Genomic DNA, 72089 nt, shown 5'->3' on the forward strand with positions numbered 1-72089 from the left:
TTTTAATTTTTTTTTCAGTTTTTTGAGATTATCTCAAAAACGGGAGCCAATTTGAGTATTCTGGCTTCGGATTCGGATTCAGTGCGAAAAAATACGTCGGAATACACTAGTCTAATGTCTTGGACATGACACTTTTTTTTTTGTGTGCCTGTGTTATCCCGCTCCTAATGCTGCTTTCGTCTCATTCTCTCTCAGTTTGTTTTACGGAAGGTTTCACTTCTATCGCGTCTAACCGTTAGACTGGTATTTTTTTTTTATAAACTACCACGACCGGGTAGTTTAACTTATATGAGTAGTTAACTTACTTGTTGATAAAAATAAAAAATTTAAATTAAAAAAACTAGTGTTTCAATTTTCTTAAGGATAATAATATTTATTTGGTAAGAAGAACTTAAATGAACATATACCAATAATATAATTCGACAGGATTTCCTTACAAAATCAATATATTCGTTCAGCTAAATCAAATGAATATCTGCATATGAAAAATCGTTCATATGGACGTGCAAAAGCAAACACGCATTTACATAAATATGTGCATACAGAAAAAATATTTCGATTTGCTATTGCTGTCGAGAATTTAGAACACATATTTACATACATATATTGATGCATACATATGTATGTACGGAGCCGTGGCCACTCGATTTGACAAAAATTCAAGATTTACCAAATATTGGCAAATAATTCAACGCGAAATATTCCAATATTGACTTTTTTCGAGTGGTTGAGAAAATTGGCATGATAAATTGGCGGCTCGTTTTATGAATGAAAGTACTTTGCTCGTGGAAATATAAGCTCGAACTTATCAATGATTTTGTTTTTGTTGAGCTTTTTAATATTTGAAACTGTTCAGCGTCATCGCGGGTAAATAATCATGGCCGCTACAGCTGCGCCTATGCATTTTGTTCTTGTAGTCGCTAGGCTTAGAATTTTAGTTTTGGAAGCATACGCAAGTTAATAGTGTACACTCACAATATCCAAGTTAACACGCTGCGGCACCCAACATATTGCATTGCCACACCCTACCGGTACGCGTGCCGCTGCATCAGCATAATCGCTGTTATTCCATAGTACAACCCAACACCCTAAGTCAAGGCCAATTGCATATAAAGTACCACGTACTAATGCTTACGCAATAAGAACAGAGCCAGACAGTAGCGTCAGCAAATTATGTTTCACACGATTGTGAAATACTTGCACATGCCACCAGAGCATGCCAACCGTGGGAAGCTAGGGCTAAGCCAGCGTACCAAGACACGGCGCACCTGAAGACAGCAGAACGATCAAAACCTATAAAGGCCTGCAGCGCACATGAAGGGGCAGTTGCGTAGTGAACACTAACCATACCTGTAACCTTTAATTATCTGTGTATTTAGGAAGATAATAAACTGTGTAGTTAATTGTAACTGTAATCCCTCGGTGTTTGATTTGCAGGGCAAGTTGGCCCTTTAATTTTTTTAAGTGTAACGGACCGAAAGTCCGTTTCTTCCATGATAATGTATCACATTCCATAGAAATTAGTCAACAGAAATAACAATGAGTGATAAGCTAATCCTCACATTTCATAGAAATTAAAAATAAAATAAATAATTGGCGCGTACACTTCTGTTAGGTGTTTGGCCGAGCTCCTCCTCCTATTTGTGGTGTGCGTTTTGATGTTGTTCCACAAATGGAGGGACCTACAGTTTCAAGCCGACTCCGAACGGCAAATATTTTTATGAGGAGCTTTTTCATGGCAGGAATACACTCGGAGGTTTGCCATTGCCTGCCGAGGGGCGACCGCTATTAGAAAAATGTTTTTATAAATTTTTGCTTTCACCGAGATTCGAACCAACGACCTCTCTGTGAATTCCGAATGGTAATCACGCACCAACCCATTCGGCTACGGCGGCCATAGAAATTAGTCATCATAAATAAACTATACCTAAGCGATTAAAATAATATATAAGTAGAGTTATTCTCTAAGGAATCGACAGTTTTGGTATAATCGCTGTGTAGTGCATAAGCCACTGTAACTGTATTGTCTTGATACGAATAAAGAATATTTTTTTATTTTTTATCGAGAGTACAATTTTAATTGGGGGCTCAACCGGGATGACTAAGTAAAAGCATCCTGAGTCAAAGTGGTCAAATCCTTATACAAAGGATAGTGAAAAAAATCCTAGATAAAAAAGGATATAATTTAAAGGAATAAAAAACTCTATAAAAATTAATTCCACGGGTTTTGAAAAAGTAAACCATAGTGGAACAAATTCTAATCTGGACAAGAAAAGGAATAAGAGAAATTCTGTTCTCCATCTCCAGAGGTTATTGAAACCAACTATGCAGCAACAAATTGATGCACTTACTCAGCAACTAGGGCAACTAGCCGCTGAAATCCGGCAGTCAAGAAATCCTAAGGGAGTATACATTGAACAATATCAACCAGTGCAACCTGGAATAACACAAGCTTCGCAAATAAACATCCAGATATTTAAAGAAATATCGCCATTTGATGGAAATAACAAATTCATTAGCAAAGCAACACAAATCAAAACAAGAGGGCATAATATTTGAAGCTGTAAAACAATACAGTAGTACCTCGATTCTTGCACATACTCGGTACTTGCACACCTCGATTCTTGCAACATAAAAAATTTTTCCATTACGTACTCAGTACTTGCAACACCCAAAAAGATTGAACTCGTTACTTGCGACATTGCCTTGTTGCTTTTGGTAACGGTTCCTTAGATTCAATAAAATTCGGGGAAGTCCCGACTTATTTCGGAAATTAATTGCTGTGATTGGCTAATTCTCTTACGCACGTGTATTTTGGGACATTTGAATCAGTTTTAACGGACGTTTCATTGAGTGCGGTCTCACAATGGCAGGGAAAAAATTTACTTTGCTTACAATAAAGCAAAAAGCTGAAATTTTAAGGAAGCTAAGTGACGGATTTTCTATCGATGCCTTAGTCAAAAGTTTTCACGTGCACAGGTCAACAATAAACCGCATTCAGAATAAGAAGAACACCATAAGGAAGTTCCTGGCCCATGCTGAATCTGGTCCTGGGAAGAGAAAAACGCGTAAACCTGCAGAGCTTCCTAAAATGGAAAGAGCATTGATGAAATGATTTGCAAATCAACGAGCCAAGAATTTACCAATCACTTCTGATATGCTTAAACAAAAGGCCAAGTTTCTCCATGCCAAAATTCAGGAAAAATCGGGGGGCTTCCATGCTAGCAATGGTTGGATTACAAAGTTTAAAAAAAGATATGGAATACGAAGACTCAAATATGTGGAGAAAAGCTTTCGAATAAGACTTATCAGTTAATCCATTTTTACAAACACTGAACAAAAAAATTGCTGATTTAGGTTTGACCAAGGACCAGATATACAATGCCGAATCTGGTCTCTTTTGGAAGCTTTTGCCTGATAGAACTCTTGTGCGGTCAAAAGAAACTTCCGCTCCAGGACATAAAATCAGTAAGGAAAGAATAACTTTTCTGGCTTGCACGAATGCATCTGGAAATCACAGAGTAAAATTAATGGGCATTCCATACTGTGAAACATAATTTTTCTTTTCGATCAAATGACTGCACATCGAAACTAATAAAAAGGTGCTTCGATGAAAATTATTCATCAGGTCGCACAAAGTGTGAAGCTATTATCTGTAATGTATTAGCACCAAATGCAATGCAACTAGTCGTAGTAGATTTGAATGCTGTTAATGTTGTTACTGTTTTTTCTGATTGCTCGAATCATGTCTATCAAAGTATGCCCAGTACTAGGGTATGTTCAGAAACGCATTATAAATGCGCAGTAATTGCAGCGCTGGCAACACTGCCAATGTGACAAGTGATACAATTGATAGATTTGTTGACGATTTGCAAAAAGATTTGTTGCATTTATGAACGCGTTTTACACTAAAATTGAAGTATTATTGAGTTTAGTTGTTGACGAAATATTTGAAGTAAAAAGTGATAGTTTTTTGCTAAATTTAAGAAAAAAAAGACATGTAAAGCTAAAAAGATCACATATAGTAAGATGTTCATTAAAACGAAAAATTTCCAAAAATAAATCTTTTTTTAAACAATAAAATTGTTTCCCGAGGACGTATTTTATTCTCATTTTCGAATGAATTGGTCCACTTTTGAGGTAATATAGTTTTTTTTGATTTTCATTGAATCAGCATTTTTTAATAGTTTTTTTTCAATTAAGTGTTTGAAAGCCGATTTAACCCCATTTTGGTCAACCGCAAGGACTGGTCGTTGCGGAAAATCTTTGGATAAATGTTTGTACGTAACATTATGGAAATTATGTAATAGCAGGGTCACTTTCCGACAGCTTTCGGATCGGTTTGGTATTGCGAAAGAAGCTGCACATTACCTGTTCAAAAAAACAATTAAAGTCCTCTGTGAATTGAAGAGCGAAATAAAATGGCATCTGTTGAACAGCAGCAAACAATCATGACGAAGTTCGAAAACAGCAGAGAGAATCCGTTTCCCTTCGTGATTGGTTGTTTAGATGGAACGCACTCCAATATACCCACGCCTAGTGAAGATGCTATTAGCTACTATGACCGCAAAGGGAAACATTCTGTCCAAACGCAGGTAAGTTCTTCGAATATACTACTTTTAAGACTCACTTATTATTTAATACTTTATAGGCCATATGTGATAGTCAATTTCGTTTTTTGGATGTCTTTATTGGTTATCCAGGCAGCTGCCACGATGCTAATGTCTGGAGAAGTAGCCCAGTATTTAATGGCATAACGTCCGGGCAGTTACAGCAAGCACCAGGTGCAATAATATTGGGTGATTCCGCGTATCCTATATCGAAATCCGTAATGGTTCCTTACAGAGACAACGGACACCTCACCAGGGAAGAAAAAAAATTCAACACACGTCTAAGTTCAACACGCGTTTTCATTGAGCAAGCATTTGGAATATTAAAGAAAAAATTTAAGATTTTAAATCATATAGATATTTCAAGCCTTAAGGGCATATCTGATGTGATGCTTCCTTGATGTGATATTTTGTAAAAGTCGTTATAATAACTCTGTACATGCATTTTTGTGAAACTACTGTGAGTAGTAAAGTATGCATCTTATGTTATATGACAAACTACTGTATACACAAAATACTGGGTTAAATAAATTTTTCTACGAACGAAGTAATCTATCATCACATTCTTTTACATCCTTTATAGTGTAAGAACGGGATAAAAGCATTTTCTTTTACTCAGTGTGCTACTGTGCGTTATGATGTCAGCAATAAGTTTTGAAAAGGTAAGAAAGAGACAAGGATGAAAACGAAGCTTTGTCTTGCGAATATTCTAGAAAAAGATTGACGAGAAGCTTTGGTGGCTTCATAGGTTTTGTATCATTGATTGGAAAAACTTGAGATTGACTGGTCGCACAGTTGTTCACTAAGCTGTTACTCTCATATTGAAATACAATTTAAAAAGAATGGAGAAGGGTATCGAAACTGATGCATCTACAAATGAAGCTAGGAATTTAGCGTCGACATATGCATGTTTATATACATTTATTAGCATAGGGCATATGTATGTAATTAGGTCAAGGTTGGGCGTTTACAACATTTTTTGGATTGTTTACCCTTACATTGTAAACAATTGTAAATAATGTAAACAATTGTAAACGTTTACCAGCATTTGTCATTTCAACTTATATTGTAAACTATCAAGTCAAACAGATCGATTGTTGAACATAGCTGGTACTGTGACCTTTATCGATAACAAAATTTTCGCACATGACTGACAGGTCAGAATTCTGCACATTTATTTATTTATTCTAACTCGTCGTCTTATGTTGAAAAATGAGTGGTGCACCCCAAAGCCAATTTGGAAAAATCTTGACTACAAACAAATAAAAAATGGCAGAAAATACTCAGCCCAGTGTTTGTTTTATGGCCAAACATTGACAAACATTGCAACAGATCGACTGGTATCGCATAGGTAAGGGTAATTATACCAAAATCTTATACGCGCGTACAGTGAACAACCTATGATTTTTAGAAAACGATGTTCACAGAAAAAAAATACTGATGAAACTATAATTCTAGAAGTGGACGAAATCGACACCAGTGCAATGGGATTAAATGATTCCGTATATTCAGTAATGGACGTGTCAGCAAGTAGCATCCTTATTGATGCAGATAATATTTTATTTGATATCATATCATCAGAATCGCAGCCTTCAACAACTCCAGAAGCAACACCTTCATCAAGCTCCTCAAGTATGTTAATGCGATATGTTTTAAAGAACCTTGTGAAAAGCAGGAAATACCAGAGCAGCGATTGGCGTTCCCGTGGGAAACGCCTACTCAGCAAAGAATTGGTCACGTTGCAAGCACACGGGCTTAGCTTTATTATTAGAATTAAAATACTTTTAAGTCAGTTGTAAAATAAGATTCAACCAATAAAGACCGGTCTCCGGAATAAATTTTTTTTTTATAAACTACCACGACCGAGCAGGGACCGACAGTGCGCTAATCCCGATAAAACAAACGCGAACGTTAACAAAGTACTAGCGAATCATAAAAGAAGCTCTAAAAAGAGTCGTGTCGTACGAAATATATATAAGTGTTACATAAGTGTTAGCGGCGGAACTGTCAGTCCCGAAAAAAAACGCGAGTGTAGAGAACGAGGCCCCCGAGTAGCTGCAGGACGAACTGCAAGGAAAAGCACGGCAACGGATGCCAAGCCGCTCTGCCCGCACCCAGGACCCCAAACAAGAGGAGATGTCGCTGGCTCTAATTATATTAATGTAAGATTATATACTAAGTATCTATAAAAATAAAACCTATTAAATAAATCTTTAAATAATCAAGAGAAATTTTATATAGAAAAAAAAATCTCAAAAGAGAAATTTTGTAAGTTTAAGAAAATTAATGCAACTAAATAAAAAGTGAAGAAAAAAAAATCTAGAAAGAAAAATTTTGTAAATTTAAAAGAAAATGCAAAATGCAAAATGCCTGACGACAACATATCTTCAGACAGACAACATATCGCACCCCCGCAAGAAAAGCGACACAACTCAAAAATTTTCAAATTTCATATTATGTGCCCATTATATTCTAAAGAAGTCAATAGTCAATCAGGAAAAATGTCACAAGTTAAATTTCTGTAATTCTCCCGAGAGGCCACTAGTGTCGTTTTGTACTTTCCCGCCAAACAACTTTGTTGATTCAAGAAAGGTGACACATTACAGTTGTGTCTAGATCTCCAACGAGTGAGGTTGTTACGCTGCTCCGGAAAACCGACATATTTTAAGTTGTGACAGTTTTCGTGTTGCATCCTGTTTGCTTTGAAAGTGGAAAATAGACATTATTTTGATTTATGACGTTTTTCCTGTTTTAAGTGAAAGTAACAAGAAGACATTATAATAATATTTTGGATTAGGACACTTTTCTTGTTCCATGTAAGTATATTGTTGACGATTTATTTTGTGATATGTCACTTTTTCTGTTATGTCATTTTTATTTTATTTGCATTTATGACAGGAATGCCATTAAAAAAACTCTTCGTTTATGTTACAACCACATAATCGTATATAATACAACGTGTTATGTGCAGTTATTTTATTTTTCTAAATAAACGAACTAATTAAGGGACAGTTCAATAAGCATTGATTTTAAAACTATCAAATATTTCATTTTGTTTTAGATAAAATGGATTCGTCTTCTCGAGCTTCGAGAATTTTACGATTGTGCTTGGAAGATGAGAATAACACCGATACCTTGGAAACATCTGTTGATATTGGGAGTATTGAAGTACAAAACCCCAATTATGTTGAACTTGAAAATATTGAATCTGGGGAACCCATGCAAGCTGCTGAATCCTCGGCTGTTCCAGATAATTTACAGCAGTATACTATGGAAATGGACGAGAAAATAGATACAAAATTCGTCTTAAGAAAAATAGAAAATGGTGTAGTATCTAAAGTATCTGATCATGAAAATTTAGAAACTGTATCAGATGAAAGCAATGCTGATTTAAACCTAAGCAATGATTCAATAGCCGACCCCAGCTTTTCTTCATCTGAGTCAACATCAAGTGATGAATCAACATCAAGTAATGAATTAACATTAAGTGACGAATCATCACCACCAAGTTCGTCTTCTAAACGTGGTAAGAAGAGAGTAATTAGAATTTCAGCAAGAAAAAAAGAGACAGCGAAACGACTCAGAAATATGGGAAAAGAATATCAATCCGTTTCCAAGACGTCCAAAATAATCAAAGCTAGAGAAATTTTAGCACCATGCACAGACAAATGCAAACTTTCATGCTCAACCAAGTTTTCAGAAAATCAAAGAAAGACCATTTTCAACAACTATTGGGCACTTGGCAACTTAGAACAACAACGATCTTTTATTGCTGGGAACATTGAAAGTATACAGCCCAAATATAGGTACACGCGCACGGAAAACCACAGAAAATTGAACAACGCATTCTACTTTCAGATAGAGGCAAAAAAATTGAGAGTTTGCAAACTATTCTTTAAGAATACGTTGGGAATCAACGACAGACCTTTAAGAACAGTTTTGGAAAAAAAAGAAAATGGATTTCTTAAACCAGAGAAGAGGGGAAAACACTCAAATCATTTCACAGTTGCACCTGGTATAAAAGAATCCGTAAGAAACCATATCAACTCGATACCACGCATGGAAAGCCATTACCTCCGTGCCACTACTTCCAGAGAGTACATAGATGGTGGTAAAAGTTTAGCTGACTTACATAGAGACTACATGAAAGAACAAGCCGAAAAAAAACAACCAGCAGCAAATCTTATGATGTACTCACGTATTTTTAATGGGGAGTTTAATATTTCATTTTTTTCCCCGAAAAAAGATTTATGCAATTTGTGCGAATCTTACAAAAACGCACCAGAAGTACCAGGCACAAAGGAAAAAAACGAGAAGCATCAGGAAGAAAAAAGGTTAAGTCGTGAATCTAAAGAACAGGATAAAAGATGTGTTGGTGATAATTTTGTTCTTGCAACTTTTGATCTTCAAGCGGTGATGCCGTCTCCTAGAGGAAATTTATCAATATTTTATTACAAATCGAAAATAAATTCTTATAATTTTACGATTTGCGAAGTTGGTAACGATTCTGTGGAATGTTTTTTTTGGCACGAGGGCGAAGGACATCGTGGTGCGAATGAAATCGGATCTTGCATATTAAAGTATCTGGAGAAGAAAGCTTCTGAAATTAATAATGACAATTTGGAATTCACGTTCTACTCGGACAACTGTTGCGGACAAAACAAGAATCGGTATATAATTGCAATGTTTATGCATGCAGTTAAAACACTGAAAATAAAAGCTATTACACACATATTCTTGATTTGCGGCCATACTCAGAATGAGGGTGATGCAGCCCATTCTGTAATTGAGAAACAGATAAAAAAGTCACTCAAAAGTGGTCCAATTATTATTCCCCAACAGTATGTCACAATAATACGAACAGCCAAGAAGCGTGGAAATCCATATCAGGTGAACGAAATGAGTCATTTAGATTTCTTTGATTTAAAACATTTAAGTAGTATGACAGGCACCAATTATGCTAAAGATGTGACTGGCAACACTATAAAAATGACTGATTTTAAAGTTCTGAGGTTTGAGAAGTCTAGACCAGATTCATTTCTTTTCAAACTGTCATACAAGGACGAATTTGCAGAAATTGAAGTTCGAAAGAGAAAACCCCAAACTTCTTCTGTTACTCTGAAGAAAGCTTACTCTAAAAAAATAGTGATCGAAGGAAAAAAAAGAAGACTGTTTGGAGTTGATCCGTTCAAATCACATCCCGCAAAGTTATTTCAGTGTTTTTAATTCACTATTTTCTTAAATGTATGTACCTATTTAACAACAGTAGTTTTGTTTAAATTACATACTGCTTTGTAAGCAGAGTTATTTTTTGTTGTACCTACTGAGACATAAATAATAAAGCTAAATAAAGTGAAATATTATTATGTTTTTTATTACTATATTCAATACTGTCACAAATAAAAATACATCAATTAGCAACACAAGAAAAATGACACAAGTTAAAATAGGGGTAGTTTTGAAGACTCTGTATGCTTCAAAGTTGCTTAAAAATCTAAATTATACTTTTGAGTCTAAAAAACAACACAAAAAAATAAGTTCATGTGGACCAAGGATTAGTTTTGACTAAATATAGCATTTTTATTTTTACAGTTTTTAATTTTTACTCTCCTGCACAATTTAATGTTTTTGACTTGTGTCACTTTTCTTGCGGGGGTGCGATATCTTCTGACAGGATTAGAAGACACAATCCATAGAGTAGTCAAAAATATTTTTGAAAGTGAACAATATAGTGAACCCTAACCATGAATTCCTTAATTTGAGGGACGAACCCGTAGTTGCACAAGGAACCACAGATTCGGACCGTGTCCCAGAAATAGCTAGAACAATAAGATAATTTGCAGGAAATCCAAGTGAGTTTAGTTCCTGGAAAAAAAAGTATAGAGAGACTTTTAGAGTACTATGGTCAATATCAGGGGACTCCGAAATATTTCGGGATACTTATGACAATAAGAAACAAAATTGTAGGTCATGCAGACGAAGTTTTGAAATCTTACAATATTCCATTAAATTGGACGGCTATTCGCACATTTTGAAATTGTTAATAAGTAATTAATAAAAGAAAAAAAATGCCTAAAGCTTCAAAATGTCGTGTTCGGGAGTGTAATAGTGAACAAAACATTCGTTCTTTTGAATTTCCAAAAAATCGGGAATTATCAAATTTGTGGAAGGAGAATTTGCGGATCTCACCCTCAATGCAAATACCAATGCATAATTCATTTGAATACATTCAACATTTTGAGGAGGATGCCGTGGGACCAAAGTATCTTAAGAATGGAGCGATTCCCACTCTCATGGCTCATGAACAACTTTTATAACTTTCAATATTTACACGCATTGTAATACAATACACTTATAAATTGGTACAATATAATACATATATGTATTTTGTTCTAAATTTCACTTCAATTCATAAAATATATGATCACAAACGTATTTTTACTGGTTTTTATACTTGTATTCAAAACAACAATATCCTTTCGCTAAATTACTTAAATTTTAACAATAAATTACTTGAAAACTTTAAATCTCCGGAGAGTGCGGGTTCTAGTTTTATATATATGTTGTTTTTTTATGGTTAAGGGGTTGTGCTCTAAGTGGAAGTATGTACTTTCCTACTATATTTCCAAAAATGGTTTTAATGGTGCAGAGTTACATCAAATTGTGATGAGTAACATTTCCGCAATTACGAAAATTGGACTGAATATAAAAGTTATGATTTGCGATCAAGGGCCCGCGAATATAACTTTATTTAATCAATTGAAGATATCTGAAATTAACACTTTTTTCATGTACGAAAACAATACAATTTTTTGCATGTTTGACTATTGCCATCTCATAAAGTCCATCCGTAATGTATTTATGAAATATGATATTCCAACCGCCCATGGCACTGCAAGCTTTAAGGTCATTAGGAAGTTATTTGATATTGATCAAAAGAATTCCAATTTTAAAATTTGCCCAAAATTGACGGAGGCTCATATTTACCCAAGCATTTTCGAAAAAATGAGCGTTTCACGCGCAACACAAGTATTGAGCAATTCGGTAGCGTCAGGTATTGACATGATGGGTAGTCAAAATTTATTTGGTAATGAGGAAAACTTGATAAATTTTGCCAAGCCCACACAGATATTTGTTAAAGAAATGAATGATCTTTTTGATGAACTCGATGCAAACCATTTCCAGTCAACAAATCCATTGAGGGCTCCTCTAAAGCGGGATGATAGGGGCAAAGTTGAAAGACTATTAAGTTACTTCGAGCTCTTTAGTCCAATGTCTACAATGCGTGCATATTCTACTATTAAATGTATCCAAGGCTTTCGTACTACAATAAAATCCATGCTGGAATTGTGCGAGGAACTTTTTCAACAGCATCAAAATTTAAAATTTATTTTCCTTGGAAAGTTAAACCAAGATTGTCTAGAAAATTTCTTTTATCAGGTCCGAGGTAGTCAGGGTATTAATACTCATCCCACAGCACACGAAGTGCAGTACATAGTAGCGCGATTGATATCTATGAAAATTTTACGACAGCGGTTCGAAAACAAAGGCAATAATTGCGAAGATGATGATGATATTAATTTAGACTGGAATTTAGGGGCTGAGGATCATCATCTGGAGGAAGAACTAGGAGCACCGCTAAATGAGCAACTCGTTTTAGAAAATATAGAGGTAGCAGACGAGAATTTTGCCGCAGAACCAAATACAGAAGAGGTACAGGTGCAGCGTTATTACATTGGTTATGGTATTTACCAAAAATTACTGTGTAAGCTAAAATGCGACAAATGCGCCCACATTATGATGAAAACACAAAGAGACTTAAAATAGCATTCGGAAGCCCTGAAAATTTCACGGATGACACCGATTTGAGACTGGTGAATCCTGAAGACAGGGTATTCGAAGTGTGTCGCCTTCAGATGATGTGGTGCCGTCAGCTTTTTGCAAAATATGCTCACGCAGGTAATATTCGCAATGTAATGTTGCCAGTTATAAAACAAAAAACCTAAGAAGTATTTCCCCATTGGTTCGCAATATCTGGTGAATGTCAAGATCAGCGCATCAAGCTACTCGACTTTTTGATATATGTACTTCTATTCAAAAATGCAAAATGGCTTTTACGGCAAGAAAATACCCTAGTTAGGTGTCAGAAGCGCAACGATAAACTAAAAAAGTTGTCGTACGTTGTAGGTCAGGGTCCAACAAGGAGAGTTGCACAGGTCCTTAGGGTAAGTAAAACCAGCGTTTATTTATTCTTTATTCTAATATGTATTTATTTATATTTATTTTTCCTATTTCCCAAATTTTTTAATTTTCAGGTTTTTCTCCATCTTTCAGATTTTTCTCTATATTTCAGATTTTCCTTTTATCTTCTTTTTCAGGTAGCACCTGAGCCTAGATTTTTAAACCACTACAATTTTCACTTAATTACGATGGATTGAGATTAGTGTTTTAAAAATCAGGTAAATCGCAATGACTTAATCGATGTCAATATCGAAGTCGTGTGAGAAATTGTTATAATATGAGAACAATTTCGTAATTCGTGCTTTTACAATTTTATATATATTTTTTTCATTTCAGGAAATGTACATAGTATTGTAATATATATACATGTAAGACGGAGTATACCTGACAGCAGTGAGAGAGAGAAACGGGTTTGGCAAGAAGTCGCAGGGAGCGCGCGAGCGGGATAGTCATTGTCATTTTTCATTCTAATTAAATACTATTTTTGCATATATGTAACGCGTGTAAAAAGTGTCGCGTACGTGTCTGAACTTTGCAAAAGTGTGTAATTTTGAACGATGCATGCAACGAAGCGTTGTATCAGTACAGTCGATATACGTAGTTGGACATAGTAAGAGCAGTTGTTTGTAGTGACGCGAGTTGACGCTGGCAAGTCCTATTCAATTGAACAGTCATTGCGTGCTCAAAAGAACGAAGTTGAAACGCCGATAAGTTGTAATGGGCAAAGTAAAGCATACACCAGCAAAAAGAAATAATCAAAAGGAAGTTGAGAAAAAAGTTGAAACAAAAGCAACAATGGCAACGGGAGGTGAATTAACGAATACGAGAGAAGATAACAGTGGCGGCGAAATGGAAGAGAAAATTCAGCAATCGTTACAACTTCTTACTCTCAAAATACAAGTTGACGAACAAAGAGACAGTAAAGTAAAAATATCAACAGAGAATTTTGACAAAGTGATCAGCGAGTGTGATGGCCGTTCTATTCCAATTATTAAGTGGTTTGAAGTCTTCGAAGCAAATGCCGACGCATACGGGTTGACAGATAAGCAAAAGTATGTACAGGCGAGAGGGAAAATGAAGAGCTCTTGTCATCTGGGTCAGATAACGAAGGTCAAGAAGGCCGAATGTAAGACGGAGTATACCTGACAGCAGTGAGAGAGAGAAACGGGTTTGGCGTTAGAGCAGTCGTCGGCGGACAGCTGAAGCAAGAAGTCGCAGGGAGCGCGAGTTACATATTCAATTTCAAATATAAATTCACATTGTAAAACAGACGAAATTGATGAGTTTGTAAATAAAATAATGAACAATAAGTAAAAGTAATTGGAAACGCATTTCCTGTTTTGCAACAGTTTGACTTACCTGAAAAAGCGTGGGACAGGAAATGCGGAATAAGGTATTGACAACAATTTGTAAAATTAAATATTAAATGCAGAATAAGCAAATACATATGTACGTTAGTTTAAGTCTAAATGTAATAATTGAAATTATAATAAATCAGTTGTTGAGAAGCCCTTCAAGCAAAAAGTTGTCTTTGTTCTTTCATTTATTTTTTTTTTTTTTCTCAGCCGCTTGAGCAAAATACAAAATTGGCGCAGTCGGTAGGATCCTTTAAAAAGTAAAAGGATCCAGTGAACGAATTACGTGCGGTGAATAAACAAAATTTTTATAACACCCAAACCCTAATCCTGCGAATCCGTAGCCAACTCAGGAGTTGACCAGACCCTCCAGGGTATAACTTAATATACGTATAATTTAAAAAACATAAAAAGTGCAGTGCAGTGAACACTTATTAAAGTAGACACCACTAACATAAAAAGGTGCAGTGCAGTGAACACTTATTAAAGTAGACACCACTAACATAAAAAGTGCAGTGCAGTGAACACTTATTAAAGTAGACACCACCAACATAAAAACAAAGGGAACCATCAGCTTAGCAAACAAGCTAGCTGATAAACCAACAATCAAAAATTAGGCAAGCCAGGCAGAAGGAATTCGATAAGAGAAGGATGGAGCAGGCCCAACAGGAAATGGCACCAGCAGATCTAGTAGAGCAGCTCGCACGAAGGGAGCAACAACTCGAGCAGCTTAGATTGGCCTATCTAGATCTTCAACAAAGGCAGCAACAACACCAAATACAGGATAACGGCAAAAGAGAAAACATCTTTAAAATGATAAACCACATGCCAACTTTCACCGGGACAGGAGAAGTCACGGTCAACAGCTTCTTCAGCAGCATAGAATACCTGTTATCAACCATACAAGAGGAAAGTCTAAAAAAGGAAGCGGTCCGAACAATATTCTACAAAGTCATACAAGGACAGGCCAAGGACGTCATCATAAATATACCGACACCAGACAACTGGCAGCTGATTAAAAAACTGCTAAAACTTAGATACAGGCCAGATACGGAGCCACATCAAATATACAAAAAAATTAACAACTTATGTGTAAGAACAACATGGATCATGATGATAGCAATAATACTAACGATACGACAATGTAAAGGTATAATGACTTGGACGGAACTAACGGAACAAACCGGATTTATAGATTTACAAATTAGAAACCAAGAAATACCCAAAGATAGTGACATAGTACTACACATGATTGACGTTTACAAACTAGAAACTATTATCAACGAAATGACGGACAATATAATATTAATGAAATTAGAAAATAAAGAGACACTACAACGAGAGTTGTTAGATATAAGGAATAAGTTACTAACGCTCATGCCAGTAAAAACTAGAAATAAACGCGGACTAATTAATGCAATAGGTAGTATGTCAAAATGGTTTTTTGGTACAATGGACGAAGACGATAGACAAAATATACAAACGCACTTTTTACAGACGAATGACACAATGAACCAACAAATCAAAATAAACAATTATTTCAGTTCAGCTATAGAGCATCTCAAAGAAATCGTTAAAAGTGATAGAGTAAAAATTGAAAAAGAACTTAATTCTATTAATAAATTTATGTATGACGAATATAAACAAAATTTATACTTAGACCAGTATACAAAGATTCAGTTATTAAAAAGTAAAATTGAGCAAATACAAGAAAATGTTGTATCAGCCAAATATGGAATATTACACCCAAATATTTTAACTAGTGAAGAAATAGTTAAATATAATATTGATTATAATAAGCTTAAGTATCTACAATTAGGCACAGCCATTTTAAATAACACCTATCTAATATTCGGCATTAAAATACCTAAAAACTTTGAATATGTAAAAATAAGAAAGGTTATTCTAATACCTAATAAAGAAAATAATGAAATAGAAGCAAAAATAGAAGAAATATTCATTTATGCAAATAAAACTTTATTATTTGAAGAAAATAAATCTTTAAAAAGATTGAAACCAAGTAAACACTGCATATTAAAACAAAACTGTCACCTCACCAGAAATAAGGATCTTGAAATTCTAGCCATAGACGTAAAAACGATTATTGTTAAAAATGCTGTAAATTTACAAATGAATCAAACATGTAATAAAGAGAAACCAATTATGAACGGAAACTATATCATAAGATATAATAATTGTTCAATTAAAATTAGTGACTACTATTTTTCAAATTATATCGAAAACATAGAAGAAAATATTGAAAGTGTAAAATATGAAGACATTCGGAACTTTACAAAAAAAATTACATTCGATGAAATATTGGAGGAAAATAGATCAAATGTAGAAAACATTTTTAAATTGAAAATTCATAGTAAAATCTCACATATCTGCAATGTACTAAGCATTATTATAATTCTAATAACTGTCATTGTTGTCATCAATAAACACAAACGTATAACTATTAAATTAAATAAAAGAATTCAGGAGAATTCTAATCTAAAGGGGGGAGAAGTTACATATTCAATTTCAAATATAAATTCACATTGTAAAACAGACGAAATTGATGAGTTTGTAAATAAAATAATGAACAATAAGTAAAAGTAATTGGAAACGCATTTCCTGTTTTGCAACAGTTTGACTTACCTGAAAAAGCGTGGGACAGGAAATTTGGAATAAGGTATTGACAACAATTTGTAAAATTAAATATTAAATGCAGAATAAGCAAATACATATGTACGTTAGTTTAAGTCTAAATGTAATAATTGAAATTATAATAAATCAGTTGTTGAGAAGCCCTTCAAGCAAAAAGTTGTCTTTGTTCTTTCATTTATTTTTTTTTTTTTCTCAGCCGCTTGAGCAAAATACAAAATTCGCGCGAGCGGAATAGTCATTGTAATTTTTCATTCTAATTAAATACTATTTTTCCATATATGTAACGAATTTACATTAGGATTAATAAATGTTTACATACACTTAGCCCACAAAGTCTGCGTTCACCTCACTAAATATTATATGTTATATTAATATACAGCACTTATGTATTTTACAAAACAATGCTTTTCGTTTATTTATTCTCTACATATTCAGTTGCAAAACTGTGAAAAAATTGTTCAGATTCGTGCATGCATATGCGAGATAACGGCATTTGAATGTCGCGACAACTAAATACAACCGCCAAAAAGTCTGCGTTCAGTTTATTTCTTTAAATGATACCGTTAGTTTTAAGAATGCTTCTTGCTTTTTATTGCGCAGTTTTTATTATTTGCATATTAGTCAGTTGTTTAACGCACCCAATGCTGCATCTTGTTTACGGAAAGGATTAATTTTTAAGCATGGAGTCAAAAGGAAAAGAAATTAGTGTTGGAGAAAGAAAAATAATTATCAAATTATGGAAAGAAGGAAAATCCTTTCGAAAAATAGGCCAAACTGTTGGAAGAACGTATTCCTCTGTACAACGCGTTATAAATAATTTTAAAGCAACTGGGATTTTAACATCTAAGCCGAGAAATGGTCGTCCAAAAAAATTATCTTTTCGAGAAGAACGCAAAATAATATGCATGGCGAAGACAAATCCGCGAACTACGTCCACAAAAATTGTTGAAAACGTGCAACAGACGTTCAATAAAAAAATTTGTGCGGAAACTGCAAGAAAAATTTTACATAAAGCTGGGTATCATGGTAGGGTAGCCCGTAAAAAACCATACATTTCACATGTCAATCGGCGTAAACGTATTGAGTTCGCTAACGCCTATATAAATAAGTCTCCAGAGTTCTGGAAACAAGTTATATTTTCAGATGAAAGTAAGTATTGCATTTTCGGCATTAAAGGACGTCAAATTGTTTGGCGGAAACCAGGAACAGCGCTGGAAAAACAAAACCTTGTAGGCACTGTCAAGCATGGTGGTGGTGGCATTATGGTGTGGGGTTGTATGGCAGCTGCTGGTGTGGGTAAACTGAGCTTTATTGAATCCACAATGGATAGGTGGGGGTATCTTAATATTTTAAAACAAAATTTAAAGCAAAGTGCAGAAAATCTTGGATTGTCATCAACGTTTTGGTTTCAACAAGACAATGACCCAAAGCACACAGCGGAGGTTGTACGACTTTGGCTATTGTATAATGCTCCAAGACAGCTTAAAACGCCCCCCCAATCACCCGACCTCAACCCCATAGAGCACCTTTGGGATTTACTAGAGAAAAAAATACGACAGCATGTAATAACTAGTAAAGAGTCCTTACGAAATGTTCTGCAGACAGAATGGGAGAAAATTACAACAGAAGAGACAGAGAAGTTGGTATATTCGATGCCAAACCGATTGGCGGAAGTTTTAAAACTACGGGGCTACCCAACTAGATATTAATTTTCTTTTTAAGATAATATTTTTCATATTTTTCATACTTGATGTAAAACTGAACGCAGACTTTTTGGTTATTTATTTCTTTTGTTATGGCACTTATGTCACGTTATATCAATATCGAGAAGATTAATATAATTATTGTTTCTGTTATTTAAACTTAAGAAAATAAGGAATAAACTTATGGCAATAATTTGATTTGAATTATAGATTTATGTTTTATTTTCACATTACACGCAAAAAGTCTAAGGTGAACGCAGACTTTGTGGGCTAAGTGTATATATACATATAAGAGTACTTAACTAACTTGTTGATAAAAATAAAAACTAGTATTTCATTTTCGTAAGGATAATAATATTTATTTGGTTAAAGGAATTTAAACAAACATACACCAATAATATAATACAATTCGACAGGATTTCCTTACAAAATCAATATATTCGTTCAGCTAAATCAGTGATTCCCAAAGTGGTCTATATCGACCCCTGGGGGTCTATGACAATCTGCAAGGGGTCTGCGTTAGCGAAAAAAAAATTTGGGGGTTCATGAAATGAAAATGGGGGTCCACGATAGTGGATCTCAACACATACACTGATTGTACCTATTTACTTACATCATACTATCTTATAATATCAAAATATATGTGGCAACCACTTGTTATTTTGTCGGCGTTTAATTACTATCTCCGGCTCGGATCTCTAAATGCAACTCTTTCAAACAGCTGTTTATTAATCTTACATTCTTTTTTCATTACTTTTTACTATTTTAACAATAAGACATATCAAATAAAATTTCCTGGATTTTGAAGTAAAAAATTTATTACATATAATGTAATACGTTGGCAATATTATGATTAATCATTAAAATATTGCCAACGTCAATTAATGGAAACGTCAAGTGTCAAATTTAGACGAGGACGGCACTACTCGGGAAACAGCGAAACGACGAATGAACGAAGATGAGTTAGCGGGAAAGAACGACAGAAGTGAAGGTTGGAAGTAAGGCGCCAACGTGTTCAATTCGTCACTCTATAAATACGAATGTGGGACAAATTCGTTTATTCAATATTCGTTTCCTGAATCTTGAAAAGGAAAGTGCTAAGAAAATATTTTGAAAAATATAAACAGATAGTATATCAGACAAATTATAGTGAGTCAATGTTATTTTGTTTGAGAGTGCTGGAGAAAAGTACATTATTTTTTATTAAATTTTAGTTTTGACTCGTAGTTAGCAAAGATAGATAAATTACGTCAATCATGACTTTAGTTATTAGTAGTTTAATATTCAATCATGCTAAATTAGACGAGTAGGTACTCCTCAATAGTTTCTTTTTAAAAGTTTTAGCAATCGGTATTATAATTACAGTGCAATCTCCGAAATCCGAGCTAATTGTTGCAAGAAGATGTTCGAATTATGGAATGTTTTCGGAAAAATCAAAAAATATTTTATATACAGCTGCTGGATTTTCTGTCTTATTTAAATAATTTAATTTTGCCCACAGATGACTGATGCCATATCCGAATCTTAAAAGAAATGTAGACAGTACAGTGTTGATTATTTGAAATTTGGCTTCATTCGATCATTGCCGGGCAAACAATTGCCCCTATGTGCCTTTTATGCAACAAAGTTTTGAGCAATGATGCTATGGAACCATCTAAACTGCAAGATCATCTGAGAAGATGCCACCCTGATAAAACAGAGAAAGATTTGAAATACTTTCAAACACTCAAAGATGAATTTCAGAAGAGACCTACACTGGACAGAATGTTCGATTCGAAACCTTACACAACCTGCATCTGATATCATTAAAAAAATTGCCTGAAGCAACAATACTGTTGAAAGACGTATTGATGAAATGAGTTCTGATATTGAAGGCTTCTCATGTAATTATTTGCAAACGACCCACTTCTCTCTACAACTGGACGAGTCAACTTTACCTGATAATGCAGCATTATTATTGGCATATGTTCGTTTTATTATGAATCAAGAAATCTATGAAGAACTACTCTTCGCAAGAACTCTGAAAACCGACACTAAAGGTAAATCAATATTTCATGAAGGATTACTTCATTGAAAAAGCAATTCCTTTATCAAATGTAATATCAGTAGCTACAGATGGAGCACCTGCCATGATTGACGTTATCGTGGATTTATAAGCTATTTAAAAGAAAATGTGCCAGGGGTGCTAGCAGTACATTGCGTCATCCATCGACAACACATTGCTAAAAATTTGAGTGTTAGATTGCATGAATCACTTCATTTAAACATTGATGCAGTAAATCGAATCCGAAGCAACGCGGTTATTTGGGCAGTTGTGTGAAGAAAATGACGAACACTTTCATCAATTACTCCTTCACACTGAAGTACGCTGGCTGTTGAAAGGCTTATGTTTGACAAGATTTTTTGCACTTTTTGAGACTATTTTAGAGTTTCTGGATACTAAACATAAAAATTTGAAAGAAAATCTAATGAAGAGGAAAACACACATCGCCTATTTAACAGATTTGTTTACAAAATTTAATATGGTTAATTTGCAATTACAAGGCGACAGTTTAAATTTGATTAAAACAAAGTCCATCTTATCAGCATTTCTTGCCAGAGTTAAACTGAAGCAAAATATTGGACGGGGCGAATTTTCTCAGTTCCCCAATTTGTCACAGACAAGCTGACAGGAAGACGACGTTTAAACTTACGTTCAACATTTAAATGCCCTCTATTCAGATTTTGAATCTAGGTTTGAGGACATTTTGACTATGGTAATACCAATGTTGATAATGTGGATCCATATGGTGACATAGAAGAAACGAATATCATAATACCAGAGGAACTGACTGAACTAAGTTCAAACGAAGAACTTAAGGTTCAGTTTAAAAACGGATATCAGCAATTCTGGCTGCAAAACAACATACCCGTTTTTTTTTTTTTTTTTTTTTTTTTTTTTTTGTCGGGACAACTAGCAAGTGCAGCACTCAGACATTAATTGAGTCCATTGTACTACACTTGGATTCCCTTTTAATTCTCTTTAAATCTACCCGATCTCCGAAGAAATCTGAGTAGATCTTGTGGTGCCAAGGAGCCAAGATGGTCGCTTCTTAACACATCAGTGCCAAAGACCTCAAACCTGATTCGAGCGAAGGCGGGGCAGAGACGCAGGAAGTGGTCCGCCGTCTCATCCTCCTCTTCACAAGCTGGGCAGAGTACACTGTCTGAGATGTCCAACCTTTCCATGTGCTTTGCCCACAGAAAGTGGCCCGTCATCAGTCCAACCAGCCGTCTGCACTCCCCTCCGCTTAAGGACAGAAGGGTTTGCGACAGTCGATCGGACATGACAGGTAACATCAGTTTTGTCCATCTGCAGCCTCTCTCAGCCTGCCAAGCTCGCTTGTGGGTAGTAGTTACCCATTTGCTAACCGTGGCCGTGATGGGAAATCGTGTTATTCAATACGAAAACAAAACAACCGTTTACTCACATCGTTATAATGGATATGACAATTGAGCAAAAGGTCTCCAATACCAATGAGCAAGACTCAAAACCTCAGTCGGAGCCTGAGAAAGGTCAGAAGAACTCTAAGAATAGAAGAGGAAAGGGTTCGAAAAGTAAGCAAGCAGAGAAGTTTAAGATGAAGAAGAATGAAGAAGAGTATCTGCGAACGAAGGAGTACATCTCCCAGTCCATACGCCAACTATGCCCACGCGCAGTCGAAGTAGCGCTTGATGATTTATTAGAATCATTAAAGAGAGGCGAACACGTTGAGCATCGTCCGGCAGAGGTAGAGATTAAGACCGCAGCGGTTGAGCCACTCGCTGAGTCAACTGTTTCGTATCTACGCAACAGGCGGGTTGAGGTTCTAGACACCGATGCGAATACCATTGCCGAAGTAGTCAAATTGCAGGTGCGCGCAAAGACTGAGATTTGTCGCAGGGCTACTCCGTTTGTTGATACCTCAGTTTCCGACCCATTCATCAATAGGGTTGAGAAACACTTTGCTAAAACATTCAAAAACATTGCGGTTTACTTAGATCAGGTGGGCTCGACAGTTGTTGACGGACAATTATTCGTGCCAAAGCTTCCGTCCATGAAGGCACCAGACGGATTCGTTGAATCTGGGATCACCGAGCAAGGTAGAATGCTGTACGTTCCTCCACCTCCTGATGGCGTCGAGATGAGTGGACAATATGTGTACGGCTTAGAACCCAGTCAGAGAAGTTTCGGGACATCTCCCATAATCTTGGACTCTCTGATTGAAAGGTACTCAAATTTGATGATGCGTGCTGGGAGGAAAGTCGGATCGAGTGTGATTGAAGTTGACTTGAAATCGCCAGGCTCTCCGACTCAACTCGTTGGATGCATTCCTGAAACGGATGGGTACGAAGGTTACTGTAGCAAAATTGTAACCGACCAAAGCCTAATACTGGGAACATACCCGTTACTTATCCCGTATTATGGAATATACCGAGGAAATTTTTAATTTCCTTTCCATGGTCATACCTAGTGGAAAGGGGGTTCAGCGCTGTTACCAATCTCCTAACGAAAAAAAAAGAAACAGACTGGGCATCATTAGCCGTGGAGATTTAAGATTAACCCTTACAAAATTGACGCCAAATGTGTATAATTTATTATTAAAGCATCAGGTTCATCCTTCTCACTAAAAATATTGACTTATTGCTTATGTTATTTTATTTATAGTTTATTTTCTGTTACGTATATTTTACATAAAAAATATTACATACAAAAATTTATTTTGAGTAGTTTTAATTTAAATTCAATTAATGAATGTATAAATTAACATGTGTTTTTACTTTAAGCTTTTAACACTAAACTTCACTACAGTTAGAAATTTACAGGAAATCAATATGAGGTAAGTAGGGGGTCTACCCAACACGGAAAAACATGGCACGGGGTCTACGACACAAAAAAGTTTGGGGAACTCTGGTCTAAAAGAAGAGCCCGATTCGATAGCGGTAAGCCATGTGCCAAATTACAGAAGGTCGGAAAAATTCAAAATTATTACAAATTTTTTTAATTTCTTAGGAAAGCGAAGATTACGATGTAGATGCAAAGCATGCAACTTATGAAATCGCGTTAAACCTTGTTCGTGAGAATCGTGCATTTTTGGATGGCGGATTGGTGAAGTCTTGTATATTAAAAGCAGTAGGAATTTTGTCCCCTTCAGAATTACCTAAATATGAGGGTATGTACTTATCTCGTAGACCTATAAGCAGACGAGTAGATGAAATGGCAGAAATTACAGAATCGCAGTTAAAAGAGCGTATAAAATCATTCACAGCGATTTTATTGGCAAATGACGAAAGTACAGATATATCCGAGGAGTTGATGCCCACCTAAATATATGCGAAGATCTTTTGGACATTATTCCAATGAAAGGGACGACTAAAGGTGAAGATTTATTTCAATGTGTTAATGAATGTGCTGAACACATGGGTGTATCATGGCGAAAAGTGGTTTGCGTTGCCACCGATGGTGCGAAATCCATGAGCGGATCAAAATCAGGAAATTGAAGCATTAAAAAAAATATCATTATGGATACGACAGTTAAAAGAAAAATGCTTCGATTTTTTCCCGTGTTTACAAACACTTACTGAACGCCAAGACGTAGACGTAACAAAGTTTGTTGGTGAACTTGAAAACCTCGAAAAAAAGTTTCCGGAACGATTTGTTGAGTTGCGTACAATAAAATCAAAGCTTGATATGTTCGCGACGCCTTTTGATTTCGATTCTTTTGAAGCGCCACGACACTTACAAATGGAATTGATCGATTTGCAATGTGATACCCGAATTAAAGCTGATTATAGAGAATCGGCTTCCATTGTTGAGTTCTATCAAAGAATTTGTAACCAAAAATAATAATAAAACAATAATAATGATAAACAATATAAACATGGTCTTTGCCCCTTCATACAATAAGCACAAGTAAGCATATTTTTATCTCAAACCAAATTGTATTTAGAAATAGTATAAATAGATGTAAGCATTAAAATATAAAATTAATTCTGAAATAGACGAATTCAATAAAGCTATTGCTCAGAAAAAATATAGTTTTATTAATATATTTTTTCCATACAGAGTACTAACTGGGGGGCTCAACCGGGATTGCAGTACGTTTGCCACCTAAAAGCTAAGTCCTTGAAATAAAGGAAAATATAAAAATCCACGGTCTTTAAGGAAGACAGTTTCTGAAAAATTTAAACAAAAAATTATTAAATGAAGCCTAGCTATACCAGCAAAGAAAACTGGAGCACTTTAAAAACTTACGGCTAGTTAAAAAACAACGCACCTACGAAGGTAATCGGGATATAAAAATTGAGATGGAAATCGAAATAGCGGCCCTGAAAGCCCAAATAACGGCATTGGGAATGAACATGCAGAACCAACAAGAATCCTTCCAGCAACACATCGAAACCATCAAAAGGGAATCATTCCAACAAGTAACATTTGTTACTCAACATGAAGAAGCCCGTCTGGCACTAACAGACCCTAAGGATATTGATCTGGAGCTATTTAAAGCGTTACCAAAATGTGATGGCGATAAAACGCAGTACCGTTCTTGGAGAAATCAAGCCTGGACATTTATGGAGTCCATTAAGAGTTTTTTGCAACACCTTCGTTATTATTCGACATTGGGAATAGTACGCACGAAGATTATTGGGTCGGCAGCTGATATTCTAACAAACCACAATACAAAATTGAATTTCTACTCCATAATCAATCGACTAGATTACACATATGCAGATCAGCGTCCGTTATATGTCCTACTAGACGATATGAAAAGAATAGTTCAAGGAAGACGTACATTGTCTGAACTTCACAGTAAGGTCAGCAAGGCATTAAATTTAGCCTTGTTTAAAATCGAGATGTCTGCTAGTCAAAACAGTGCAGCAATGTTAGAATATGCTGACGGAGAAGCTGTGCGTACTTTCATACTAGGGCTAAACAGCAAATACACTAGCGGAACATTATACAGCAATAGCCCAAAAGACTTGGAGGCAGCCTATGCCATTGCATGTACAATATACCACGACAATGTGAATTAACAGTGCGATATACAGCCGCAGCGATCAAATCCAGCACGTCATCATTATCCCGAAAATCGTTCAGCACCACGATATGAAGGCAGGCAACATCGATATAATCCAGGGATACAGGCATACGGGAATAATAAGCGCTTTCAGCACCAACAGCAGCCGCAGAGACCAGTACCCATGGAAGTCGACAACTCAAGAGAATTCGTTCGGACTACACAGAATGGTAAATATAGTAACCCATTTAAGAGAGACAGAGTGCCGTCAAATCAAAACATAAATCCTCAGAAATTACAGAGAATAAGTCATACAGTCGAAGAAGGAAATAGAGCAGAAAATCTAGACTGTTTTGAAGACAAATTTGATGATCACGATGATTTAATAGAAATTAAAACAGGATTAAACCAATTGATTGAAAACAATAACGAACAACGTAAAATAAGTTCACGATTCGAAAAGATCCTTGAAACTCTTGATCCTAGATCTATTACAGAGAAACTAATTAGGACAGAAGTCCTGAAAGAAGTAGAAAGTATTATCAATACAATAAATTTTGCAAGGTTAGGAAACTTTTATTCAGGAACCTTAAATTTAAAAGAAATAAATGAAGTAATCAGCAATGAAATATATAATAATCCTGTAATTAATATACTTGAATATTCCGACATCCATGTATGTATGTTTAAAACCGCAATAATAACCATATACAAATATCCTGTAATTTCAAATAAATGTCAACTATATCAAGTGATTCCTTTAGCATTTAAACACGGAAAATATGAATTAAATCAAAAGGTTTCAAAATGTAATAACGAATTTATTAATGTATCAAAATGTAAAAACTATTTAGGCATTAGTATTTGTAAACACGAATTAAAGTTCACCATTCAGGAAGATTTTTTGTGTTTTATTCCTATCACCGATTTTACTGGAAAGGGAATAGGAAGTGCTTACCTTGATTTTTTCAAACCTTCCGGACTAGACTGCAAGTATTTCTTCGGGCAAGGATATGACGGTGCGAAAGCGGTTAGCGGAGAGTTCCAAGGGGCCTAAGCTGTTGTCACAAAAACTTTTCCCCTCGCGCTCTACTCTCATTGTGCTGCTCATAGCTTCAATTTGGCGGTAAGCTCTGCGTGCAATATAACAGGAATCAAAAATTGTCTGGGAGTTCTAGAGAATATCCATTCTTTCTTCATTTATCCGAAACGCCAAAATACCCTTCAGGGTGCGATAAATGAAAACGAACATCTATCGGAATCTCTAGTAAAGAAATTGAAACAATTTTTTAAAACCAGATGGGTAGAGCAGCACGAGTCCGTCGCAACATATCTTCATTTGCAACCAGCAGTGATTCGCTCTCTTGAAGTGATTTCTACTACCTGGAAAGACCAAACAACTGGGTCGAGGAAGCTAGCACCGCCACAACGTCAAAATCAAAAACTTTTTGTGCCCAATTTATGGGCTATTTATGGGCTAATTTTGGGCCGCGACAAAAATTTTTGGGCTCTTCTCAATCTAGAATCATTGACACTTCAAAGTGGCGGTGCCAGCTGTAAAATAGCCAGCACCGCCACAATGATAACTCGAGAACGGTTGGTCGTAGAAAAATCTCAAGGATATCAGAATTTTGGGCTATTTATGGGCTTTCAAATCCATATAAACAAATTTTTAAAAAGTCACCCTCTCTGCATAAACTGACACCCCCACATGCATATGTCCTGTAAATAATAATGAAAACGACAAACTAAAATTTTTTCACAGCACTATTATCAAAGTTACTTGCCACTCAACACTATTCAGTTGCAAAAAAAAAATTTTTATATTTTTTTGTCATTTTTATTCACGCAAGTTGAGGAGGGGGGTGTTAGTGTACACAGAAAGGGTGTTTTTTTTTTGTTTTGTTTGTATGCATTTGAAAGCCCATAAATAGCCCAAAATTTTGATATGCTTGAGATTTTTCTACGACCAATCGTTCTCGAGTTATCATTGTGGCGGTGCTGGTTGTTTTACAGCTGATTTGCAAAACTGGCAATTACTTGAGAGCTAAACGAGTCTAAAAAATTTTGTTGTATCCCATCATCAGCCTATAATGCAGACAATATTGAATAAATACGATAATTTCTTCAATACCTTTAATGTATCAAATATTTAAACATAAAATTTTTTTATGGGTAAACTAAATGATATATACATAATTCAGTCAAAAGGCCATACTTCGATTTTGCTCTGGCATAACCTTTCATCATTCACAGATTTTTGCATGCTGAATCGAACGATATAAAAATTTTTTCTTACATTTTTTTGAGAATTTAGAGAGTGGCAAGGAAAGATTGAGAGAGCGAAAGAGATAGCAATATTATCTTTCTCTCACTCACTCTCTCTCTCTCTCTCTCTCTCTCTCTCTCTCTCCCTCTCTCTCATACACATTGTGTAAGCGCGAGGCGCCAGGGGTGTTCAACGACCATGTTTCCATTGTCACAAGCATTCATGATTATTAGGTGTCAGTCTCAAATTATTTTTGAACTTGCAATTTTTTAATTTTTTCAAGCAAATTGTGAAATTGTTTTTTGTATAAAACAGTATTTTTACGAAATTTTCTTATACTTCTCGACCAAAGTATACTAACTGTATCATTCAGTAACGCATTCATTTTTTTTTGTTGTTTGAACGATTGTTCCGAGAATACTAGAAAAAATTTTTTTTCGTTGTTGTTATGACGTCAACGCCCAGAGATTACATGGATAATATAACACGAAAGTAAACACAGTAAACGATGTAAACACAAAAAATTTTTTCGTTGTTGTTATGACGTCAACGCCCAGAGATTACATGGATAATATAACACGAAAGTAAACACAGTAAACGATGTAAACACAGACAATACGGCGTGTCGGATAACCAATCATATCGTTCTTTAATAACAGAAAGACGTACACACAATTTGAACAGTCAGTTGAGTTAGAGAAATTGTCAGCGAAAGTATCAATGTTCTAGGCTCCTTCGATACATCTTGCATTGTTTCTAACTAAAGTAACAATCCATTTTTCATCGTGTGTGTATATGTTATTAAAGTGTATATATATTATTTTAGTGTGTATATATATTATTTAAGTGTGTATATATATCATAATATAATATTATACGTAGACACATAAAATTTTTGACAATTTTTCACGTGGACGTAATTTTTATAGACAATGAGTGTCAAACGCGGTAGGCCTCGTGATCTTGACAAATGTCAAAAAATTAACACATGTATATTATCATTTAAGGATGATATAGTTTGCGGTGATTCAGTTGCATCTAAATCGAACAATGTGTGGCAAACATTATCCGCTCAAACAGGGTTATCCGCATCGGCCCTTTATAGCCGAGTGATCTGTAATCGGTATGGCATCCGAGACGAACTCTTCGGATTATCAGACGAAAAACATGAGGACGACCACCCTATTGACGATACAATTGACTCGGTTAATTCATCTTGCCCTGATAGAAGCAACAATTTATTAATTTGCTTCGGACCGGATGAATTTAACCAAATGACGGAGAGAAATACATATTCTTCAAAAGACGCAAGACGACGCAACAAGAAGCGAGAAGTGCTGCACTTCAAACCCGGTGTATGGGAGGTTGCAGTGAATGATCGCCTGTATGCGATGTACAAAATTTCATGTGGATTTCACTTCAGGAAACACCACCTGTCATCAGAACGAGGAGCCGGCTCGTTCTCGGGGTATTGTAAGTGTGGCAGTGAAATCGAGGGAATAATAAGTGATATCGGAAAAAGTACAGTTAATGTGAGCTGTCTGATAACGCGGGGTACTGGTAAATGTGGCAAACGATATTGTCGCGCCCCTGAGCGAGAAGGTAAATATCATTTAAATTTTTTTTAAGATTCGACCTGTTATCTGACACTTGATGTTAAATTTTTTTTTTTAACAAATTAAAATAGACGAATAAAAACTATTTCAATGAATTTTTGAAGCATAAACCCTTTATTGTATCAATTCTAGTCAAAGTAGTTGACACACTATTTCACCAAGAATTGATGAATAATAAAGATCTTTGAGAGATTTGAAATCATTTTTAAAAAAATTACGAAAAACCATAAGACGTCAAATGACTGAGTTGATCGAATCATAAAGTATAATTTCAAAATAAAAAATGAAAATCAAAAGGTCGCAGGTGATCGCTAACTTTTTACGTTTCGTTTCTAGATATTGGGAATGAGTTACATGCAAAAAATATTGCTCCGTCAACATTTCGAGCTCTCCGTGCGAAGGAAAAAATGGTAAAATGCAGTGATCCTGAACCGGGCACTCTTTACAGTGCATCGGTATTGAGAAGAATAAAAAGTGAAAAAACTCAAAAACTCTATGTTCATAAAGATGTAATCACTGCACTTAACATCTTGCAGGCTGAGAAATTGAGGGGGACTATTCAATTTCTCTCGATAGAGCCATTTTTCGTGCATTACTCGACGTCCTACCAAATCCAAAGGTATAAAGTCTTTGCAATGCATGAAGCTCACCCACAAATATCTTTTGATGGCAGTGGAAAATATGTACCACGCATCAAATTTCCAAATGGGAATCAATCAGGCCCAGTATTCCTCTACCAGATGGTTGCCCGGAGATCCGATGGTAGCGCATTTGAAGTAAATCAAATGTTCTCAGCGACTCATAACACCAACATTATTCATTATTGGCTTTTGGAATTTAAAAGCTATGGCGTTCCGTTGCCAAAAGAGATAGTCACTGATGGCGGATTGGCATTACTCAATGCGGCGATTCGAAGTTTTATTTCATATCAAAATGTTAACGAGTATGCTGACATATGCCTAACGAGTACACGAGAGAATTTACATCCTCCAACATGCTACATAAGGATGGATGTCGCCCATGTTATAAAAAATTGGAGGGATATACTCGCAAATTCAAAAATGCGCTTATTGCCAAACGTAAAAAAATTTTACATGGCAGTATTTGGCCTTCTCATTATGAGTCGCAGTCTTGAAGACTTTCGTGAAATCTTGCGATCTATGATGATTGTCAGTATGTGTGAGAAAGACGGTAATGTTACGTCATCGAATCAGCCGACTATGTGCAAATTTTATAAAAACAAATTGCTTCAGATGATCACCAAAATTCCAGGCGATTTGCTTTCTGAAGAGGCGTTAACCGAGGAAACTGGTGAGTACAAGACATTTACATACACGTACATATAAATGATATAATTCGTAATTGTGCATTTCAGATGATATATGGAACGAAACACGCCGAGGTGACGATGTCGACATCAACGATTCCGGAAAACAAAGTAAATGTTTGATGTTTGCCCAAACCATCCACGATGAAATTGTTCCACGGTGCATCACCAATGACGAAGACAATACAGATTCAGATAATGCCCATTATTGCCCGGACATCACTAATCATATTTTAAGGAAATCTAAAACATTTCCGTTATGGTCGTGTGTTTGTCGTGATACTTTCAATTATGGCAGAGTTCCGGCGACGAGCAGCTGCAGTGAGTCAATGTTCAATAACATCAGAAACCGATATTTTGGAAACATGACATTTCCAATTCGTGTGGATGATTTTATTGTAAAGCATACAGACATCATTGATGGGAAAATGCATATGAGTGGAATAGATACGACACCGACGATGTCTTCACAACAATCGCCAACAGATGTGAATTCTCCACGATCGTTCTGCAAGGAACCACTTCATCGTGATTCCTCAGTTACTTGCAAAATTTGCACGTCCTCGTTTGCTGCAACGATTCCTGAAGATGAGCCACTGGACAAGCATCTGTGTCAATTGTGTCTGCGGATGTCAAAAGAGGAAATTGAGAACATTCTGGCCTCCAGAACTTATGAAAATTGGTACGGGCTAGTGGCAAAAGAGGAAAAAAAGAAAATAGCCGTAGAAAAAAAACGAAAAGTTGAAACACAATCACTATACTTGCAGCCGAATTTTACCGAAAATCAGCTTTTACTGCATCAATCATTTAAACGCTTTCCAGTATTAAAAAATGGAAATAGTTGCACTGCACCTGTACCAGTCGATGGAAAAGCCACAGTTTTATCAAACACTTGTGCATTTGATTCCATTGCTCAGGTAATATGTACACGCATCATAGCGAAGTTTCCAATAAAAACAATTAATATGATAATTTTGTTATTGTATTGTTATGCAATCGTTACATTTTATTTCAGATCTTCACGGTTGCATGTTTTGACGATGCCGATTTTATGGAGTGCTGCAAAAAATCAAAACTGATTTTCTTCGATCTTATTGCAAGCATGAGTACCCACCAACTGAATTACGGCATGTACATTACGCGAGCAAAATTATTAAAATCGTTGATGCCATTTCAAGAAGGAGAGGAAATCGACGCAGTGAAATGCCAAATTAACGCTGGAGAATTATGCGCAAAACTGTTTTCAAAAATTCCCAGCTTTACAACGATCAAAACTTGTAGTACTGGCTGCGCTCCCCTAGAAAAGGATTGGCCAACAGTTTTAGTGCCACTCAACGAAATAAAACAAATTCCTCAGTATTTGGAGGAATCTGTATTTATTAGACATGCAAAGCCATGTCGAAACTGCAAAATAACAACAAATATTGATTTTCGAATTGGTGTGTATCAATTTATAAATTTATTTTCTTATATTTGTAATATTTTACTTTATTTAATTAAAAAAATTTTATTTTAGGGCCCTTTGCAATAGTCGAGATATACCCTGTAGACGATAATAACTGCAATATACAACTGAAGGATATTCAAAAATGTATTGAATTTAAGAATAAAAATAAACTGCAGCTACTTGGTGTCGTCAAATTTAGAGAATTTATTTCTCGAAAAAATACAAGAAATCAAGAAATGAAAAAATTAAAAACCGCCATTGAGAATAAAGAAAATATTCTTTCAAAAAACGAAGGTAATGAATCGCTAACACCAAAAATTGCCATGAAAGTATTAAAAATTATGATTCTTTTTCAGTTCCGGTAAATGGCCATTAAACGGGTCTTGTTTTGTGTGGAGATAACTCATGGATAGAGTTTGATGATTTTAATCCCCAACAAAACCAAAAAAAATAAAAGACTGTACGTGGCTTCAGCCACATGTAGCCATCTATAAGCTTAAAAAATAAATATTTATTTTAATGAATAGTTTGTTTTTATATTTACTGTATGAAATTATAAAACCTATATGATAATATAGTTTAATTAAAGATATTTAATTTTTTTTTGGATCTCAAAATCAATAAAAAAAACTATATATTTTCGTGTGATTGCGATTTTTTTCTTATCACTATATGACACATCTGTTAGTTTGCCTACAAAAAAGGTTCAATCATCAAATATTAACTCTATTAAATAGGACACTAAAAAAATTACTTCTCCATACAATATTGTCTACTTTATGCGCTGCAACAAAATTTTTTGGACTTGTATAGTTTTCGATTAATTTTCAGTTTTGCATATCAGCTGTGAAATAGCCAACATTGGTACAGCGATAACTCGAGAACGGTTGATCGTTCACTCAACCTTCATTTATAAAAAATTTAAAAAATTTATTAAAAATTATTTTGCAGCTGAATACTATTAAGAAGCATGTAACTGTAATGATACTGCTGTAAAAATTATTTAGTTTGCCATTTTCATTATTATTTACGCGAAAATTGAGTGTGGGTGTTAGTGTACACAGAGGGGGTGGTTTTTTTTTTGTTTTGTTTGTATGCATTTGAAAGCCCATAAATAGCCCAAAATTTTGATATGCTTGAGATTTTTCTACGACCAACCGTTCTCGAGTTATCATTGTGGCGGTGCTGGCTATTTTACAGCTGGCACCGCCACTTTGAAGTGTCAATGATTCTAGATTGAGAAGAGCCCAAAAATTTTTGTCGCGGCCCAAAATTAGCCCATAAATTGGGCACAAAAAGTTTTTGATTTTGACGTTGTGGCGGTGCTAGCTTCCTCGACCCGTAAGTTTTACTGCAAGTAGATATAAAACTTTAGCTTCACAAGTGCTATTTGTATTTCAGCTTTACATAATGCCCCCCCATAGAAAGTGCATATTTAATGAGGAAATGCAAAGCCAATACAAGTTCTTAAAAAGAATCCAAACCAGTGAAGTGCAATGTTTAAAATGTATGGCTGTATTTTCTACTGCTAATGGAGGCAAACATTATGTGCTACGCCATTTACAAACACGAAAACATCGTAATGCTAATATTGCAGCTTCAACCAGCAAAAGTGTACTGAACTTTGTGCGGACTCGCACAATGGATGCTCAAGGAAAAAAAACAAGTATAAATGAAGGGACCTGGGCATTCCATACTGTGAAACATAATTTTTCTTTTCGATCAAATGACTGCACATCGAAACTAATAAAAAGGTGCTTCGATGAAAATTATTCATCAGGTCGCACAAAGTGTGAAGCTATTATCTGTAATCTATTAGCACCAAATGCAATGCAACTAGTCGTAGTAGATTTGAATGCTGTTAATGTTGTTACTGTTTTTTCTGATTGCTCGAATCATGTCTATCAAAGTATGCCCAGTACTAGGGTATGTTCAGAAACGCATTATAAATGCGCAGTAATTGCAGCGCTGGCAACACTGCCAATGTGACAAGTGATACAATTGATAGATTTGTTGACGATTTGCAAAAAGATTTGTTGCATTTATGAACGCGTTTTACACTAAAATTGAAGTATTATTGAGTTTAGTTGTTGACGAAATATTTGAAGTAAAAAGTGATAGTTTTTTGCTAAATTTAAGAAAAAAAAGACATGTAAAGCTAAAAAGATCACATATAGTAAGATGTTCATTAAAACGAAAAATTTCCAAAAATAAATCTTTTTTTTTGAAACAATAAAATTGTTTCCCGAGGACGTATTTTATTCTCATTTTCGAATGAATTGGTCCACTTTTGAGGTAATTTTTTTTTGATTTTCATTGAATCAGCATTTTTTAATAAAGTTTTTTTTTAATTAAGTGTTTGAAAGCCGATTTAACCCCATTTTGGTCAACCGCAAGGACTGGTCGTTGCGGAAAATCTTTGGATAAATGTTTGTACGTAACATTATGGAAATTATGTAATAGCAGGGTCACTTTCCGACAGCTTTCGGATCAGTTTGGTATTGCGAAAGGAGCTGCACATTACCTGTTCAAAAAAAACAATTAAAGTCCTCTGTGAATTGAAGAGCGAAATAAAATGGCCATCTGTTGAACAGCAGCAAACAATCATGACGAAGTTCGAAAACAGCAGAGGGAATCCGTTTCCCTTCGGAATTGGTTGTTTAGATGGAACGCACTTCAATATACCCACGCCTAGTGAAGATGCTATTAGCTACTATGACCGCAAAGGGAAACATTCTGTCCAAACGCAGGTAAGTTCTTCGAATATACTACTTTTAAGACTCACTTATTATTTAATACTTTATAGGCCATATGTGATAGTCAATTTCGTTTTTTGGATGTCTTTATTGGTTATCCAGGCAGCTGCCACGATGCTAATGTCTGGAGAAGTAGCCCAGTATTTAATGGCATAACGTCCGGGCAGTTACAGCTAGCACCAGGTGCAATAATATTGGGTGATTCCGCGTATCCTATATCGAAATCCGTAATGGTTCCTTACAGAGACAACGGACACCTCACCAGGGAAGAAAAAAAATTCAACATACGTCTAAGTTCAACACGCGTTTTTATTGAGCAAGCATTTGGAATATTAAAGAAAAAATTAAAGATTTTAAATCATATAGATATTTCAAGCCTTAAGGGCATATCTGATGTGATACTTGCTTGATGTGATATTTTGTAAAAGTCGTTATAATAAAACTGTACATGCATTTTTGTGAAACTACTGTGAGTAGTAAAGTATATGCATCTTATGTTATATGACGAACTACTGTATACACAAAATACTGGGTTAAATAAATTTTTCTACGAACGAAGTAATCTATCATCACATTCTTTTACATCCCTTATAGTGTAAGAACGGGATAAAAGCATTTTCTTTTACTGAGTGTGCTACTGTGCGTTATGATGTCAGCAATAAGTTTTGAAAAGGTAAGAAAGAGACAAGGATGAAAACGAAGCTTTGTCTTGCGAATATTCTAGAAAAAGATTGACGAGAAGCTTTGGTGGCTTCATAGGTTTTGTATCATTGATTGGAAAAACTTGAGATTGACTGGTCGCACAGTTGTTCACTAAGCTGTTACTCTCATATTGAAATACAATTTAAAAAGAATGGAGAAGGGTATCGAAACTGATGCATCTACAAATGAAGCTAGGAATTTAGCGTCGACATATGCATGTTTATATACATTTATTAGCATAGGACATATGTATGTAATTAGGTCAAGGTTGGGCGTTTACAACATTTTTTGGATTGTTTACCCTTATATTGTTAACAATTGTAAATAATGTAAACAATTGTAAACGTTTACCAGCATATGTCATTTCAACTTATATTGTAAACTATCAAGTCAAACAGATCGATTGTTGAACACAGCTGGTACTGTGACCTTTGTCGATAACAAAATTTTCGCACATGACTGACAGGTCAGAATTCTGCACATTTATTTATTTATTCTAACTCGTCGTCTTATGTTGAAAAATGAGTGGTGCACCGCAAAGGCCAATTTGGAAAAATCTTGACTACAAACAAATAAAAAATGGCAGAAAATACTCAGCCCAGTGTTTGTTTTATGGCCAAACATTGACAAACATTGCAACAGATCGACTGGTATCGCATAGGTAATAGAGGTGGGAAACTATCGATGGCACTATCGACACTATCGATGGTTGAGCACTATCGAGTCGACTCACTATCGATGGTCATGCAGTACCGATAGTGTATCGATAGTGCCTCGATAGTGTCACCAATAGTTGTGAAATAAATTCCGCGTTTTGAAAAAGTGGCGTCGCTTGGCTGGTGAAAAATTTTCTTGCTTTCAATTACAAAACAAAAACATAATTTTAAAGAAATGGATCGCTTTCTCCAAATGGGTAATAAAAATAAGAGTAGTTGAAGCAATTTCAAAGCAACTATTAATATGTGTGTTTTATAATAGGCAAACGCCGCAATTCGAAAGAAACATGCGATTGCAGCTCATCGGAATCGGAAAAGAGCTCTGCGGCTACAACATCTAGCCATAAATTGAAAAAGAAAACAAAAATATCTGATGTGTGGAATTACTTTAAAAGATCAGATGATAAAAAATTTGCGAAGTGCTTAAATTGTGAAAAGGAGTACAAGACAAGCGGAAATACGTCCAACTTGCGGGATCACCTGAAACGGTTTCATCCTAGTTTAAGGGACGATGAAAGGAACTCCGCTAATTATGGAGATCAGGGCGACAGCATATTATCCACCAGCAGCAGCTGCCGATCAAGTATGAGATCTTTAGATTCATACATTAAAAACTCTGTCCTGTACGATTCCAACTCATCGCGAAAAAAAATTATTGATAAAACTTTAGCGGAGATGGTTGCCTTGGACGTACAACCGTATAGCATAGTAGAGGATCGTGGATTCATCAAGTACAGCAAAATTATGGATGCCAGGTACAAGCTGCCAAGTCGCCGTCATTTACAAAGTGTGCTGATGATGGATTTATTTAAAAAAACTTCGGCAAAGCTTTCAACCATTCTAGAAGAAGTTTCTAGTGTTGCTGTTACGTGTGACATATGGTCGTCACGTGCCAACATAAGTTTTTTAACAGTGACTAGCCACTTTATTCATGAGTTCACTCTTAAAACAGCTTCATTGGCAACAAGAAAGCTATTGGATGCCACGAACCATTCAGCTCAAAATATTGCGAATACTTTGCAAGAAGTTTTAAATTCTTGGGGTTTGTTTGACAAAACTGAGTGTATTGTCACGGACAATGCCAGCTCCATGATCAAAGCTTGCGAGCTGTTAAAGATTCGTAACATTCCCTGCTTTGCTCACACGTTAAATTTGGTTGTTCAAGACGGTCTAAATTTCGACGATGACGAAAAAACAATGGCAATAATTTCAAAATGTAAAGCAATTGTAAAATTTTTCAAAAAAAGCACTATTGCTAATGAAAAGTTTAAGATGGCGCAAGAAAAGTTTGGGTATTCACTTTTACAAGAAACTCCAACTAGATGGAATAGTTTCTTTTATATGATTCAACGAATACTGGCGACCCATGATTAAATTGCAGTAGTACTATTGTCTACATCCAATGCACCACTCCCATTTCAAGCGGAGGAAATTGATGTTTTGAAGGACATGGAAAAAATTCTTACAGTATTTGAAGAAGTTAGCAAAAGAATATCTGGTGGGAAATATGCTACGATTTCGCTTATAAATCCCTTGACAGATGTACTTATTCGTAAAACGCATACTATTTCTTCGGATGTGCACACTGAAGTTGGACAAAAAATGGTCACTGTTTTATTAGATTCAATCGTAAAACGTTTATCGCCATATGAAAAAAAAAACTGCGACGAGAATGGCGACAATTTTAGATCCCCGATTTAAAAAGATTGGGTTTCAACATATGTCAAATGCCGAACAAGCTGCACATTGTTTCGAAAACGAGTTGACGGCTTTAATGAACAAAGATAGTTCAAATGACACAAATGTGGAACCCATCTCAACAAATAAGGACCCGCTTTTCGACTACATTGGGAACAAAGCCCGTTCCATGGCTAGAAACACGCGATCGGATGCTATCATTGCGAAGAGGCAGTATTTGGAAAGGCCCTTAAGCCAACAAGATGTTGATCCCTTATTATGGATGAAAGTAAATTATAAAATTTGAAATATCAATATCCAAAAATTAATTTGTTCTCATTAATATTTTTCTTAGGTTAACCAGACGGACTTTCCTGCAATAAAAACGTTGATGTTAAAATACTTTTGCATTCCGGCCACTTCTGTCCAGTCAGAGCGGGTATTCAGCAAGGCAGGGCAAATAGTATCAGACCGCAGAACACGTCTAAAGGAGGAGAATGTGAACATTTTGTTATTTTTAAACCAAAATCTTTCGCTTACTTCCTCGGAAACCACCGAATAAGCGACGTAAAACATATATATGTACATATAAATAATTAAAAACATTAAACTATGTTTTTGAAAAATTAATTTTAGTTGTTTTATGTAGGTCACTATCGAGGCACTATCGATGGCACTATCGAGGCACTATCGATGGTTTGGTAAAAAACTATCGCCGCTATCGATGGTGCCGACTATCGATAGTTTCCCACCTCTAATAGGTAAGTGTAATTATATCAAAATCTTATACGCGCGTACAGTGAACAACCTATGATTTTTAGAAAACGATGTTCACAGAAAAAAAATACTGATGAAACTATAATTCTAGAAGTGGACGAAATCGACACCAGTGCAATGGGATTAAATGATTCCGTATATTCAGTAATGGACGTGTCAGCAAGTAGCACCCTTATTGATGCAGATAATATTTTAATTGATATCATATCATCAGAATCGCAGCCTTCAACAACTCCAGAAGCAACACCTTCATCAAGCTCCTCAAGTATGTTAATGCGATATGTTTTAAAGAACCTTGTGAAAAGCAGGAAATACCAGAGCAGCGATTGGCGTTCCCGTGGGAAACGCCTACTCAGCAAAGAATTGGTCACGTTGCAAGCACACGGGCTTAGCTTTATTATTAGAATTAAAATACTTTTAAGTCAGTTGTAAAATAAGATTCAACCAATAAAGACCGGTCTCCGGAATAAATTTTTTTTTATAAACTACCACGACCGGGTAGTTTAACTGGCGCCCGACCAGGGGCCGACAGTGCGCTAATCCCGATAAAACAAACGCGAACGTTAACAAAGTACTAGCGAATCATAAAATAAGCTCTAAAAAGAGTCGTGTCGTACGAAATATATATAAGTGTTACATAAGTGTTAGCGGCGGAACTGTCAGTCCCGAAAAAAACGCGAGTGTAGAGAACGAGGCCCCCGAGTAGCTGCAGGACGAACTGCAAGGAAAAGCACGGCAACGGATGCCAAGCCGCTCTGCCCGCACCCAGGACCCCAAACAAGAGGAGATGTCGCTGGCCCTAATTATATTAATATAAGATTATATAATTATATACTAAGTATCTATAAAAATAAAACCTATTAAATAAATCTTTAAATAATCAAGAGAAATTTTATATAGAAAACAAAAAAAAAATCTAAAAAGAGAAATTTTGTAAGTTTAAGAAAATTAATGCAACTAAATAAAAGGTGAAGAAAAAAAAATCTAGAAAGAAAAATTTTGCAAATTTAAAAGAAAATCCAAAATGCCTGACGACAACATATCTTCAATACTCCGACCTTCCGTGCTGAACACTGGCACCGCGGCCAGCAGCAGTGCAATGACAGGATTAGAAGACACAATCCGTAGAGTAGTCAAAAATATTTTTGAAAATGAAGGGCAGAAGCTAGTGAACAATATAGTGAACCCTAACCATGAATTCCTTAATTTGAGGGACGAACCCGTAGTTGCACAAGGAACCACAGATTCGGACCGTGTCCCAGAAATAGCTAGAACAATAAGAGAATTTGCAGGAAATCCAAGTGAGTTTAGTTCCTGGAAAAAAAGTATAGAGACACTTTTAGAGTACTATGGTCAGTATCAGGGGACTCCGAGATATTTCGGGATACTTATGACAATAATAAACAAAATTGTAGGTCATGCAGACGAAGTTTTGGAATCTTACAATATTCCATTAAATTGGACGGCTATTCGCTCCTGTTTAACTTGGCACTATGCTGATAAACGAGATCTAAAAACTCTCGAGTACCAACTTTGTAGCTTGGTTCAGGGATGTCCGCACTTAAGGAGGGAGGAGCTAACGCAATACTTCACACTCCTCAACCAAAATATGATGGTAACCCAACACTCCACACGCGCAACGCTTTTGAGGAAATACCAGAGCAGCGATTGTTCCCGTGGGAAACGCCTACTCAGCAAAGAATTGGTCACGTTACAAGCACACGGGCTTAGCTTTAGTATTAGAATTAAAATACTTTTAAGTCAGTTGTAAAATAAGATACAACCAATAAAGACCGGTCTCCGGAATAAATTTGTTTTTATAAACTACCACGACCGGGTTGTTTAACTTATACATACATATATTAGCAAAGGACATATGTATATTAGGTTTCTATGAAAACTGTATTATATGAAAATTGCGCCAAATATTGAAAAGCTCTTATGATTGCTGTAACCAATTGAACTTTGGTTTGAATTTTAATTCGAAAAGAAAGTCAATTGTAAGTGCACGTGCGCGGTGAAGCAAACATTTTGAAATTGTTAATAAGTAATTAATAAAAGAAAAAAATGCCTAAAGCTTCAAAATGTCGTGCTCGGGAGTGTAATAGTGAACAAAACGTTCGTTGTTTTGAATTTCCCAAAAATCGGGAATTATCAAATTTGTGGAAGGAGAATTTGCGGATCTCACCCTCAATGCAAATACCAATGCATAATTCATTTGAATGCATTCAACATTTTGAGGAGGATGCCGTGGGACCAAAGTATCTTAAGAATGGAGCGGTTCCCACTCTCATGGCTCATGAACAACTTTTATAACTTTCAATATTTACACGCATTATAATACAATACACTTATAAATTCTTCACTTCAATTCATAAAATATATGATCACAAACGTATTTTTACTGGTTTTTATACTTGTATTCAAAACAACAATATCCTTTCGCTAAATTACTTAAATTTTAACAATAAATTACTTGAAAACTTTAAATCTCCGGAGAGTGCGGGTTCTAGTTTTTTATATGTTGTTTTTTTATGGTTAAGGGGTTGTGCTCTAAGTGGAAGTATGTACTTTCCTACTATATTTCCAAAAATGGTTTTAATGGTGCAGAGTTACAACAAATTGCGAACTTTATTTAATCAATTGAAGATATCTGAAATTAACACTTTTTTCATGCACGAAAACAATACAATTTTTTGCATGTTTGACTATTGCCATCTCATAAAGTCCATCCGTAATGTATTTATGAAATATGATATTCCAACCGCACATGGCACTGCAAGCTTTAAGGTCATTAGGAAGTTATTTGATATTGATCAAAAGAACTCCAATTTTAAAATTTGCCCAAAATTGACGGAGGCTCATATTTACCCAAGCATTTTCGATAAAATGAGCGTTTCACGCGCAACACAAGTATTGAGCAATTCGGAAGCGTCAGGTATTGACAAGATGTGTAGTCAAAATTTATTTGATAATGACGAGAACTTGATAAACTTTGGCAAGCCCACGCAGATATTTGTTAAAGAAATGAATGATTTTTTTGATGAACTCGATGCAAACCATTTCCAGTCAACAAATCCATTGAGGGCTCCTCTAAAGCGGGATGATAGGGGCAAAGTTGAAAGACTATTAAGTTACTTCGAGCTCTTTAGTCCAATGTCTACAATGCGTGCATATTCTACTATTAAATGTATCCAAGGCTTTCGTACTACAATAAAATCCATGCTGGAATTGTGCGAGGAACTTTTTCAACAGCATCAAAATTTAAAATTTATTTTCCTTGGAAAGTTAAACCAAGATTGTCTAGAAAATTTCTTTTATCAGGTCCGAGCTAGTCAGGGTATTAATACTCATCCCACAGCACACGAAGTGCAGTACATAGTAGCTCGATTGATATCTATGAAAATTTTACGACAGCGCACAGTGGGCGATTTGGCTGATCTAGCGTAACGAAATACCAATTTTCAACATTTAAAATTATGCGCCATTTGATTTCCCTCCGATAGTAATATGTTCATTTAGCAAATCGATAGCATTTATATCGATAATATGTATATCGTTAATCAGACCTGAGCTCACAAACACAAAATATCGAAAAACAGCTGTTCGTTGAACTTTACCCACGTGTTTACACAGATCTTAGATTGTTGAAAAAAACGTTGTTTTATTCATTTTTTATCCAGTTTTTTTGTATTTCACAAAGTGAAGGTATGTATTTTAAGAATCTAAATGTTTTGTGACCTGTGAATATATGTTGTGTTGTTTAATTGTACTTTTAACCATCTGTCTCTCTAATACCCTATTGTTAACCAATTTCATCTTCTGTAGAATAAAAAATTATGAGGCCGGTATTGGCCCGTAAAAATTTTATTTTTGTGATATTATATTGTTCGTCCACTATGTGAATTGTCCAACATTAGCTGCCCTGAGCTGCCCATTCTAACAAAGTACCTTTTTTTAGAAACCATGTCGGTCTGCAAGCGGCAACTTTTTATAGTATGGCATGAGGAAAAATGCGCTTTAAATAAGTATTCCGCACTTGTCGACTACATTTTTTCTAATGTTCTCAAGAAATCGGACTGTAGTGAGCAGGACTACCATTCAATTATGGATAAACTCAAAATTTTCCACAAAAAATTGTCTGAAAAGTGGAAAAAAAGCAACAGAGATAAGAATCGATTGGAGAGCAACAACGCAGCCTGGCTCAACGATGATTTGGTTCTTCTGAGTCCTGAAGAAAAATTGGCTCCAGGGCGAAAACCAAAAGATATTGAAAATTGCCGCCCCAACCGTCAGTGCACAAAATTATCACATCTTGTGAAAAACAATTCTTGATGTTTTGCGATCGGCGAAAAAAATGTGCTATCCGGATTGCATCAGAACGGAAGAAAGTTGGGCTGAAGTTCCTTTACAAGAAATGCTGGACCACACCATTACGAGAATTGTTGGTGCGCATCCCGAAGTTTTTAGCCAACTCTCGGATAATGGCGATAAATATAAGTCTTTGAGCCTCATTTCTAAATGGGGTTGCGATGGGAGTTCGGGACACGCGACATATCGGCAGCGCTTCAGCAATTCGGAGCTTAAGATGGCAGATGAGCACATATTTTTCATATGCATAGTGCCGCTACAATTACAATTGGAAACCAGCGTACTTTGGCAAAATCCTCGCCCGGCATCGACTCGGTATTGTAGACCATTAAAAATAATGTTTGCCAAAGAGTCTACAGAATTGGTTAGAGCGGAAATTGAAAAAATGAATTCACAGATATTGAAAATTGTGCCTACGCGCTTAAGTAGCTTTCAAGTTTACCACAAATTGCAACTTACCATGATCGATGGCAAAGTTTTTAGCGTGATTGCCGAAACATCATCGCAAACATGTGGTATTTGTAAAGCAACGCCCAAGGCTATGAACGATTTAAATGCAATTAACAACTTGGCAAGAAATGAGGACTTGCTGAAGTTTGGATTATCGACTTTGCATTGTTGGATTCGCTGCTTTGAATGTATGCTACATATCGGCTATCGTCTACCAATTAAAAAGTGGCAAGTTCGTGCTTCGGACAAGAGCATAGTCGATAAACAAAAAACAGTCATCCAAGAAAGATTCAGAATCGAAATGTCTTTATTGGTAGATATTCCAATGCAAGGGTCTGGCAACACGAATAGTGGAAATACAGCTCGAAGGTTTTTTGAAAAGTCAGAACTGTCCGCTCAAATTACTGGAGTAAACCATGACCTGATAAAAAGACTTGGTGTTATTTTGCGTTCCATGTCTTCAGGTTGTGCAATAAATGCCGATAGCTTTAGAAAATATACGATAGAAACTGCGAAGATATTTGTGCAAGAATATTCTTGGTTTTACATGCCCAGCTCATTGCAGAAAATATTAATTCACGGAGCCGAAATTATCGAATGTGTACCACTTCCGATTGGCATGATGTCGGAAGAAGCTTTGGAAGCAAATAACAAAAATTTACGAAATTTTCGGCTCAAGCATACACGAAAAAACTCGCGTGTAAATACAATGGAGGATTTAATGAATTCATTATTAGTTGCTTCAGACCCACTTATAACAAGTTTGTGCAAAAACAAACGAAATAAATCTAGTAAAGAAATAGTGTTTGATAAGGAAGTTCGAAGTCTGCTATTAAATTACCCTTCAGATTCAGAAAATTCCGATTCGGAATCGTATAACTAATATTATTAATAATAATAATAGTTAAAATAATAGTTAATAATAGTTAATAATAGTTTATAATAGTTAAAAGAATAGTTAATAATAGTTAAAAGAATAGTTAATAATAGTTAAAAATGCAGACAATAAAAATGTTAAAAACATGTAAATAAAAATAAAAAAAAGCATAACAAAAATTTTTAAGTTGCAAAAAGTTATTAAATATTGTGCCTTGAAGGGTCTAAATAATATAAACATTACCATTATTGCAAAATTGTTTTTATTTTTTGAGTAATTAATTTCGTTACGCTAGATCAGCCAAATCGCCCACTGTGCAGCGGTTCGAAAACAAAGGCAATAATTGCGAAGATGATGATGATATTAATTTAGACTGGAATTTAGGGACTGAGGATCATCATCTGGAGGAAGAAGTAGGAGCACCGCTAAATGAGCAACTCGTTTTAGAAAATATAGAGGTAGCAGACGAGAATTTTGCCGCAGAACCAAATATAGAAGAGGTACAGGTGCAGCGTTATTACATTGGCTATGGTATTTACCAAAAATTACTGTGTAAGCTAAAATGCGACAAATGCGCCCACATTATGATGAAAACACAAAGAGACTTAAAATTGCATTCGGAAGCCCTGAAAATTTCACGGATGGCACCGATTTGAGACTGGTGAATCCTGAAGACAGGGTATTCGAAGTGTGTCGCCTTCAGATGATGTGGTGCCGTCAGCTTTTTGCAAAATATGCTCACGCAGGTAATATTCGCAATGTAATGTTGCCAGTTATAAAACAAAAACCCGAAGAAGTATTTCCCCATTGGTTCGCAATATCTGGTGAATGTCAAGATCAGCGCATCAAGCTACTCGACTTTTTGATATATGTACTTCTATTCAAAAATGCAAAATGGCTTTTACGGCAAGAAAATACCCAAGTTAGGTGTCAGAAGCGCAACGATAAACTAAAAAAGTTGTCGTACGTTGTAGGTCAGGGTCCAACAAGGAGAGTTGCACAGGTCCTTAGGGTAAGTAAAACCAGCGTTTATTTATTCTTTATTCTAATATGTATTTATTTATATTTATTTTTCCTATTTCCCAAATTTTTTAATTTTCAGGTTTTTCTCCATCTTTCAGATTTTTCTCTATATTTCAGATTTTCCTTTTATCTTCTTTTTCAGGTAGCACCTGAGCCTAGATTTTTAAACCACTACAATTTTCACTTAATTACGATGGATTGAGATTAGTGTTTTAAAAATCAGGTAAATCGCAATGACTTAATCGATGTCAATATCGAAGTCGTGTGAGAAATTGTTATAATATGAGAACAATTTCGTAATTCGTGCTTTTACAATTTTATATATTTTTTTTTCATTTCAGGAAATGTACATACCTATTATTTATAGTATTGTAATATATATACATGTAAGACGGAGTATACCTGACAGCAGTGAGAGAGAGAAACGGGTTTGGCAAGAAGTCGCAGGGAGCGCGAGTTACGTCAACTACCCATTCCAATAACTCAACACACTCCCTACCCATTAATTGGGAACAATAATTTAATGAACCCAAATGTCAACAAACTGCATTTTCTTTATTTAACAATATTTCGCAATAGTAGCAATTTAATGTCAACAAACTGCATTTTCAACATTTAGCAATATTTCGCAATAGTAGCAATTTAATGAACTCAAATGTCAATAAACTGCAAAGTTCGACAAACTGTTTTTTTTTCACAAATAATTCTCAAATGTCAATAAACTGCAAAGTTTGACAAACTGTTTTTTTTTCACTTAACAATATTTCCGCAATAATAACAATTTAATAAATAATTATTTTTTTTGCAATACTTATTTCAACAGACGTCAGCTGAACTTCTAAATAATATTTTAGCTTATAAGTATTACATTTGTAACTTTAGCTTCAGTTTTTACTGGGCTCTAGAACAGGTTGGATTCATTTTGTAAAATGGACTGATAAATAAAAGTAATTTTTTTTGCTTACGGAACCCTCGGACTCGTTAGTGGCGCAGTCGACGTAAAAGAACCTAATATCGGAAAAATAAGTGATTATCCTGAAGGACACTATTAAATCCGGCAACACAAAAAAAAAAAAAAAAAGGACAAAATATCCTTGCGAAAAAGTGAAAAGTGACATTAAAAGTCAAAAGACTTCATTTAAATAATTTTTTCAGACTTCATTTAAATAACCTTTTCAACGTCTAAAGACAATATAGCACCAAAGAGCTGTAACGAAAAAGGGAGCTAAAACCCACAAAATAAAAACAAAAAAAAAAAAAAAAAAAAAAAAAAAAAAACGTTACATTGTGAAGTGTCTAAAGACAATATTTTTACAAAGAAAAAACAAATCATTACAAAAATGTCCACACAACAAAGCACCAATAACTCACCAGCACCAGCCGTACTATCTGGATCTGACTTGATGAAGGAAGCTGCCCGGATCAAAGAATTCCATGGTACGAAAGACTATGATCTATCATCTTTTATAAGAGAAGTGGAGCTGATATTGCCATTATTCCAAGAGAATGCCATCCTACAGCAGTTTGTATTCGAGAGGTACATTAGAAATAAGATCCAAGGACCGGCTCTACAAGTGGTAAGGGCCCTAGGACCAGAATCAACATGGGAAAGAATAAAGGAAGAGCTAATAAAAAACTTTGGCATCAAGGAAGGGTATCACAACCTTTACCATCAGGCGATTAATATAAAAAACTACAATAATGTAAGCGAATATTTTAAAAATCTTAAAAATATATTAGACAAATTAAATACTAAATATGAATTTGACATCAATAAACCCATAGAGTTTTCACCTCCTACAAACGAATCAATTGTACTAAAAACATTTTTGAACGGTATACATCCAAATTTGGCTAGCATTATTTATAGTAGGAATATATCCACCCTTAGGGAAGCTTACTACGTCTTGGAAGAAACAGGGATACTAAGACAATATAACAATAGGTTTCAGAAATACACATATAATACACATCAGCGATTCCAACAACAGGGAAACCATAACGAAAACGGACAGAACAAGACATACCAACAGAAACAAACTTTTACACACCAATCACCCCAAAATTCACATAATAGTCCTTCTCAAGTTCGTCAAAATAACAATCCTGCTCAATTTCGACAAACTTTCTTTAACACAAATAATTCTCAGCAATCAAGACGAACCCAATACTCGAACAGAACTCTTGGACATAATAATAATGGGCCTACCCCAATGGAAGTAGACCACATCGAGAATAATAATACAGGAGAGGTAAATTTTCAGTGTCAAGCCCAAAGATTCATTTACCGATAGTAGAATTAAGTATAGGAAACACGAACATTAAATGTTTACTTGATACAGGATCAACGACCTCATTGCTTAACGGAAAATTATTACCAACATTCGAAAGGACAAAACTAGAAAAACCCATATTCTTTAATACAATAAATGGTAAATTTTGTATTGACGAGGAAATTATCACACCCCTTCCTAGGGAATTTAAAGAAGACAATCTTATGTGCTGGAAATTAACCAACTTTAATGGTAAAAATTTCGATGCTTTAATAGGACAGAATATATTGAAAGCTTTTTCAGCAATCATAAACCTTGAGGAAGACTTCTTACAAATAAACGGCAATAAAATTAAATTTATAGATTCTTGTCCATACAATTTAGAAGAAATTCAAACCTTAGAAATACAATCAGATAACATTTTAGATAGATTAAAACATGATGATATGAACAAAGAAGAAGAAACATTTTTAACGGAACTTATTCAAAAAAATTCCGATCTATTTTTCCAAGAGGGTAACTTACTTACTCACACTCATGAAGTACGACACGAAATTACGACAACGATTAACAAACCGGTATATTCGAAGATATATAGGTACCCTCAGATCCACGAGGAAGAAATCAATAAACAAATGCGGGAAATGTTAGAACAAGGGATAATTAGGGAAAGTATATCTCCATACAATTCTCCTTTATGGATTGTGCCCAAGAAGTCGGACAATTCAATGAAAAAAAAATGGAGAATAGTAATAGACTACAGGGCTTTAAATGAAATAACTGTCAGTGATAAATTTCCCATCCCAAATATTGATACAATTTTAGAAAAGCTTGGTCGAGCACAATACTTCACGACTCTCGACTTAGCCAAAGGCTTTCATCAAATCCTCATTAAAGAGGAAGATAGGAAGAAAACAGCATTTTCTACTCCATTAGGTCATTATGAATTCGTTCGTATGCCTTTTGGACTAAAAAACGCTCCTGATTCTGAAGATAAGTTTGAACAACACTTTTTAATAAATAATAATTTTAATTTAAATAATATTACATCTCAGCTAACGTTTGATGAATTAGTATCGAATCAGATCGAAAACATTCAAAAGATCGAAGAAATCAGATTTCACAAAAAACTAAACTACATTTTTAATAGCCTAGCGTTGACATTCAGTTTAATAGCCCTAGGTAGAGTAGTCATATTTTACATATATAAAAAATCAAAACATAACGAAATAGAGATAACTAGAAAAACTCAGGAGAGTTTTCAGTCAAAGGGGGGAGGAGTTACGTCAACTACCCATTCCAATAACTCAACACACTCCCTACCCATTAATTGGGAACAATAATTTAATGAACCCAAATGTCAACAAACTGCATTTTCTTTATTTAACAATATTTCGCAATAGTAGCAATTTAATGTCAACAAACTGCATTTTCAACATTTAACAATATTTCGCAATAGTAGCAATTTAATGAACTCAAATGTCAATAAACTGCAAAGTTCGACAAACTGTTTTTTTTTTCACAAATAATTCTCAAATGTCAATAAACTGCAAAGTTTGACAAACTGTTTTTTTTTCACTTAACAATATTTCCGCAATAATAACAATTTAATAAATTATTATTTTTTTTGCAATACTTATTTCAACAGACGTCAGCTGAACTTCTAAATAATATTTTAGCTTATAAGTATTACATTTGTAACTTTAGCTTCAGTTTTTACTGGGCTCTAGAACAGGTTGGATTCATTTTGTAAAATGGACTGATAAATAAAAGTAATTTTTTTTGCTTACGGAACCCTCGGACTCGTTAGTCGCGCGAGCGGGATAGTCATTGTCATTTTTCATTCTAATTAAATACTATTTTTGCATATATGTAACGCGTGTAAAAAGTGTCGCGTACGTGTCTGAACTTTGCAAAAGTGTGTAATTTTGAACGATGCATGCAACGAAGCGTTGTATCAGTACAGTCGATATACGTAGTTGGACATAGTAAGAGCAGTTGTTTGTAGTGACGCGAGTTGACGCTGGCAAGTCCTATTCAATTGAACAGTCATTGCGTGCTCAAAAGAACGAAGTTGAAACGCCGATAAGTTGTAATGGGCAAAGTAAAGCATACACCAGCAAAAAGAAATAATCAAAAGGAAGTTGAGAAAAAAGTTGAAACAAAAGCAACAATGGTAACGGGAGGTGAATTAACGAATACGAGAGAAGATAACAGTGGCGGCGAAATGGAAGAGAAAATTCAGCAATCGTTACAACTTCTTACTCTTAAAATACAAGTTGACGAACAAAGAGACAGTAAAGTAAAAATATCAACAGAGAATTTTGACAAAGTGATCAGCGAGTGTGATGGCCGTTCTATTCCAATTATTAAGTGGTTTGAAGTCTTCGAAGCAAATGCCGACGCATACGGGTTGACAGATAAGCAAAAGTATGTACAGGCGAGAGGGAAAATGAAGAGCTCTTGTCATCTGGGTCAGATAACGAAGGTCAAGAAGGCCGAATGCAAGGTGGATTTAATAAGGTGACAGCATTCTCCCAGCTGAATTTTTCGCCGTAGGTATGGCTTACGTCAAAATGTTATGCTTTGTTTGTATGTATTGGTATGTTTACATTCGTATGTTTACATTTGCTTGCTGATTTTGACATGATGCTTGCACCAAACGCAACAACAAATACATGTAGGGTTTTACTTATATGTGTTTGCTGTCACCTGTAATAAATTCGCCTTGGCCGAATGTAAGACGGAGTATACCTGACAGCCGTGAGAGAGAGAAACGGGTTTGGCGTTAGAGCAGTCGTCGGCGGACAGCTGAAGCAAGAAGTCGCAGGGAGCGCGCGAGCGGAATAGTCATTGTAATTTTTCATTCTAATTAAATACTATTTTTGCATATATGTAACGAATATACATTAGGATTAATAAATGTTTACATATATATACATATAAGAGTACTTAACTAACTTGTTGATAAAAATAAAAACTAGTATTTCATTTTCGTAAGGATAATAATATTTATTTGGTTAAAGGAATTTAAACAAACATACACCAATAATATAATACAATTCGACAGGATTTCCTTACAAAATCAATATATTCGTTCAGCTAAATCAGTGATTCCCAAAGTGGTTTATATCGACCCCTGGGGGTCTATGACAATCTGCAAGGGGTCTGCGTTAGCGAAAAAAAATTTGGGGGTTCATGAAATGAAAATGGGGGTCCACGATAGTGGATCTCAACACATACACTGATTGTACCTATTTACTTACATCATACTATCTTATAATATCAAAATATATGTGGCAACCACTTGTTATTTTGTCGGCGTTTAATTACTATTTCCGGCTCGGATCTCTAAATGCAACTCTTTCAAACAGCTGTTTATTAATCTTACATTCTTTTTTCATTACTTTTTACTATTTTAACAATAAGACATATCAAATAAAATTTCCTATTCCTGGATTTTGAAGTAAAAAATGTATTACATATAATGTAATACGTTGGCAATATTATGATTAATCATTAAAATATTGCCAACGTCAATTAATGGAAACGTCAAGTGTCAAATTTAGACGAGGACGGCACTACTCGGGAAACAGCGAAACGACGAATGAACGAAGATGAGTTAGCGGGAAAGAACGACAGAAGTGAAGGTTGGAAGTAAGGCGCCAACGTGTTCAATTCGTCACTCTATAAATACGAATGTGGGACAAATTCGTTTATTCAATATTCGTTTCCTGAATCTTGAAAAGGAAAGTGCTAAGAAAATATTTTGAAAAATATAAACAGATAGTATATCACACAAATTATAGTGAGTCAGTGTTATTTTGTTTGAGAGTGCTGGAGAAAAGTACATTATTTTTTATTAAATTTTAGTTTTGACTCGTAGTTAGCAAAGATAGATAAATTACGTCAATCATGACTTTAGTTATTAGTAGTTTAATATTCAATCATGCTAAATTAGACGAGTAGGTACTCCTCAATAGTTTCTTTTTAAAAGTTTTAGCAATCGGTATTATAATTACAGTGCAATCTCCGAAATCCGAGCTAATTGTTGCAAGAATATGTTCGAATTATGGAATGTTTTCGGAAAAATCAAAAAATATTTTTAATATACAGCTGCTGGATTTTCTGTCTTATTTAAATAATTTAATTTTGCCCACAGATGACTGATGCCATATCCGAATCTTAAAAGAAATGTAGACAGTACAGTGTTGATTATTTGAAATTTGGCTTCATTCGATCATTGCCGGGCAAACAATTGCCTATGTGCCTTTTATGCAACAAAGTTTTGAGCAATGATGCTATGGAACCATCTAAACTGCAAGATCATCTAAAAAGATGCCACCCTGATAAAACAGAGAAAGATTTGAAATACTTTCAAACACTCAAAGATGAATTTCAGAAGAGACCTACACTGGACAGAATGTTCGGTTCGAAACCTTACACAACCTGCATCTGATATCATTAAAAAAATTGCCTTAAGCAACAATACTGTTGAAAGACGTATTGATGAAATGAGTTCTGATATTGAAGGCTTCTTATGTAATTATTTGCAAACGACCCACTTCTCTCTACAACTGGACGAGTCAACTTTACCTGATAATGCAGCATTATTATTGGCATATGTTCGTTTTATTATGAATCAAGAAATCTATGAAGAACTACTCTTCGCAAGAACTCTGAAAACCGACACTAAAGGTGAATCAATATTTCATGAAGGATTACTTCATTGAAAAAGCAATTCCTTTATCAAATGTAATATCAGTAGCTACAGATGGAGCACCTGCCATGATTTATAAGCTATTTAAAAGAAAATGTGCCAGGGGTGCTAGCAGTACATTGCGTCATCCATCGACAACACATTGCTAAAAATTTGAGTGTTAGATTGCATGAATCACTTCATTTAAACATTGATGCAGTAAATCGAATCCGAAGCAACGCGGTTATTTGGGCAGTTGCGTGAAGAAAATGACGAACACTTTCATCAATTACTCCTTCACACTGAAGTACGCTGGCTGTTGAAAGGCTTATGTTTGACAAGATTTTTTGCACTTTTTGAGACTATTTTAGAGTTTCTGGATACTAAACATAAAAATTTGAAAGAAAATCTAATGAAGAGGAAAACACACATCGCCTATTTAACAGATTTGTTTACAAAATTTAATATGGTTAATTTGCAATTACAAGGCGACAGTTTAAATTTGATGAAAACAAAGTCCATCTTATCAGCATTTCTTGCCAGAGTTAAACTGAAGCAAAATATTGGACGGGGCGAATTTTCTCAGTTCCCCAATTTGTCACAGACAAGCTGACAGGAAGACGACGTTTCAACTTACGTTCAACATTTAAATGCCCTCTATTCAGATTTTGAATCTAGGTTTGAGGACATTTTGACTATGGTAATACCAATGTGGATAATGTGGATCCATATGGTGACATATATTAGAAGAAACGAATATCATAATACCAGAGGAACTGACTGAACTAAGTTCAAACGAAGAACTTAAGGTTCAGTTTAAAAACGGATATCAGCAATTCTGGCTGCAAAACAACATACCCTTTTTTTTTTTTTTTTTTTTTTTTTTGTTTTTTTTGTCGGGACAACTAGCAAGTGCAGCACTCAGACATTAATTGAGTCCATTGTACTACACTTGGATTCCCTTTTAATTCTCTTTAAATCTACCCGATCTCCGAAGAATCTGAGTAGATCTTGTAGTGCCAAGGAGCCAAGATGGTCGCTTCTTAACACATCAGTGCCAAAGACCTCAAACCTGATTCGAGCGAAGGCGGGGCAGACACGCAGGAAGTGGTCCGCCGTCTCATCCTCCTCTTCACAAGCTGGGCAGAGTACACTGTCTGAGATGCCCAACCTTTCCATGTGCTTTGCCCACAGAAAGTGGCCCGTCATCAGTCCAACCAGCCGTCTGCACTCCCCTCTGCTTAATGACAGAAGGGTTTGCGACAGTCGATCGGACATGACAGGTAACATCAGTTTTGTCCATCTGCAGCCTCTCTCAGCCTGCCAAGCTCGCTTGTGGGTAGTAGTTACCCATTTGCTAACCGTGGCCGTGATGGGAAATCGTGTTATTCAATACGAAAACAAAACAACCGTTTACTCACATCGTTATAATGGATATGACAATTGAGCAAAAGGTCTCCAATACCAATGAGCAAGACTCAAAACCTCAGTCGGAGCCTGAGAAAGGTCAGAAGAACTCTAAGAATAGAAGAGGAAAGGGTTCGAAAAGTAAGCAAGCAGAGAAGTTTAAGATGAAGAAGAATGAAGAAGAGTATCTGCGAACGAAGGAGTACATCTCCCAGTCCATACGCCAACTATGCCCACGCGCAGTCGAAGTAGCGCTTGATGATTTATTAGAATCATTAAAGAGAGGCGAACACGTTGAGCATCGTCCGGCAGAGGTAGAGATTAAGACCGCAGCGGTTGAGCCACTCGCTGAGTCAACTGTTTCGTATCTACGCAACAGGCGGGTTGAGGTTCTAGACACCGATGCGAATACCATTGCCGAAGTAGTCAAATTGCAGGTGCGCGCAAAGACTGAGATTTGTCGCAGGGCTACTCCGTTTGTTGATACCTCAGTTTCCGACCCATTCATCAATAGGGTTGAGAAACACTTTGTTAAAACATTCAAAAACATTGCGGTTTACTTAGATCAGGTGGGCTCGACAGTTGTTGACGGACAATTATTCGTGCCAAAGCTTCCGTCCATGAAGGCACCAGACGGATTCGTTGAATCTGGGATCACCGAGCAAGGTAGAATGCTGTACGTTCCTCCGCCTCCTGATGGCGTCGAGATGAGTGGACAATATGTGTACGGCTTAGAACCCAGTCAGAGAAGTTTCGGGACATCTCCCATAATCTTGGACTCTCTGATTGAAAGGTACTCAAATTTGATGATGCGTGCTGGGAGGAAAGTCGGATCGAGTGTGATTGAAGTTGACTTGAAATCGCCAGGCTCTCCGACTCAACTCGTTGGATGCATTCCTGAAACGGATGGGTACGAAGGTTACTGTAGCAAAATTGTAACCGGCCAAAGCCTAATACTGGGAACATACCCGTTACTTATCCCGTGTTATGGAATATACCGAGGAAATTTTTAATTTCCTTTCCATGGTCATACCTAGTGGAAAGGGGGTTCAGCGCTGTTACCAATCTCCTAACGAAAAAAAAAGAAACAGACTGGGCATCATTAGCCGTGGAGATTTAAGATTAACCCTTACAAAATTGACGCCAAATGTGTATAATTTATTATTAAAGCATCAGGTTCATCCTTCTCACTAAAAATATTGACTTATTGCTTATGTTATTTTATTTATAGTTTATTTTCTGTTACGTATATTTTACATAAAAAATATTGCATACAAAAATTTATTTTGAGTAGTTTTAATTTAAATTCAATTAATGAATGTATAAATTAACATGTGTTTTTACTTTAAGCTTTTAACACTAAACTTCACTACAGTTAGAAATTTACAGGAAATCAATATGAGGTAAGTAGGGGGTCTACCCAACACGGAAAAACATGGCACGGGGTCTACGACACAAAAAAGTTTGGGGAACTCTGGTCTAAAAGAAGAGCCCGATTCGATAGCGGTAAGCCATGTGCCAAATTACAGAAGGTCGGAAAAATTCAAAATTATTACAAATTTTTTTAATTTCTTAGGAAAGCGAAGATTACGATGTAGATGCAAAGCATGCAACTTATGAAATCGCGTTAAACCTTGTTCGTGAGAATCGTGCATTTTTGGATGGCGGATTGGTGAAGTCTTGTATATTAAAAGCAGTAGGAATTTTGTCCCCTTCAGAATTACCTAAATATGAGGGTATGTACTTATCTCGTAGACCTATAAGCAGACGAGTAGATGAAATGGCAGAAATTACAGAATCGCAGTTAAAAGAGCGTATAAAATCATTCACAGCGATTTTATTGGCAAATGACGAAAGTACAGATATATCCGAGGAGTTGATGCCCACCTAAATATATGCGAAGATCTTTTGGACATTATTCCAATGAAAGGGACGACTAAAGGTGAAAATTTATTTCAATGTGCTAATGAATGTGCTGAACACATGGGTGTATCATGGCGAAAAGTGGTTTGCGTTGCCACCGATGGTGCGAAATCCATGAGCGGATCAAAATCAGGAAATTGAAGCATTAAAAAAAATATCATTATGGATACGACAGTTAAAAGAAAAATGCTTCGATTTTTTCCCGTGTTTACAAACACTTACTGAACGCCAAGACGTAGACGTAACAAAGTTTGTTGGTGAACTTGAAAACCTCGAAAAAAAGTTTCCGGAACGATTTGTTGAGTTGCGTACAATAAAATCAAAGCTTGATATGTTCGCGACGCCTTTTGATTTCGATTCTTTTGAAGCGCCACGACACTTACAAATGGAATTGATCGATTTGCAATGTGATACCCGAATTAAAGCTGATTATAGAGAATCGGCTTCCATTGTTGAGTTCTATCAAAGAATTTGTAACCAAAAATAATAATAAAACAATAATAATGATAAACAATATAAACATGGTCTTTGCCCCTTCATACAATAAGCACAAGTAAGCATATTTTTATCTCAAACCAAATTGTATTTAGAAATAGTATAAATAGATGTAAGCATTAAAATATAAAATTAATTCTGAAATAGACGAATTCAATAAAGGAGCTCTTGTTCAGAAAAAATATAGTTTTATTATTTTTTCCATACAGAGTACTAACTGGGGGGCTCAACCGGGATTGCAGTACGTTTGCCACCTAAAAGCTAAGTCCTTGAAATAAAGGAAAATATAAAAATCCACGGTCTTTAATAAAGACAGTTTCTGAAAAATTGAAACAAAAAATTATTAAGTGAAGCCTAGCTATACCAGCAAAGAAAACTGAAGCACTTTAAAAACTGACGGCTACTTAAAAAACAACACATCTACAACAGTAATCGGGATATAAAAATCGAGATGGAAACCGAAATAGCAGCCCTGAAAGCCCAAATAACGGCATTGGCAATGAACATTCAGAGCCAACAAGAATCCTTCCAGCAACACATCGAAACCATCAAAAGGGAATCATTCCAACAAGTAACATTTGTTACTCAACATTTGATACTCAACAAGAAGTCCGTCTGGCACTAACAGACCCTAAGGATATTGATCTGGAGCTATTTAAAGCGTTACCAAAATGTGATGGCGATAAAACGCAGTACCGTTATTGGAGAAATCAAGCCTGGACATTTATGGAGTCCATTAAGAGTTTTTTGCAACACCTTCGTTATTATTCGACATTGGGAATAGTACGCACGAAGATTATTGGGTCGGCAGCTGATATTCTAACAAACCACAATACAAAATTGAATTTCTACTCCATAATCAATCGACTAGATTACACATATGCAGATCAGCGTCCGTTATATGTCCTACTAGACGATATGAAAAGAATAGTTCAAGGAAGACGTACATTGTCTGAACTTCACAGTAAGGTCAGCAAGGCATTAAATTTAGCCTTGTTTAAAATCGAGATGTCTGCTAGTCAAAACAGTGCAGCAATGTTAGAATATGCTAACGGAGAAGCTGTGCGTACTTTCATACTAGGGCTAAACAGCAAATACACTAGCGGAACATTATACAGCAATAGCCCAAAAGACTTGGAGGCAGCCTATGCCATTGCATGTACAATATACCACGACAATGTGAATTAACAGTGCGATATACAGCCGCAGCGATCAAATCCAGCACGTCATCATTATCCCGAAAATCGTTCAGCACCACGATATGAAGGCAGGCAACATCGATATAATCCAGGGATACAGGCATACGGGAATAATAAGCGCTTTCCGCACCAACAGCAGCCGCAGAGACCAGTACCCATGGAAGTCGACAACTCAAGAGAATTCGTTCGGACTACACAGAATGGTAAATATAGTAACCCATTTAAGAGAGACAGAGTGCCGTCAAATCAAAACATAAATCCTCAGAAATTACAGAGAATAAATCATACAGTCGAAGAAGGAAATAGAGCAGAAAATCTAGACTGTTTTGAAGACAAATTTGTAACAGGGACACCCGATCACGATGATTTAATAGAAATTAAAACAGGATTAAACCAATTGATTGAAAACAATAACGAACAACGTAAAATAAGTTCACGATTCGAAAAGATCCTTGAAACTCTTGATCCTAGATCTATTACAGAGAAACTAATTAGGACAGAAGTCCTGAAAGAAGTAGAAAGTATTATCAATACAATAAATTTTGCAAGGTTAGGAAACTTTTATTCAGGAACTTTAAATTTAAAAGAAATAAATGAAGTAATCAGCAATGAAATATATAATAATCCTGTAATTAATATACTTGAATATTCCGACATCCATGTATGTATGTTTAAAACCGCAATAATATCCATATACAAATATCCTGTAATTTCAAATAAATGTCAACTATATCAAGTGATTCCTTTAGCATTTAAACACGGAAAATATGAATTAAATCAAAAGGTTTCAAAATGTAATAACGAATTTATTAATGTATCAAAATGTAAAAACTATTTAGGCATTAGTATTTGTAAACACGAATTAAAGTTCACCATTCAGGAAGATTTTTTGTGTTTTATTCCTATCACCGATTTTACTGGAAAGGGAATAGGAAGTGCTTACCTTGATTTTTTCAAACCTTCCGGACTAGACTGCAAGTATTTCTTCGGGCAAGGATATGACGGTGCGAAAGCGGTTAGCGGAGAGTTCCAAGGGGCCTAAGCTGTTGTCACAAAAACTTTTCCCCTCGCGCTCTACTCTCATTGTGCTGCTCATGGCTTCAATTTGGCGGTAAGCTCTGCGTGCAATATAACAGGAATCAAAAATTGTCTGGGAGTTCTAGAGAATAACCATTCTTTCTTCATTTATCCGAAACGCCAAAATGCCCTTCAGGGTGCGATAAATGAAAACGAACATCTATCGGAATCTCTAGTAAAGAAATTGAAACAATTTTTTAAAACCAGATGGGTAGAGCAGCACGAGTCCGTCGCAACATATCTTCATTTGCAACCAGCAGTGATTCGCTCTCTTGAAGTGATTTCTACTACCTGGAAAGACCAAACAACTTCGTCTGGAGCTTTTCAACTGCTTTCAGCTATAAAAACCGCAAATTTCCAGATATCCATGCATATTTTGAGCTCGGTGCATTCTCTCACATTGTCCCTGAGTCGAGTACTTCAAGGAGAAAATCAAGATCTGGGAGAGGCTATCAAATTGGCTGATGCAACGAAACAAATTTTGATGGAAAGAAGAGAAAACGCTGAGGGTGAGTTTAGACAAATTTTCAAAAGCGCGAGCGAAATTAGCGAACAATATGAAATTGAATTGCAAAAGCCAAGGATTGCGTCGAAACAGACCCAACGTACAAACCGATTCAGCTGAAGATTATTTCCGCATAACAATCTACATACCGTATATTGATTCGTTTCTGGTACAATTGCAATCTCGATTCTTAAATCACCGCAATATTTTATCAAATTTCGCTTGCCTTTTTCCCAACAAAATGCAAATTTTCGAGGAAGAGTCCTGCGCTCAACTATTCCAACCATACTGTTCAATTTTGCACGACGATTCCCGTGAAATCTGGGTGAACGAAGTACAACTTTGGCGGAAGCTCATTGCCGGAAAGGAAATAAAAAAACTCACTTGAAGCACTCGATATTTGTAATGAAGATGCGTTTCCAAATGTTAACCAGATGCTTCGCGTGATGGCAGTTTTGCCTGTGACAACAGCGACGAATGATCGATCCTTCTCAACTTTGCGACGACTGAAAACGTATTTGAGATCAACAATGTCTGAAGATCGCCTGAACGGCTTAGCCACACTCAATATACATCGCGATGTCAAAATCGATCCGCAAATAATTTTGAAAGAGTTTTTTTCAGTACCTCGAAGAGTTGGTTTATTACATACCTAAATGTAGTTAATTATTACTTTTGACAATAAAATTTCTGTACTCTAAAAATTTTTTTTTCTTTTTTCATTGATTACGTAACTTGAGTTAAAACCACCCCCTCGGAAATTTTCTGCGCACGGGCCTGACACCAACCAATACATTGAGACCACTAGAAACAATTTTTCTAGAGAAAGGGACATTAAACCCACTGACCGTATAGAAATACGAGCTTTTATTGGGTTATTATACCTTGCAGGAGCATACAGGGGGAATCGTCAATATCTGGAAAAACTTTGGGGAATAGACGATGATGGGATTGAAAGATTTGGCCTTGTCATGAATATTAATATAAATAAGTATAAATCCGTGACAGAATTACCTTCAGACCTACAAATCATTATGGTCTCACTTTTGCAACAAATACGAAGATTTAATCAGTTATCACAGAAATTTAATCTATGTGATATTAACTGCTTCTTTCCAGTCTCCCCGATGAAACTCGAAAATTAAATGAGCGTTTTGAGGACCTAGAAAAAATTGCCTTATAACGCAAGCAGCATTTTTGGTCCCTCGCTTTAAAAAATTTGGATTTATTGGCGAAGTTTCCTCCAAAGCTGCAGTTAAGGGGGTAGTATGGTATTTTTTTTTTTTTTTCATTTTTTTTTTTTTTTTTTTAAATTATTCTATAACATCTTAAGATTATTGTGTGAAAGTTTGAAGTGCATTAGAGTAAAATTGACAAAGACACAAAGGATTAAGTATCTACCTCTCCAACCGGATTTCACGCTGCCGAAAATAGCTACCTAATCTTTAAACGCGTTTTCCTCACACTTGCCTTTTTTACGGTCGGTGTCCACTGTAGATTCATATCTACTGCACCGATTCTTTTCAAATTTGGTTTTTTGTTTCTTTACTTTATTCACGAGGTAATGACGTCGAGTTTTTTTTTTTTTTAATTTTGTCATATTTTAAAACAACAAAGTTTTCAAGTTTTTTTTATGAAAAATCGGTGATTTGACTTCAAAGCGCTTTAAAAAATTTAAAAAAAAAAAAAAAAAAAAAAAAAAAAAAATTCGACGTTGTTACCTGCGAAACTTTATTAGCTGATGAAATCAATTTGGTTTTTTGATTTTAGTTGATCCAGTAATGAGTTCTGAGGGACACCGCAATAAAACTTTTTTATGAGACGTCCGCGAAGATTCGCTGCCACCAACTCATTTCTTCATAAAAATCAATGAAAATTTCACACAATATTCTTTAAATATGACTTTATAATGAAGTAATTTTAAAATTTTGAATAAATCAACTGTGTCGACAAAAAAAATTTCGAAAAATATGCTTGTTTTACACCGAATTAACCATACTACCCCCTTAAACAGCTTTGTTATTAGGTATCCAAAACCATTCTGATACAAGCAAAAATTTGTCATTCTTAGTTTATCATTTTTGAGACGAAGCTGTGCAAATTTTAAATTATGGCGGAAAAATGTAATGAAATAGTAGAGTAACTTCGGGTATTGTGATATGGGAGGGTAATGTGATATGCCCAGAGCCGGCGAAAGATATGTTGTTGGTGTAGGGTGCCCAATACTCGAAATTCACCGAGTATTGGATCCAATACCCGGAATCTTAAAACTGAATTATCTGAATAACAATAAAATTAATGAAAACCAAGAAAAACTATAATATTTTCTCAAAATTTTACATTTCAAATGTCCCTCCATGTTACTTAACCTAGCTAAAAGCGCTTTAATGGTCAACACGAATTGCATCACCGAGTAAAACTGCCAACAAAGCAGACTTCAATCAAGAGAAAAATGTTAAAGAGGATCATAAGATTCGTAAGTATACGTGATTATTCAAGTTAACACAAAATGCTTAGTAAGACTTTGCAACTACGTGAGAATATCGCACAAATAAACTCTCACCAAAGTCTTGCGTGTGGCCCAAGTCAGCGTGATCGTCTTTCAAGTAGCCACTAACTAAAGTCACAAAATATTGCGCACGATCGTCTTACAAACAGCCACTAACTGAAAGTCACACGAAAAACTTGCGCGTGGCCTGAGTCAGCAATTAATCGTAGTCTTGCGTTAATTCTTACCTAACGCAAGCAGTAGCGCTTCGGTAGTATAAGTAGTGGTTATTTTTATTATAAGATCAAGAATTAAGTTGGACATGTCAAATGGTACTATTAAAAATACTTATTTGGCGCCCAACGTGGGGGGAAATAAATCGGTGGTAGACAATAAGAGAACCAGGATGACTTTGATGGTGGAAATAAATCTTGATGACATTATTTTGAGGATGACACGAATTTTGGAACAAGGAGGAAATAAATCAGTGGTATACAACAAGGAAACCAGGATTATTTCGGTGGTAAAACAATTTGCAACAACAATCTGCTCTAAACTGAGGGGAACCAGGGCGAAATACTGGTGGTACGTCAATTGAATACGAAAGGGTTCCATAGATTAAGGATATATTGACTGTACGAAAAATGGAAGTGATGTAAGTTGAGAAACTCGTATTTTCGAATTTAAATTCTGAAAGTTTTATTAAATTTAAAAATTAACTTATAAAGTGCTGACTTGTTTATGAACCACAGCAACGAACAGACAGTTCATCTTTCTAAACCAATCCTTGAATTTGAGAATATTAGGTTATCAGACTAACGTAGAGACATGGACGAAGCTCAGCTATCGCAGGTAGTTAACGCGGCCGTCTCGGCTGCCTTAGGAATTCAAAGAAGGGAATTTGAGGACAAGCTTAATGGTTTAAAAGATCAGATGGTCAAATTATCTCAGCAGCCTGTAGTGGCAAAATATGAGAAAATTAGGATAACAGCAGGAAGAGTATGCGAGGAGTCCCTCGAGGTTGTAAAGTCACTACCCGAATTTTCGGGCCAACCGGAGTGATATGTGTCCTGGCGCGAAGCAGCACACAACGCCTATGAAATATTCAAGGCCTATGATGGCAAAATCCGTGGTTCCGCAGACGCACTGTTATCATCTTTTAGTACAGTTTTAAATTATGATGCTATATAGCCCGCCTTGACTTCACTTATTCTGACAAGCGACCAATTTATTTGATAGAACAGGAACTATCCACTTTGAGACAGGGCTCTTCTAGCGTTATTGAATTTTATGATGAAGTAGAGAAAAAGTTATCCTCTCTCGCCAACAAAGATGTCACACGAGGCAAATATTGCAGATGCAATCAATGCAACCCCGGGCCCGGAGTTTTCAGAGGGCCCCGGGCTCGAGAGTAATTCCGAAAAGTTTTATGAAAAAAAAAAACTTGTAAGTTATAGTTTTACCAGAGCTCCGTTTTTTTTTGGTTATTTCATGGTACAGTAGACGCTCACAAATTAGAACTCTTAGTAATTAGAATTTCCAGAAATTAGAATCAACTTTTTGAATACATTACACGCTCTGAAATTAGAATTTTCGATTCTAATTTCAGAGCGTATTTTGTTTTTTTTGTTGCAAAATAGATATAAAAAGGGGAATCCCCAATTTATTCATGTTACGCTCGGTAGTCGTTGGATTTTCGTCGCTATCTGTACAGTTTTTGTTAGTTTTTGTTTGAAATTATTAAGCTTTCCAGTCAAAATCCTTTTGTAATTTTGTTTTTTCTAATCAAATAATCGCATATAACTTTACCAAAAATGTAAAATTCGAACTGTCAGCAACGAGTACGCAGAAGGTGTTTTTCTGGAGCACTTCTATTACGTACGTATTTATGAACATTAAACGGCTCCGTGACACACGTTTTCGCGTAACCATAATATATTTTGAAATTAATTTTAAGATTTAATTTTTCAAGTCGATCGGTGATATCAATTCAATTGATGAATTTAATCGTCTGCCGAGCCAAATTTAAACTTCCAATCCACATTTTCAAATTATGATTTAAAAAATAGAATATTATACGCTCAATCGGAAGTGTATGTTATAGAGCCTTGAGTTTGATTCAATGGAGGCAGGCCTAAAGGAGGCAGGCTCTAAAAGAATCGGGATAAAAAAAAAAACGAAAAAGAGCCTGAAAGGCAATGAAGTGAAAAATTAAATGCCTTGTTTTATAAAAAGGCTGCAATAATAAACAAATTTAAAATAGTTCTCTATTACGCAGAGAATCGTACTAAAATCCCTGACAAATTGGTGGGCACCGTGAAACATTCATAGTGCAAGGTTCGACTCCTCGTCAGAAGGAAATAACATATATTTGTTAAAAAAACAAAAAAGAATGCAAAAAGATGCTTAAGAAAAATTACGTATTTTAAATCTGTGGCGAATTGGAGGGTACCATTTGCATAAGGTTCGACTCCTTGCCCGGATTCGTAAATATCCAGAAAGAAGGAAAAATGTTAATTTGCTAGTGTAATTACCGCCATGTTCATAAGTAAATTGGGTAACGTCAACGATCTCGGCATGATGAAGCAGCTGCAGCCAAGAGACTGGATAGGGCACGTTGTCGTTCACATGGGAACACGCCAACTATTTCTGGCCTCTGGCAGCTAAATTAGAAGTTGTTTAGGCTTCCGAGAATCGTGTGAAGGAAGCATCCTAACTAGGTTGCCTGCAATCTGATTGTAGGACGACTAAAAGGGTTCCCGCGTCCCTTCCGTGACCTTAACCAATAAAATAAAGAAAAATTTACGAAAAATAATTGACAAAATACTAAAACTTTCCGCATTTCTAGCTTAACATTTTGGAGTTACCCGAATCGATGCAACCAATCAGCCTGTGAGTTGAAATAAGCAAAAGGGAATAACAAGTGCGATAGAAATAAGCGAAAGCCAATAACAAGTGACAGAGGCAGCGAAGGAGAAGGGGAAGGAAAAGGTTTTAAAAGGAGTGAAACTAAAGGTCGGTGAGTCAATTTACTTTATTATGGATTCCTTGACCCAATCGGTTACTGAGTTAAATGGCTCCGTGGGCGCGCTCATGGCTGAGCTGAAAAAAGCCGAATACCGCATTCGCCAGCTTGAGGCAGCGTCCGCGGGGGCACCCGTGGCAGCACCAATTGAAATTCCTCTACGGGCGCCGGTGAATGAGGACGACTTAAAGGAGATTGGTAGATTATCGGATTCAGTTAGGGATCTTCAGGTGCTCGAGGGAAACCCTTCCCAATACGTGTCCTGGGTGACATCAGTGGAGGAAATCCTTGATGATTATAAAATCATCAAGGCAAGACCTCTATATAGGGCCATCCTTAAAAGCATTAGGGGGAAACGCTGACTCTGCTCTAATTTCGCACAATATTTCCGAGGTCGACTGGCCAGGGATAAAAAAACTGCCTGTCGCTACATTATGCAGATAAAAGGGACATACGCATCTTGGAGCACCAGCTGGGCCAGTTGAAGCAAGGTGGTCTCAGGTTAGATGAATTTTATGCCTGCGTGAACCATCAATTTTTTTTTAATTATTATCAAATTAAAAACTGAACATTATTCTGCGGAAACTGTTGGTGCTTTAATGGAAACGTACCGGAATCGAGCGCTGGATATCTTCATAAGAGGGTTAAATGGCGACCTCTCTCGTATGATAATAGTTCAAAAACCGCGATCGCTGCCTGAGGCGTACACGGCTTGTTTGGACATTTGGAAATTTGAATTTTAGGAATCAACCTGTGCATGGAGGGGTAAATAGAAATACGGTGACTGTTCCCATGAATACCATGAGTGGGGATTCTAAGCCTCATCCATCTGTTTCGAAGTTTAGCGGTAACTTTCGGCCCGCAGGAAATGATTATAAGTTCGGATTTAGGCCGCGAAGTGGTTCCTTCCAGAATCGTAAATTTACCCGAAAACCGGAAATGTCTCGACCAGTGGAAAAAATGGAAGTAGATCCTTCTGCACAAACTCGTCGGGGTTTCTCGAATAAACCTCAGCAAGGATTCTCGTTTAAAAGGAAACTCGGCTCAGATAATTACCCCCAGAAACAGCAGAGGATGTTCCATATGGAGGCAATTGATGAAGACTATGCCCAAGTAGTAGGGGATAATGTGGAAGACCAGGTAAATTTTATGACAGGAGCCTATCCAGCTTACCTTACATAGAGTATGTTGGTAACGACGGCACTCCCTTGAAATTCCTTGTAGACACTGGCGCAAATAAAAATTTTATTAATTCAACCCTTTCCCTAAATAATAAGACACTTAGAAAGCCTTTTTTCGTATGTTCAGCCGGAGCATAAAAATCACTGAGGAAGTTAGTGGCAGATTTTTCCAACGCGCGGGAAACGATATCTTTGTAACATTTTACGTACTGCCGGGTCTCGTTTCCTTTGATGGTATTATTGGCGATACCCTAAAGGAACTGGAGGTTATAATAGACCGCAAGGAAAATGTGCTAATTTTGAAGCCTAATATTAGAATTACCCTTTTAGAATAAACCTTCCGGACAAATTAACCAAATTTCCGATAATAACATTTCAACTAGGGCACAGGAAAACCTGCAACAAATCATTAAAAATCACGAAAAACTTTTTGATCCAATAAGTGACAGGGAAATTGTCGATACTACAGTGAGGGCGGAGATTAGAACGACAACGGCAGAGGCAATTTACACTAAGAGTTGCCCATATCCTGCCTGCATGAGGGAGGAGGTTGAAAAGCAGGTCGAGGAATTGCTTCAGGAAGGCATTATTCGTCCTTCGAAAAGTCCATACAATTCCCCAATCTGGATTGTCCCCAAAAAGCCAAAACCTTCGGGAGAAAGGCAATATAGAATGGTGGTTGACTTCAAGCACCTAAACGCCGTAACAATTGCTGACACATACCCCATACCAGATATAAAAGCAACTCTTGCCAGCTAAGGCGTTGCAAAATACTTTACAACGATTGATTTAACTTCCGGGTTCCACCACGTTCTAATGAAAGAGTGTGACGTACCAAAAACTGCGTTCTCAACGAGGAATGGAAAATTTGAATTTCTTAGGCTTCCTTTCGGACAAAAGAACGCCCCTGCCATTTTTCAACGCATGATAGACGATGTGCTCAAAGAATATATTGGGAAGATCTGCTACGTGTATATTGATGACATTATAGTTTTTGGCAAAAGTGAAGAAGAGCACCTAGAAAATGTTAGCACGATCTTTGCAAGGCTTCTGAATGCAAACCTAAAAGTTAATCTGGAAAAAACCCATTTCATGAAGACTAGCTTAGAATTCCTTGGTTATGTCATCACTCCTGAAGGGATTAGGCCCGATGCAAAAAAAGTAAGAGCCATTCAGGAATTGGATCCTCCCGAAACGCTTAAGGATCTGAAGCGTTTCCTAGGAATGACGTCGTACTACCGAAAAGCCATGCAAAGGTTGCTAAGCCATTGACAAGTCTAACCCGAGGAGAAAACGCCCAAATAAAGGCTAACCAGTCGAGAAAGGTAAAAATCAAGCTCGAATCCGCTACGTTGAAGGCGTTTGCTGATCTAAAGGAGCTACTCGTTTCTCCCGGACTTTCAGAAACCCTTTAATTTGACTACGGATGCTTCCAATTTTGCAATAGGCGCTATCTTGTCCCAAGGTGAGGTTGGAAAGGATAGGCCAATCGCGTACATCTCTCGTTCGCTAAGCAAGACAGAAGAAAACTATGCTACAAATGAGAAGGAAATGCTGGCCATTGTATGGGCATTGGATAACCTGCGTTCCTACTTATATGGCGCAAAGAACATTAAAATTTATACCGATCATCAGCCGCTCACTTTCGCTCTAGGAAACCGAAACCATAACGCGAAGTTAAAAAGATGGAAGGCCCGGATAGAGGAATACAACCTCGAGTTAATCTACACACCCGGTAAATCAAACTATGTGGCAGATGCCCTATCCAGGATCAAATGTCGAAAACAGGGCACAACAGGACTTCATGTGTTGACTAGTGTCAAAGATTCCGTCACAGAAACGGCTAGTGAGGGAGCAACCGATACATCCAGAACAATGACAGCCGCTAGAGGCTCTACCATCGCGACCGCAAGTGAAATAGAAACCGTCCACAGCGCTGAACAAGACGCCTCCGATCTAATAATTCACGGGAACTCTTTAGTGTTGAGAACCCACACGAGGGTTACACTCGCCATTATCTGACTCTAGCCGATATTAACCGGGAAACTCTAGTAAGGATATTGAAAGAAAGGCTACGTCCAAATATAATCAACGGTGTCAAAATTCCCGAGAACAGGCTACAGATTCTCCAAGATGTGTACCTCGAACACTTCCTTTATTACAAAATTAGGGTAAGGCAAAGATTGGTAGAAGATGTGGCGAATGAAGAAAGAATTGGTAGAATAATAGAGGAAGAGAACAGGCGGGCTCATAGAAACCCCGTGGAGAGTAAAGGACAAATTCTGGAAAGGTACTACTTCCCCAAAATGGCGAGCCTGATAAGAAGCTTCACTAAAGCTTGCGAAATATGCCGGGTAAATAAATATGACAGACATTCTTTCGTCCCAAAATTAAAAGATGCTCCGATACCCAAACATCCGTGCGATATCCTGCACATTGATATTTTCGAAATTAGCGGGGAGGAATTTTTAAGTTGTCTAGATAGGACAGGTCGGCCGTACTTTTGCGAAAAAATTTTTGCAAAAGTGATTCACTATTTTACGGTCCCGCGGATGATAGTTACAGATAACGAACGAGGATTCGTCACCCCTCTAGTATCTAATTATGTAAGAAGTTTGGGAGTCAGGCTTTACCAGACCCCCATTCAAAAAAGTGAAGTAAATGGGCAGGTCGAGAGGTTTCATTCCACTATTATTGAAATATACCGCTGTCTGCAAAGGAAATTACCAAACACCAGCCCCAAGGAGTTACTATACATACCCGCTGATCGATACAACAATTCAATTCATTCCATTACGAATAAACTACCAGGGGTTAAGAAATTTTCAGGAAAAGGTTTTCAATGAGGTAAGGGGTCAAATAAGAAAAAATCAGGAATCAAGAAATTCTCGAATAAATAGAAAACGGGACTACCCTAAGGAATATTCGCAGGGCGATGTGGTGTACGTAAGGAATAGACAAATAAAAGCAAAACAACGGCCACTGTACAAAAAGGAAGTCGTAGGAAAAGATAATAGGGTCACGGTAACAACAAACAATGGGAAAAGGATCCATAAGACTCAGGTAAAAAATATATGAAACCGATCTTTCCTTTCCTTTTTTGACGGATATTTTCCTTCGCTGGCTCGTGAAAAAAATTGAGAGATAATTAAAACCCTTTAGAAATAAAAAAAAAAGAAAACAATTTTTTTTATATGAAACAATTTTTTATTTAAGAAAAAAGAGAGAAAAAAACTGTTAAGGAAAAAAGATAGGAAAAAGAAAACAACACGCCAAATATATTCAAATAATGTAAGGCGTTGTAAATTGTAAAAAATTTCTTTTGCCATATTTGTAACGCTCGTCTTTTCCTAAAGCCACTTGTTTTAATATAAACAAAGTTATCAAAAATGAAACAAACGATGAAATGCTTTTTCTCCCTTTTCCTTTCAAAGGATATTCTGATTAGGACCAAGTTGCTTTCAAGAAAAGAACACGCGCAACTGGCATTATTAACTTAAGACTGAAACAAGAAGTTACCGATTTTTGTTATGTTATTTCGTTGCCACACCAAGAAAATTTGTAAATTTTTATCGAAAATTTTATCAAGCTAGATTACTCATAATCCCCTGCGTTTGCGGATTAATATCTTCGGCTACGATGCCCCATTGGTAGCGCTAAATCAAGGTCAAGGCTGGATAGTAAATGGCCACTTTAAACTGATACATAAGATCGATTTGAATCTCTTCAGTGAAGCATTGGGAAAATTCGAAACGGCTGCAGAAGGCATGAAGAATGACGTCACAAAATCCTTTGCGGCATACAACTTGAACCACATTAGTCAACGCCTCGCCGAACTTCGGGCCACTAAACTCCGTAAAATCCGGTCAATCAATTGGCTTGGATCGGCTTGGAAATGGGTTACCGGCTCGCCTGTCGCAACAGACTGGGACACAATCCTTAGAAGTCAGGATGATGTAATCGCAAACAACAACCACCAATTTAAAATAAATGAGGAACTCTTCAATGCCACTCGGGAATCTATGAACCAGATCAATCAGATGACACGTTACGTGAACACCATTGGGAAAGAGGTTGGCACTATGGCTGCTGAAACCGTACTGCTTAACCGTATGCAGATCATCAAGGAAGAGATAAGTGAGGTAGTACGCGCGAGTTATGTACATATAAGCCCACTCCATTCCCAGAACACAACGCACACCCAGACATTCAACTTAGCCCAATTAGCAAGAAAGTGCAGGAGTTATTGAACTCACTAAATTCCAAGTAAGCGATTTCGCGTCAAAAGTTAATAACTTCTTTTTGTCAACTAAGCATCCGGTTTCGCAACCGAAACACAAATGCAACGTCTCCAATTCCAATTAATTGTATCAACATAAAATAAAATGTAAGACACATGTATGTAGAATAAGTCTAATCAGCAAGATATGAAAATCATATTAAACTCCAATTAAATACACCAACACTAATAGAATGTAAGGCACATGTATGTAAGTTAAGCAATCGATGTAAAGCTTTCAGTTAATTGTTTTGAATAAAGATAATTATCTGATTATAATCAGTTGATTCTTGCCACTGACATATACACGTCGCGTCTTATTTGACTTTGATTAAAGTATTATATTTTTTATCAAAATGCATAATCAGTTAATCTAATTCGCGTGTCAAATGGCAAAGACGGACATAGACAACACCAACCTCTTAAACCCGGTTGAGTTATATCAGTTAATTTCTGAAGAAAAGGCTTTACCCTATCAAAATTCCATTGAGGCAGTAGAATATGCGAAGCCCTCCTTATTTTCAAACGGCTCTCTGCTGCTTTATGTAAGTTAACACATAGTAATTTCAACTTTGGCACATGACAACAACTAACTAATTCAGTCGCGGAGTAAGGCAGCGATCTTCAGTGGTTCCCACGTTCAAGCAGCCAGCGTAAGCCGATATCACCAACATACGGCAGACGCTCTATCAGCAACTTAAAGTCACGCGTTGTCCTTTTCTAACAGAGCATCGCAGAGCTCGCAGGTATTGCCAGCAACGGTTACCAACGTGACAAGCCAAGGATTTAAACCAAGTCTAGAATATGTTCACGAGTTGAGCATGACGAATATCAACCATCTGGACAAACTGGGCCAGAGATGCCATGTCTCTTTGGCTGTTGACGCCTTTTTTATTTGCATATTGGCCGTGGTCTCCTACTGGATTTGGAGAGAGATAACAGCAAGCCTTGATCTCCCTCCGATACGTCAACCTACCATTCCGATGCCTAGCAACAGGCGAAGGAGACACCCGACGATTCCCGGAAAACGCATGTAATCTGCGGGACGCAGATATTTAAAGGGGGGGCAGTTAACACCACAGTTAACTCGCTCACCTGCAGAAGAAGCACGCATGTCTATTGAAATATGCTGACAGTGCGTCTGCCTAATGCAGGGGTGGGCAAAAGCCGGCCCGCGGGCCGGATCCGGCCCTCTTGCTAATTTTATCCGGCCCGTTGAAAAATTCCGCACATAAATTTTTTCAAACTCTTTTATGAGATTTTGTTGACATCAGCATTATTAGTGTGCGTACTGTATATATAATAGTCTTAATAAAATGGGCGGTCGGCTAACTACACTAGTGCGGACGATGTCGTGAGCGAGAATCATTGAAAAATACAGATTTTTTTAAATATAGTACAATAACACAAGACCTGCATTCTGAATTCCAAAGAAGATTTCAAGATTTCAAAGCTATTGAAAAACCTTTATCATTAATTAGCCAACCTTTCAATTTCGATGTGCAAGAAGCCCCTGTTGAAATTCAACTAGAACTAATTGACTTACAATCAAATATTTTACTACAAGAAAATTTTCACTCAAACGAATTGAGTGCTTTCTATGGCGCTTTGAATGATGAACATTTCAAACATTTTTTGAACTATGTTCAAAAATACCTTGTTTTATTTGGTTCGACATATATTTGTGAAAGAACTTTTTCTTTAATGGTTTCCACGAAAAATAAATATCGATCACAAATTACTGACGAAAATCTACACTCGGTATTAAGGATTGCTGCAAGTGATTTGGAACCCAATTTTGAAGAAATAATGTCAGATGAACATTCGAGATTTCACGTTTCGCATTAACTTTAAATATTTATTTTACCGTTTGATGTTTTTCTTTTCTTTTTTGAATTCTATTTACTATTATATTTACGAAATGCAATATAA

General features: G+C 36.1%; 1 protein-coding gene across 1 annotated transcript; it reads left to right on the plus strand.

The window, feature by feature from the left end:
- The first annotated feature begins 37837 nt into the window (after window positions 1-37837).
- On the plus strand, window positions 37838-38854 carry LOC128868021 (E3 SUMO-protein ligase ZBED1-like). Its single transcript, XM_054109723.1, has 2 exons — window positions 37838-38397; window positions 38464-38854. Exons 1-2 carry the CDS (start codon window positions 38080-38082, stop codon window positions 38668-38670), a joined length of 525 nt encoding a protein of 174 aa, XP_053965698.1. The 5' UTR covers window positions 37838-38079; the 3' UTR covers window positions 38671-38854.
- Window positions 38855-72089: the final 33235 nt, after the last annotated feature.

The sequence above is a fragment of the Anastrepha ludens genome, chromosome 6 (genome assembly GCF_028408465.1).
Source record: "Anastrepha ludens isolate Willacy chromosome 6, idAnaLude1.1, whole genome shotgun sequence".
NCBI classification, from domain to species: Eukaryota; Metazoa; Arthropoda; class Insecta; order Diptera; family Tephritidae; genus Anastrepha; species Anastrepha ludens.

Excerpts from the sequence above, each read along its gene's own strand:
- LOC128868021 (XM_054109723.1), top strand. The coding sequence starts at position 38,080 with ATGAAAAAAAAAACTGCGACGAGAATGGCGACAATTTTAGATCCCCGA. Across the intron at positions 38,398-38,463 it reads ATCCCTTATTATGGATGAAA|GTTAACCAGACGGACTTTCC; the intron begins GTAAATTATAAA and ends TATTTTTCTTAG.